This window comes from Urocitellus parryii, chromosome 8, assembly GCF_045843805.1.
Source record: "Urocitellus parryii isolate mUroPar1 chromosome 8, mUroPar1.hap1, whole genome shotgun sequence".
Taxonomy (NCBI): Eukaryota; Metazoa; Chordata; class Mammalia; order Rodentia; family Sciuridae; genus Urocitellus; species Urocitellus parryii.
This window is the reverse complement of record NC_135538.1, coordinates 25079668-25151756: the sequence shown is the minus strand read 5'-3', so window position 1 is coordinate 25151756 and position 72089 is coordinate 25079668.

Here is a 72089-nt window from a genome sequence, read left to right as displayed (position 1 = left end):
TTCAATTAAATTTTGGAAAGCAAGGTTTGTTTATTTTTATTCCTCTTTGTTTCAAAAAGGATTTGGGGCAGTTACAGTAATATGAATTAAACATATGTAATTAAATAATAATAAAGCTAATATGGATAGAGCTAAAAATTCAATGGATCTTTAACCTGTTGGTGTTATAACTTCTAAGGTTAGCTTGAACTTTTAAGACAGGAAACCAACTCTGCTGATGGCTAATTTAATGCAAACATTTGCTTAAACATGTTTCTTATGATTGCAGTTTAAAACAATTTATTTTGTAAATATAGTATATGTTTTTTGCTAAGTGCCTCCACAATACAATCTCTTAAAGTATTGCCTAAGAATCTGAAATGGTTTCTAAATGTGTGTGGGGGGTGATGGGGTAATTCAAAAGAGTCAACAGGGTCAGGTAGGGTAAGACTAGAACTTACAAGGTGTGGTTAGGAGAACCAGGCTCTTGGTTTATGCTATTTTATGATTAACTGAGGGTCAACTCTGTTTGCTGTGAAGTCAAGTACTGCAAGGGGCTGGCATTTGAAGAATGCATTTTCACATGTGTATAATTTAACAGAACACAGTGAAGTTTCAGCAGCGAAGTCTGCCTTTCCCTTCTTCTTCACCATACACCCCTCTTCTTACCTCTGGTTTAATTGTAGATGGATTGCCTCAGTCTCTCTCACTACCTTTAACTTTGCAGCTGGCTATGAATGGATGGGCACTAACTATAGCAGTGGGTACAGATTTAAAGGATTACTTTTGGGGAATATTCACAATTGAATAGGAAAATCCAGAAGATGGAAACCCTACAAGAGTCAATGGAATGGTCTCTCATGGCCAATATTGAGTCTACATGTTAGGCCAAAAGAGGATATTGAAGTAGGCAGTTTCTATGATGGATTTATCAGAATCACATGATAGAAGTATCCAGACCTATGCTCAGTTTATTATTCTGGAAATAAAAGTGTTATTTTTTAAAACAAATTTTTAGTAACAGGAAATCATTAATGTTGGAGGGCAACATATTTTGAAAAACAAAAGGTGATGAAAATATATAACTTAAGTTTAAACAAAACACTGTGCACTTTTATTTTTTTAAGAAAGTATTTCTGTAACTAGGGTCAACAAAGCCAAGATTTCCAAAGTTGTATATTGCCTGTCCTGTTTTATTTGTAAATCATATACCATCTTTCTAATTTTCACCAAATTGACAAGTATATTTTTTCCTCCTGGAGTTGAAATAAAGTACTAAAAGCATTTTTAAATTCATCCATCAATTATACTTCATTTCTTTAGAAAACTATTAGCTTTTTTTTTTTTTCCATTGATTTTACTGCCTCACAGTCAAATCAACTTACCTGTACTTGTTTTTCATGGTTCACTGTGCAGGAATGAGCAATGATTTCCTTCATCAACCATCCACCTAAAAATTGTTTTGCTTATTAGTCAGTATAAATTGTTTGCCTACCAAAACATAACATATCGGCATAGAAGGATTTATTGCTCAATTACACTCTACTGGTTTTTCCCTTGTCCAATGCAGGAGCACAAAAATACGGGTGTCTGATATAAAGGAGAATAAAAACAGACTGTGTTACTATAGAGTTCCAAATTCTTTCCAGTTTGGCAATGTTCTTCTTTTGTGGCAATATTTCCTATTTGCTCCTAACATGAATCATTCCCTGTAGCTCATTTGGACCACTTCCTTAAGATGCTCCTTAAGTCTAGATTTCCTTTCATAAACATACTTCTTTAATTAATATCCCCTAAATACTCTCTCCTCAATATATTTATGAGGAGTAAAAGTTTTTCTGAGTATTCTCTTACAAACTTCAGTCTGAACCATTTTATAGAACTCCCATTACTTAAAGCTTGATAGCTGGTTTTTGCATATTTGTTAACTCATCTTATGTTCCTAAATATACTACTCATCTGTTAACCACTGTTATGATTTGGATCTAAAAATCTTCCCCAAAGAGTTCTTGTGTTAGGCAATGCAGGAATGCTCAGAGGTGAAATCATTAGATTGTGAGAGCTGAAACCTCATGAGTGTATTGGTCCATTTGATGGATTAATAATTTGAATGTACTTCTGAGTGGTAACGGTAGGAGGTGCATGACTTGAAGAAGGAGGTCACTGGGGTGTGCGCTTGATGATGCCTGTCTCCACTTACTCCCCACCCCCATTTTCTTGCTGCCATGAGCTGAGAAGTTTTCTTCTGCTCTCCCCTTCTATCATGATGTTCTGCCTCACTTCAGGTCTAGAGCAAAGGAGTCCACCAACCCTGTACTGAAACCTCTGAAACCAGAAACCCAAAATCAACTCTTCTCCTAAATTAATTTGGGCACAGAAAAGAAAAGCTGACTAGCACAATCACAAATACTGAGTATTCACCATATGTCCGATACTATATTATAAATGGAATCTATTGAGGAGAGTAAGGCAAAATCCTGCCTTTAATGTTTAAGAGGTAGTAACACATTTAAGTAAATGATTAGTGTACAATGTTATCAAAACAATGAGAGATTCTCTCTCTCTCTCTCTCTCTCTCTCTCTTTTGGTACCCAGAATTAAACCCAGCAGTGTTTATCCACTCAGCCCAGCCCCAACTCTTTTTAATTTTAATTAATTTTTTTTAGTTGTGGATGTACAAAATACCTTGGTTTTATTTTTATTCATTTTTATGTGGTGCTTAGAATTGAATCCATTGCCTTATACATGCCAGTCATGCCATCTACCAATGAGTTACAACCCCAGTCTATAACTTTTATTTCAAAACAGGGTCTCGCTTAGTTCCTTAGGGGCTCACTAAATTGCTGAGACTGGCCTTGAACTTGCAATCCTGTCTTAGCCTCCTGAGTTGCCTGGATTAGAGGCATGTGCCACCATGTCCAGCTTGAGATTGTCAAAGTATTCATGAGACCCAGAAAAGTATATCATGGTTGTTAGAGATAATCTATCAAAATGATAATATCTGAGCTGGACTTGAAGGATGAATTGTTTGGAAGGGGCAGGAGTATTAGTAAGAGAGGAATTATTAACAGAGGGTGACACAGACCAACAATCCTTAATTCACAATTCCAAAATGCATAGACTTGTGAAAATTAAAAGTTCTTTCTTAACTCCTTCCATATTGATTCTGATCTGACCTCATCACAGTTGTCAAAAAAACTTCACTGGAACTGACAGGAGATGAATAATTTTATTGTAGCTGTATTGATGTGTTTAATATGGTACTACTCAAACTTGTGATAGATACTCTAAAGTTGAGCACCAAATTATCTTTCAAAAGTCTGAAAAATTCTGAATTCTGAAATATACGTCTCTACCACTGCTAGACAAGATATTATGGGAATATATGTCTCTACCACTGCTAGACAAGATATTATGGGAATGTGGGAAGAAATTATAATGGGTGTTAAGGTGGAGGTAAAAAGATTATTTGGGCCAGAACATGTAGAATATTTTATTTCATGTCTAGTCAGATTGGACTTGAACCTATATATATGAGGAAAAATATACATGAAAGGCTGGGATTAACATGACTTTCAAGTCCTGTGTGTTAGATTTGTATCTTAGACCTGAGTAAGAGTATCATCCCTTCTGGGATTTCTGCTGCCTTCCTAGGTAGGACTGATCAGTTGCCATGTCCGCATGGCTTTATTCAGAGAGTCATTTTAATGCTGCACATTAATGTCCACAACTTGTATGGTTTGTTTTTCCATTTAATTAGAACTTCATCAAGAGAATATTCATTACAATTCATCCAGCTGCTCTTCCTTCTTTCTTTATTTATATACCTATATTCATTTATAATATTTTATTTATTAGCTTGGTTTTAATTCTCCTTGTTCCAAAAGGATTTATGATAGCTAGAAACATCTCTCAAGAATTTTGTATTGAATTCATTACTTAAAAAGAAATACTTGGGCTGGGGATGTGGCTCAAGCGGTAGTGTGCTCGCCTGGCATGCATGTGGCCCGGGTTCGATCCTCAGCACCACATACAAACAAAGATGTTATGTCCGCCAAAAACTAAAAAGTAAATATTAAGAAATTCTCTCTCTCTCTCTCTCTCTCTCTCTCTCTCTTTCTCTCTCTCTCTCTCTCTCTCTTTCTCTCTCTCTCTCAAAAAAAAAAAAGAAAGAAAGAAAGAAAGAAAGAAAAAGAAATACTAAATGCCAGGTTCTGTTGTAAATGCTTTACAAAATCATAAAAAAATTTAATTCTCATTTAATCCTCACAGGGATTATTTGCGACTGGTAAGTATTATGATGCCCATTTGTAAGTTGAGGAAACTAATGCTCAGAGAGGTCAATTAGGCTTAAAACCATAAGGCTGGTAGCCATTATGGCCATATTATTGCACCTTCACCACTAAGCTACACTGCTTCCTGACAAAAAGTCTACAGTCCATGCACTGCAGAGCAAAGTGCCCAACGTATAATATGTTATCAAGATATATTTTCTGATAGACTAGAGGAACCCAATTTGTTATTTTAAAATAAAAATTTGCTTGAATTTGCAAAAGTGTCCATCTTCTTTCAGGGACTTCATGGTATCCAATTCTACCATTTGAAAATGGTAAGAGCAGGATATGTAAGTATATTCTCTTTTGTATATTATACATATTATATTTATATGTACCTATATTGTATATATTATATCAATATGTTACATATATAATATATATTTTTGTATAATAAATATTATATAATATATACATAAATGAACTCAACTACTTTAATGTGTAAATAAAACATACAAATAGAGAAAAAAAATGCAAGTCTCCCTAATTTTCTACCATGATTTTATTCCCTAGTCATTTGACCACTCTGAGCAGTTGGTACGTCTGCTCTGACATATGGCTTTGACATGTACATTGATTCACATATGCACATTCAAAATGGTTTTACACATTTGCATATAAAACTGTTGATATAAGTGTCTATAGTCATTTTAGTCCATTTGATTTAATAAAATTTGGTCAGATATTAAAATTATGTCTGCCATAGCTGTTACACATTTTAGATGGTTTCTAGCAAGAAGCATTCTGGGTTCTTCCCATTGGCAAAAATGAAATATCCATAAGACTCCTGCATTTTTAAAAGCATCATTGTTGATTTTGCTGTTTCTTGATTTAAAATGCATAACATGACAAGACATTGTGGACTTTTGGAGGTGTTTGTCATTGTTTAATTTAGAATAGTTTTTGTGTGTGTGTGTTTGTTGAGCTAAGGGACATATTCAGGGACTGCTAAGCAAGTGCTGTACAACTCAGCTACACCCCCAACCCAGTCCCTGATTTAGATACCTTTAGTCATCCAAAGAAAGGATGAAAAAAGCACTTAGTTAAATTTACCGATGATGCTAAATTTGGAAGTGTTAAGAACATCCGTGAGGACAGATATTTAAAGAATTTAGAAATATGTGAAAGAAGTAGAGAAACAATAGTTAGATTGCAAAAATTTAATTGAATGTGTTAAAGGCATATTAATCAGCGCACCAATTATTCACAGGAAGTGGAAAAATGAGTAATGACTTCTGCTTTTATAATGTTGCCTGACTGCAAAACCAAAATCACACCAAAACCAAATAGTCTTTGTTTAGATATATGCTGATGTGCCTTGGGAGTCTCTTGGAATAATTAATTTCATAAGTTATCTACTGCTCTTTTTAGGTCACATTACATTGTTTTATTCTGAAGAGAAAGCTGGAAAAAAAACTACTACTTACTCTAAACCAAGTATCAATTAGCATTTTATTTATGAGGATTATCTCATATAATTCTCATAACTGCGGAAATAAGCTTTACTGTTTATATTTTTATTTGTTCACTTTTGTTTCAGTTTCTGAGTTTGACAATTCATTTTCTGATATAACATTTCCCCCTAAAATCTGAATTGTGTGTGAATTCATATTGAAAATCTATGTATTTAAATAAATATGAAACTGAACAAATTTTTGTTAATTACGCATTAAAAATTAAAATGCAATTTTAATTACCACTCGTAAACAAGAGACTGATTCCTAAATGAGTCCAGTCATGCAGATAGAACCTAGAGAGATGTGCTGATGAAATACAGTAATAATGACATGTGTCCATAGTTTGTTGCTGTGTCCATGGCAGGCATCTGTGAAGTATCTATTCATCAGGCAATAGTTAGTGAGAATGTGTATAGTCATTATAACAAGGTATATGCAAATGAGCTTCCCATGAGACTTTGCAAAAAACATTTAATTAGCTATATAAAGAAACAGTTAAACATACAAACATTACAGAAAATTGGCTAGTGTGTATTATTAATTTTGTGCACATAATTCCTAAATAGCACCATTTAACAGCATATGTCTTTATCATATGCCTATTAATAGAAATGTGTAATTTTACTTTTGTAATTAATTTTGTTGCACTTTATGCATCTTTCCTTTTTAAATATAAAATCATCAATATATTGAGTAAAATAATTTGGTTATTTTTAACATTACATTTGTAAATAAAGATAGTAAAATGTCAAAACTGAAATAGGCATTTATTCAGTTGCTTTATTTCTGTAGAAAGTAGAAATTCAAACAGTAGTTTATATTAGGGAAATAGGTGGAAAACATCACTTATTTATCATTTGTTACAAAGAATAATACTTATCTTTTTTTTAAAAAAAAGAATCATGATATTTATTCAACTTGTGTTAAACTTTCTGTGTTTTTATTTTCCCCTGTTATAGACCCACATTTCTTAAAATCAAAACTCACTAGTGACAATTATAGGTTGAACTCCTACATGTGAAGAAAATACTTCTGCACATCTGGGTCTTTCAAAAATTCTTACTTTGTATTTTTTTGCTTTAAATCATAAAGACATTATTTAGGAACAAATTCAAATTAATTTTGGAATTTTCTTTTGTGTAATCATCACACTTTTTTTTAAATAAAAAGAAAAGGCCTATCTTAATTCATATTTTTTGAATTCTGTTTGTTGTTCCTGAATGGAAGGGTTAACAACATTATTGTGTATCTCTTAATATGATAAGACATAAAAACACATTCAGAAGAGTCTTTTCTTGAGGATTTAGGACTAATCACAAGTTATAAAAGGACAGTAGCTCACAATTTCAAGCTAGCCTTCTGGTTTTGAATATTAACTCCTAGCTCAGTGTGATTTAGAAATACCTAAGTTTGTATTTTTTAAAACATTTAAACAAGAGTCATTTTATTTCAGATAATCAGGAGTAGTTTCTAGGTGTAGCAGCTGACCAGCCAGCCTTCCCAGCACCATTTGCATCTCTGAAGCCCCCAAGGACAGAAAAGAGTCTTTTAATTGGTGATTCAACTTTAGTGGAAACATGCATTTAGGAAATGAGGCCTACACTGTTGTCTTCACACCAGGCAAACCCGCTCTTGTTGTCATGGTGATCTTCTATAGCATGCTGGAGCCAGTGATGTGGAAAACAAGATGGCTTCCTCGTTTATTTAGCCTTAAAGAAAGTTGCAGATATTAGCACATGATTGTTGAATTAAAAAATATGTTTTGATGCCAATACTAATGGATGTAAAAAATATTATGGGTAAAATTTAAGTGTGTCTTAAAAACTTCTTAAAATTATGATTTTCCCAAGGTAAAAAAAAAATATATATATATATATATTATTTCCTTTCTTTTTAATGTAAATATCTTAAAATACGCTGCCTTCCCATTGAGCTATGCTTCAAGGAGCAGGTCAGATTTCAGTTCATGTATGATTTCTATTTATTTTGGATTAGCATGAGGGGTATAGAATGACACATGTTATATGTAGGCTTTATTGTGTAAGAATAAGCTGCTTCAGCAATTTCAATGCTTGTAAAGCAGCTCTACATCTGAAAGAGATCCTGAGTTTTCAGATTGGAGGCCAATAAAGTAGAAGAATGCAAAAAGGAGTGATTCTAGCCATCTGAGATGAGAAAAAGAAGCTCCTTGTATTCATAAATGAATTTTCAATCTCCAATTTAAAAGTGGTATAGGAAATAATCCGAGTGGCTTCTCAATAAATATTTGAACACGAAACAATCTTTCCATTTTGGTCCATTCTACTTATCCACTCATCTTTTAATAAAATTGAACCCAGAAAAATCTAAAATATTTTGTAAGCATTAGGAGAGACAGATGGAAGGATTAAGATAGAATTCTGTACAATTAGTTAATTAATTGTTAACACAACATTTTATGAAATCAAGCACATGGAAAGAAAGGTAAGATATCTCCCTAAAGGACAATATTTCTAAAATTGATTAGAACTTTAAGAAACTCAAATTTAAGTTGGAGAATACAAATGAACAATAAGAACTGGTTGCTTTTGTATTAAACTTGCAGGAAAGCTATGATTAAACTGGGATTTTTATATTTAGTTCTTCCTTATGTCAATTCCCCATTTTGATGAATAGCAATAGTATTCAATAAAGATATTGCTATCCGTAACTAGTAAACATCAAACACAGCACTTTCCAAACAATTCTTTGGAACACTTCTGTTTCAAGGAATGTTAGTATGCTTCCTATAATCAAAGAGTTTTACAGTCCAATTAGTTTGGGAAACTTGTGTTTTTATCACCATTTTGGTGATTCAAAATAGGCTTACAAAAATAAAGACACAAAGAAGTACTAGAGTAAAGAGCTCTGTTTCCCTGAGTGTTTCCAAAACCTTTTGATATGGATTCCTTTCTCCCCCCCAAAAATATTTAATTACATCTTGTGGCACACTAGTAGTTTTTGCAAATACAATTGGGGAGCATGGTTTTAATAGGGATTTTGATGTTGTCCATGCTCTAATTTTCTTTTCCTCATGACTATGGTAATCTTTATTTGTTTAAATTTAGCACATAGCCTTAATATGTACAACCCTGACCACAGTTACTAGTAGATACTACCTACACTGTGCATCTGAATTAAGGCTCTGTGCACTGAGGCTGCACCCTGGTCTGGAGACCTGTGCTCTCATCTGGAGACCTGTTTGCCATCTTTTCTTTACAAACTCCTTGGCAGAGATGGTGATAGTACTTTGTTTTTTTTTTTTTTTTTTTTTTAAGTTAAAAAAAAGCTTAGGAATATTTTGGCCAAACATAATTTTTATTTTAGCATATCTAGCTATAATTACTGTGTTGCTCCTGGGCAAAGTAAAGTAAATGGAGTATATGGTTCTGTTAGGGGGACAAGGCTATGGAAAATTCTATTAAACAGAAGTTGAGCAATAATTAGTAATAAATACATATTATGACAATGTTGTAATAATCTAATGTAATGACCTACAATATTAAAGTTGTAAATATTTTGTATGAAGATTATTAGCATATAATATCCTAAAAGGAAATGTGAACATCTAGAATTGCAAAGTAATGTTAAACTTTATTGAGAAGAAAATAGCTGTGTTTTGAAATCATCCTAAGAAGGTTTTGGTGGTTGTGTCCTATGTGTTATTGATTACAGGATTTACATGAGATGATGTTGTTCCTTTAGACTAAATGGTCTAAGGTATCCAACTTTTCAAAAAAGAAAAAGACAAATTGACAGTTAACTTTCTTTTGGCCCTTCCTGATATGTGCAGTTTTTTGAAGTGGCTCTTTTAACCTTTGTTTTTTTTCGGAATTTATGACAAAGTTGGTATCTTCAGACACAGCTACTTTGAGCCACCCTTGCTGATTTGGGAGGCTTGTTAACACTTTGAAGATATCTGATGATGTCAAGGGAGTACAGCCTGGGTCATGTGGGCAGAGAGGATCAGAGATATAAAATTAGATTATTGGTAAGTCCAAGGCTCTCTTTTTCTTGCATGACTTGTGAACATGAAAACATTTATTGAGCATAAGGGACATAAAGCAGATGGAAAACCTAAGATGGTGAGATACATCCACAGACAAGAAAGAGTCTCAGGGAAGGAAGAAAAATGTCAAAGTGAACTCAGCAAGCCTGTGAGTGACAGGGCAGGGAGTGAGATAGAGAGATAGGGAGGAATAATGGTTCACAGATTGAAAGATAAGTGTTCACAGACCCAAATATGGACTTACATGTGTTTGGGACTTCCATGGTTCTCCTGGGAAGTCTCTCTCTCTCTATGACTTTAGCAGAGGCCTGTCACAAATGTGTCAATTTCTCGTGCATGGGCCAATGTAACTTTCTGGCTTTGCTCTGGTATGGGACATCTTCTCCGTGAGAGTTGTCAGCGTGGGTTCATTTCCTATTTAAAATCTTAATTATCATGATTTTTATCTATGGCTCATTTTAAGGTCCAGCAAATACAACGTGAAAACCAGGAAAGAATTTTTCAAAACCTGAGCAGAACCTATGTGCCCAGATGCAAATGTTAACCAAGCAATACCTTATATACTGTTGGATAGTCTTTACAAAAGTTTCTCTTTCTCCAATTCCAACTTCAAGTTCTCCATCTTCTGCAGAATTACTGTCTTGGTCAGATTCAGAATTTTTATAACTCTCCAACAATTTTTTTTCTCCCAAATGCCTGAATGAATAAAGCAGTCTTCTGAAGTTATTCTTACTATCACAAGTGACTAAGTATCCCCTTTACTGTGACATGAAAGGAGAGTAAAGGAGAAAGAAAACTGTAAAACTTCCCTCATTTTCCTTTAACATAAGAATGTGCAGCAAGACTGAGTGTTGAGTTTTTTAAAAGGCATTTCCCCCTCCCCCCAAGCAACTCATGTTTCTCCAGCAGTGAGGAAAATGAGTTATGCACACAACTGTTCAAAGTTACCTCATCACATCAGAATCAACTGGGGGTGGGGAGAGGAATTATTTTGTTATGAATACCCAGGAAGAGAGTTTTTGCAGGCAATAGTTCAGAATGAAAACTCTGTGAATTAGTTGGTTTTAGAAAAAAACATGGAAAAAGAAAATGTTGAGTTACTTGTGGAGTTGGGGTGGTAACAACTATGCTGTGTCTATTTAAGTCAAGTTGAATATCTCACTTCTTTTAAATTTGGTCTCCCCCAGATTATATCCATAAGTTATTTCTTGAATCTAGTACATAGAAAATGACTGGCAACTGATTTTTGTGAAGTCTACCACTTAAAATCTTTAATTACTTTGCCTATCCCCACTCCTCATTTCTGAACAAAAGAACATTTATTTGGCTTTTAGATTCACTTCTGGTTTAACTGTTGCTTCCTGGTCCCCTAACAAACTTAGTATGACTGTTGACTCAGCTTCACCTGAACAGAGCATCCAACTATAGATCTAATTAAAAAGGTTGAATGGCATCAATTCAAATTGGGAAAAATTACTCATTATGGCAGAGGGCAGTGAGAGTCCTCCTAGGAAAAGAGGTAAACTTCAAAAAGAGTGCCTTAGACTTCAATTCAGCAAAGGGTGTTTTTCAAACCTTTTAATTTAACTTGAATGCCTTGTATGTCAATGAAATGTGATATTCTTTTTAAGAGCATTAGGTTGAATATAAAGAAACTTTTAAAATCTCCAGAGAGACCTTTCATTAGTGGTTCTTTTTACAACATCTGGCTAGTGATTTTTAATAGGCTGAAATTAGTGTCTTTTTCTTTTCAATTTTCTATGCTAAAACTATTAGGAAGATTACCTGTGGTCTAGAAAACTAAACAAAACTCATACTACACATCCCTCTTAATACGTCCTTTGTAATACATGTGGAATATAAAGGCAGTTTTTATGCCTGGAGGAAATTCGAATGCCAAGCTGCAAGCTGCTTTCTCCAGGCTAGCCAAGACACGGGGGCATGGACTAGCAGAAAGTCCGGCCAGAAGGGGCACTGTACGTTGTGCTGGTAATTATGTAAAACCATCAAAATCTGCTTTCTTAGAAAGTCTCAATCTAAAACATGTAAAGAGAGATACAGGTAGTGATATTGATGGAGCACTACAGACGGTTCCATAATCATGGGACAATAGATACCAGGAGTCCTCAGTAGCCTGGTGAAGTTAGTAGTAGGGGAAACAGTGGAAACTGACACAGGAGGAAAAGATAGACTGCATTAAGTCATTGTATCAGGGAATGACTAGAGTTTGGAGAAAGAGTGCCATCTGGAAAGCACTACAAAATTAGTGGTTACTACCTCTCCAAAGATCCTTTGTGATTAGGTATGAACAGGCTAGTGAGTTTTAGCCAGTGGAATCTAAATGTCATTTGACCATTTCTGGGAAGCTTCCTTATAAGACAGGGTTTGTGAAATGTAAGCCTCTTTATGGCTTTTCCTTGCCCGGTTACCTAGATGGTAGATGCTGCAAGCTATTTCAATGTTTGCAAAGTATTGAGAAGTAAAAAGTATAAGGAAAGGAAAATACAATGAAAAGATGGGAAGGGAATTGAAACATGGTACTACATTAAAAGTGAAGTGCTGTAATAATTAAAGCAAACCACCAGGGCCTTGGTTGCTTGGATGATAAGAAAGAAGAATCTTGAGTTCCTCATACTGAACAATACCACACAGGCTTGGACCACCTCTCTGGATTTTTAGTTTTCTTTATACCATCTGCTCCCTCCCTCAACTTTCACTCCAATTCTTTCACTCAACCAAATGTAATTGTAAGAAATAAATGTGGATTAAGGACTGCCTAGGGAAAAAAAAACTTACATATTCGAATAAGAGAGGACAATATGAAGGTTTGGGAGTCATTTAATGATGGCATTTCTTAAGAAAAGCTTAAAAAATAAAATGCAGCTTCCAATCTCGGAAGTACTCAAGTGAAGCTTTTCCATCAACTTATGAGACATGTTGAAGAGAAGATGCTAGCATTTTATCAGGATGTTGAACTAGATAATTGCTCTGTGAATTTTCTATTATAATATAGATAATTACAGTTGATGGATAAATTGAAGTGTCTGCATCACTCACAGTCTATTATAAGAATATTATACCCAGCTTTTTTAATGAAGAAAGATATCCTTGGTTGTTCCTTTCAAAGAGCTGTACATGCCTCCATCACATGATTGTCTCTCTGGTCATTATTTGGACTGTGATGGTTCCTAGCTAAAATTTTCTTTAAAAAATTAGAAATCATGCCTGGCATGATTTCCTGTTATTCAGGAGGTTTAGGCAGGAGGATCACAAGTTAAAGGCCAGCTTGGTCAATTTGGTGAAACCCCATTTCGATATAAAACAAAAAGGGTTTGTGATGTGGCTTAGTGGTAGAGAAACCAGTCAAGGCGGACAACTATTACCAATTTATTCCCATTATAATGAAGAACTTATCCACTATAATAAATCAAGAAGAAAGATAAATAAGGATTGTAAAGACATAGGATTGTCAATTTCACAACTGTGTACATAGAAAGTTGAAAATAATCTACAAATAAAATAATAGTCAAATTGATGAAAACAAAAGAAAAAATTTTAAAATTTGTAAATTTTTTAATATATATTTTTATTTATTCTGATTTGTTATACATGATGGAAGAATGCAATTCACTTCATATTACACGTATAGAGCATAATTTTTCAAGACACTGATTGTACGAGGAATATTTTAACACCATTTGTGTTTTATACGAATACTTAGGGTAATAATATCTAACTCATTCCACCATCATTCCTACCTCCTTGCCCCCTCCTCCCCCCACCACCCTGCTTTGCCCTATCTAAAGTTCCTCCATTCCTCCCATCTACCCTCCCTGCAATCACCATTATGCATCTGCATCCTCATATCAATGAAAATATTAGGCTTTTTATTTTTTGGAATTGGCTTGCTTCACTTAGCATTATATTCTCCAACTTCATCCACTTACCTGCAAGTGCCATGATTTTATTCTCTTTTAATGCTGAGTAATGTTCCATTTAATGCTGAGTAATGTTCCATTTGGTATATATACCAAAATTTCCCTATCCATTCACCCACTGAAGGGCATCTAGGTTGGTTCCGTAGTTTAGCTATTGTGAATTGTGCTGCTATAATATTGATATGGCTGTGTCCCTGTAGTATGCTGTTTTTAAGTCCTTTGGGTATAGACAAAGAAGAGGGATTGTTGAGTCAAATGGTGATTGCATTCCCAGTTTTCAATGGAATCACTATTCTGCTTTCCAGATTGGCTACACCACCAGCAATGTATGAGTGTGCCTTTTTCCCCACATCCTTGCCAACGTTTATTGTTTGTATTCTTAAGAGTTGCCATTCTGACTGGAGTGAGATAAAATCTTAGAGTATTTTTGTTTTGCATTTCTCTAGTTGCTAGAGATATTGAACTTTTTTTTTAATGTTTGTTGATTGATTGTATATCACCATCTGAGAAGTGTCTGTTCAGTTCCTTGGGCCATTTATTAATTGGGTCATTTGTTTTTTTGGTGTTAAGGCTTTTTTTTTAATATACCTTTATTTTATTTATTTATATGTGGTGCTGAGGATCAAACCCAGGGCCTCACATATGCTAGGCGAGCGCTCTACCACTGAGCCACAACCCAGCCCCTTGGTGTTACGTTTTTTAGTGTTTTATATACCCTAGAGATTATTGCTCTATCTGATGTGCTTGTGGTAAAGATTTGCTCCCATTTTGTAATGCTCTATTCACCTTACTGATTGTTTATTTTGCTGAGAAGAAGCTTTTTAGTTTGAATCCATCCCATTTATTGATTCTTTGTTTTAATTCTTACGCTAAAGGAGTTTTATTAAGAAAGTTGACATGATGGAGATTTGGTCCTACTTTTTCTTCCATTAAGTTAAATTCCTAGGCCCTTGATTCACTTTGAGTTGAGTTTGTGCATGGTAAGAGATAGAGGCTTAATTTCATTTTGTTACATGTGGATTTCCAGGTTTCCCAGCACCATTTGTTCAAGAGGCTATCTTTCCTCAAATGTTCATTTTTGGTGCATTTGTCTAATATAAGATAACTGAAGTTATGTGGGTTATACTCTGTGTCTTCTATTCTGTACCATTGGTCTACAGGTCTATTTTCATGCCAATACTATACTGTTTTAGTTACTATTGCTTTGTAGTATAGTTTTAGGTCTGGAATGTTAATGCCACCAGCTTCATTCTTCTAAGAATTGCTTTGGCTCTTCTGGGTCTCTTATTTTTCCAGATGAATTTCATGATTGCTTTTTCTATTTCTATAAGGAATTCTGTTGGGATTTTGATTGGGATTGCATTGAATCTGTACAGTGCTTGGTAGTATGGTTGTTTTGACAATATTAATTCTGTCTATCCAAGAACAAGGTAGATCTTTCCATTTTCAAGGTCTTCTTTAATTTCTTTCTTTAGCATATTATAGTTTTTATTGGAGAAGTAAATATGGTGGTTTTCCTAGTTCACTTTCAGTGGATTTGTAACTGATGTACAGAAATGCCTTTGATTTATGAGTGTTGATTTTATATCCAGCTACTTTGCTGAATTCATTTATTAGTTCTAGGAAATTTCTGGTGGAATGTTTTGGGTCTTCTAGGTATAGAATCATTTCATCTGCAAATAGTGATAATTTGAGTTCTCTTTTCCTATCTATATCCCTTTAATTTCTTTCATCTGTCTGATTGCTCTGGCTAGAGTTTCAAGAACTATATTAAATAGAAATGGTGACAGAGGGCATCCCTGTCTTGTTCCAGATTTTAGAGGGAATGCTTTCAATTTTTCTCCATTTAGAATGATGTTGGCCTGGGGCTCAGCATAGATAGACTTTATAATGTTGGGGTATGTTCCTGTTATCTCTAGTTTTTCAAGTGCTTTGAACATGAAGGGATGCTGCATTTTATCAAATGCTTTCTCAACATCTATTGAGATGATCATATGATTTTTTTCTTTGATTCTTTTTTTGATGTGATGAATTACATTTATTGATTTCCGTATATTGAACCAAACTTGAATTCCTGGAATGAACCCTACTTGATCATGGTGCACTATCTTTTTGGTATGTTTTTGTATTTGATTTGTCAGAATTTTATTGAGAAATTTTGCATGTATATTCATTAGCTGAAATATGAAACAGACATATTACATGTTGTGGAATAAAGATGACAATGGCCAAAGATGTTTTATCAAGAACAATTTAACCAAAAGACATAAAAAAAGGATGTTTAAAAAAATCACAACTGTCAATCTATAATTTTCTATCAAGAATTTAAAAAGTGATTTTGAAAGTTTAAGAAGACTTAAAAATTGTCACATAAAAGCAAAAATAGAGAATTGCCGAAAAATCTGTACTACAAAAATGTTAATGTTAGCTCTTCAGAAAGAATAAAAATAATAGTAGGGGAAAAGCTGGATTTAGAAAAAAATTTAAAATGCCATAAATGAAAAATATGATAGGATTTTCTCTCATACTCTAAAATTTTTAAAATATAATGGATTAAAACAAAAATGAGAGCAAGGTATTTCAAAGTTTGCAAAGCACTATAAATAAAATGGTTTAAGGAAAATACAATGAAAAGAGGAGAAGAAGGAATTGAAAGATGGTACTTACATTGAAAGTGAAGTGTTATAATAATTAAATGTAAATGGTGGGAAGTAAAAGACATATATTAAAGTTTAGGTCAATCCTAAAGAAAAAGAATATAAAGATATTACTAAAGGTGAGTATGTTAATATCAGAAAACATATAGAGTCTGGACAAGAATATTAGCAGAGATGAAGAGGATGTTTCATATTTCATCATAAAAAATACATCAATTCCAAGTGTATATGCCCTTCATAAGAACTTCAAAGGATGTAACTCACTAACACAAAATAGGCAAATTCATTGTTATAGAGATTTCAATTCTCATCTCTTAATATTAATAGAATAAGTAAACAGAAAATTAGTAAGAGAATATATGAACAATACTATCAAACAACTTGGACCTACCTAAATAACATTTTTGGAATAATTAACCAATAGCACAGAATATACATTCTTCTAATTGTGTGGCAAACATTTGTGAAATGGTGAATCAAAGAAAAGTCCTTAAAAACTTAGAATTGAAAAAATATAAAAATATTTTCTTCTCTTAAAAAAATCAATAACAAAAATTGGGAAAACCTTAAGTATGTAGAAATTAAATGCTACACATCTAAATAACTGTTAAGACAAAGGAAAAAAGTCATATTAAAAGAAGACATTTTGAGCACAATGATAATTAAAATATGATATGTGAAAATTGTGGGTTATAAATAAAATGAGATTTATAGATTATATTCTTATATTTGAAAAGGAAAAAAGCATTTCAAATAAAAAATTAATCTCCCACATTAAAAAGAAGATTAATAAAGAAATTCAAACTAAGTAAAAAAGAAATAGTAAAAGTAAGTTCATAATTTAATCAAATTGAAAACAAACAATAGAGAAAAATTAATGCAACAAAATAAATGACCTTGATAAATCTTTAGTAGCTAGATTGATAGAATAAGAAAAAAGTCAGAGGGAAGACAAAAGTTACCAATTTAAGGAATGAAAGGGGCTCATCATGACAATTACATATAAACATACATATAAATATATATTCATGTTTAATATATATTTACGTATAAATTGTATTAGCTTATTCATGTATATGTATAACATACCATGAGCAAAGTGATTCCAATATATTTGACAAAAGAGAAATAACAGTGAGAGCCCAAAACAGCAAATGTCTTGACAAACACAGACTCTGAACAATGATGCAAGATGAAAAACGAAAAATTCACATTGACCTAAATATATTTAAAAATCATTTTCATGGTTAAAAACCTCTCTAGAAAAAAAAAACTCCAAGCCCAAAGAGCTTCATTGATGAATTCTATTGAACATTTCATGAAAAAAACCCATACCAATTGTACATTAACTTTTTCAGAAAATCAGGGGAGGAAACATGTCCCAACTCATTGTGTGAGATCAGCATTGCGTTGATACTAAACCAAAATAGACTATAGGAAGGGAAAGAAACAAATCAATGTCTTTCATAAGTATAAGTGCATTTATACTTAATAAAAATCTTAGTACATTGAATTCAGTAATATATAAAAAAGGATAAAATATTATCACCATGTGTAGTTTGTCGTAGGAATTCAGAGTTGATTAAACATTTGGATTTGATTATGTTGAACAATAAGAAAGAAAATCCTCTTATATCCAGGGAAAATATTTGATGCAATTCAACATATACTTGTTGAGTGGGAGGGGACTGTTGGCAAAGTAGGACTAGAAAAGAACTTTCTGAACATAAAAAATAACTTTTACAAGAATTTTTCAGTTAAAATCAAAGTCAATATTAACAGTGAATATTTTCTCCTTGATATCTAGAACAAGGGAAGAATGAAAATAATCACTGCTTTTACTCAGCCATATACTAGAGGTCTTAGCCAGTGCACTAGAATGACAAACAACAAATTTTTCTCTTAAAAAAAAAAACTTACACATAGCTTTGTACATATAAAATCTGAACCTATAAAAAGAGGCAAGAGATAAAAAGTGATTTTAGCTAAGTATGTTGTGAGTATGTGTGTATGAGTGTGTATTTGTATATATGAACATGCTTATGTATGTGTGTATATATTTCTCAAAGGGCTTGTGTTTATTACATATAAGGAATTCTAATAATTATAAGCAAAAATAATTCATTTTATTAAAAAATGGGCAAAACACTTTGACAGACATTTTCTAACACAGAATGTACAAATAGCCAATAAGTACAGAATGATAAACTAAACATCAATTTTTATCTGGGAAATTAAATCAATACAAATCAAATTATTACCATTACTCATTCACTCTAATGGCCAAAATTGTAAGACTGACAGTAACAAGTGTTTAGAAAGACATAGAATTCTATTTTTTAGAAGTGAGAATGTAAAATGGTACAAGCTTATATTTTGGCTGTTTCTTATAAGTTAAACAGAACTGTTAGCAAAAAAATTGGCAATTGTAATCTAAGATATATACCCCAAAGAATGAAAATATCTTTGCAAAAACTTGTGCACAAATGTTTACAGATTTAATTCATGTTAACTATTGGTGATTTGTTATCGTCTCTATTTTTTTCCCCTTAGTTTATCCAGTTAGAGGTTTATCAATTTTATTAATCTTGTCAAGTAAATAGCTTTTGGTTTTGTTGATTTAATCTATTATTTTCTTAATTGCAATTTCATTGATTCTTGCTCTAATTATCATATTATCTTCTGCTTTCTTTAGGCCTACTTTGTTTTTCTTTCTCTAGTTTTCTAAGGTGGATGTTTCATTTATTGATCTTAGACTGTTCTTGTTTTCTAATATTTTCACTTATTATACACATTTTCCTCTGAGCACTGATTTTGCTGCATGTCCACAAATTTTGGGACATTTTCATTTAGTTTAAAATATTTTTTAAATGTCTGTTGAGGTTTCTTCTTTACCCATGAGCTATTTGGTATATTTGTTTTGTCTCCAGTATTTGAAAATTTCCAGCCCAGCTATATTTCTATTATTGATTTCTACTTTAATTCCATCATTATCTGACAACACCATTTGTGTTCTTTCTGTACTTTCACACGTGTTAATGTGTCTTTTGTGGCCTTCATATGATCTATCTTGGCGAACAATCTTGTGAACTTGTGAAGATTCTATGTGCATAATTTTTCTCTTTGGGGAATATTCAAGTTGATTGATGATGCTATTCAGGTCATCTTTACTGATTTTCTGCTGGCTTTATTCCCTGATATCTGACAGAAGGCTGTTGAAGTCCCCGAATAATTGTGACCTTGTCCATCCTCTCAGTTCTATCAGTTTCCTTTAGAGTTCTGTTGTGAAGTTTATATTAATTTACTATTGTTATGTCATCTTGGAGAATTGACTTGTTTGTCCTTATAACACTCCTCTTTAGGCCTGATGATTTTTCTTGTTCTGAGATCTACTTTGTCTAAGAGCTTTATTTTCATTACTGTTAGTATGATATGTCTCTCTACATCCATTTGCTCTTAACTTGTCTTTGCTTACATTTTTTGAAATGGGTTTCTTGCAGACAACATATAGTGACTGACCCTGGAGAGGATTGGAGTAGAGGAACTTTCCTTTCCAAAGCCAGAATAAAGGTCTGAAAATATCTTTTCCCTTGGAGAGTCTGCTTTTGTTTTGAGAAGGCTCTGGTATATTTTATAATGATTACTCTTCCTTTATTCTGTGGGAGTTATCAAGAATATTTTCTTACCTTTACCATGAGTAACTAGTAGAATTCTCAGATGTGAAGATCATGAAACTATTGGGGTCCCCTAAGACTGCCATCTCCAAGAGTTTCTCACTCTCATGGTAGTCCACATTGAGTCTCTAATAATTAATTTCTCAAAAATTATCATCTCAATGTGCCTGCCAGTGTACAGCTTTGAAGGTGTCTGTTCCAGGAAAAGGGATCTCAGCTGTGTTGCTCTGAACATACCTGCTGCTCTGGATTTTGGGGTGACTGTTTATCCTATGACTTCAATTTTCCAATGATCAAAGAAAGGAATTTATGTTCATGTTTTCTAGCCTTTCCTTATAATGAAGGAAATGAAGACATTTAATCAGTTTATATGTCAGAGCTGAAACCAGGAGGAACAATGGGAGATTTTGAGGGGCAATGGACAATCTTGATAATGATGTGGTTTACATAAATGCAGGCATTTGTCATAATTTATTAAATAATACCCATAAGATTTGTATACTTTATATTATGTAAATAACGCTTACATAAAGTTAATTATAATTTTTGAAAAATGTATCCTAAATTGGTATTTTACATATTAGCAGTGAAAAACTTGAAAATGATATTTTAAAATGCATTTCTCACATTATCTTCAAAAACACTTAATATACAGGAATATGTAGGAATTTTGTTGAAGGAGTGAAATATTTCTATACTGAAATCTGTAAAACTACTGTACATAAATAAACAAGGGAAATTCTATAGTCGAGGATTGGGTGGCTCACTGTTGTAAAGAAGAAATCTCTCCAAACTGATCCATAGTTTCACTTAAGTTTCAGTCAAAATATCAGAAGGTACTTTTTAAGAAAAGCAAAATATAAATTTTACATTAAAATGCAAAGGACAAGAGAGAAATAACCTAGTCCTAAGGCCAAGCGTAAGACCAAAGCTAGAGAGTTTACATGACCTGATGTCAAGCTTTGTAAAAATAAAATACTCAATGCAGTGTGGTAATGAACACATAAAGATACCCACACCTATATGGTTACCTCATGTATGACAATTTTTCCATGGCAATGCAATGCAAAAAAAATGATAGTGTTTTTTAAATAAGAGGTATAGTTTCACCTAGATATCCACATGGGCAAAAAATTCATACCCTAAAATAAGTTTCATACCAGCTATAGTCTAAATGTTTATAATAAATCAATACAATTTGTAGAAGAAAGTGTAAGAAAAACTTATTTGAGACAGAATTTTAGTAGAGGACAAAAAGTTCCCAAAACACCAAAAAAGAATAATTGACAAAGATAATTTCATCATAAAACTTCATTAAGACTACAAGAAGATAAGCAACAGAGAGGGAGATCCTGTTTGCAATACATGTATCTGAGAAAGCATTACTGTATAGAACATCTTAAGAAATAGAAAGAATTGAGATGTCAGAAAATCCAATTAAAAATCAGCAAGAGATTCAGGAATTATGTTTCATAAAAGGACACCATTTGCCTATCAAGCATATTATAAATTCTTTAACATCATCAGCTATCAGAGATACACAATAATACCTATCTTAAGAATCCAGGATTTGCCCACTGTAATGGCTAAAACTGAAAGAGTGAAAGTCCAGGAAACACCAGACATAAACACTGATGTAGAGAAACTAGAACTCTAATATATGGTGGAGTTAAAATTGGTACAACTACTTTGGAAAACTCTTTACATTATCTGTTGAGGCTAGTTATACTCATAACCTATCACTTAATATTTTGACTTCTTAATATATTTCCAATATAAATGTGTCCAAATTCATATAAATATGTAAAATGATATTAACGGCTATATCATTTCTAATAGCTGAAAACTGGACTCATTACCAATATACATTTAACAGTTGAATGGATGTACTTCTTTTGGTAAAATTAATTATATAAAGCAATATGTTCCATGGATTTATCTCAAATACATAGTATTATATGAAAGAAGTCAGACACACAGGAATATATTCTGTATGATTGTGTTCATATAAAGATCAAAGGCAGACCTAAGCCAAGGTGATAGGCATCAGAATAAAACGTAAAAAGTTGCCAAGGTATCGCAGTGATGCAGGGGGCATGAGGAAGGGTGTTTTTGTTTGTTTACTTGTTTGTTTTTGTCCTAGTAATATTCTAGTTTGATCTGGGTGGTGTTACAATGTTATGTTCACTTAATAAACATTTTTCAGACTGCACATTGAAAATTTATATACTTATTCTGCAATAAAAAGTTTATAATATTGTTTATAAGATATATACATATATATATGTATATATATATTTTAATGTTAAGGGGAATAGAGAATGTGATGGTGGAGTGGGAGAAGAGAGATGAGCCTAAGAACAGGATTATGAATGCAGGCAGACCTAAGAAATAATTCTAAAGATTTAAGTTAGCATAGATAAGTCACTTAAGAATCCTAACACCAAACAGAATGGGAGAAGTCATAAATGACTGATATTTTCAGACAGCTGCCAGCAGTGATGTTTTTCTTCATATTCTTAGTCTTCCATGATAGATCAGAACTTGTCCTAATTATATTTGGTATAGTGTTGTTAGGAAATGTCTGAGAGATGCCTACTAAAACATGTATGCTAAATTTCTATCACTAAAATATCTAACCAAACTTCTTAATCTCCATGTCATTGCCTTTTTTTTCTATCTTGAAAGAACTAGTGTAGTTCCCAAGTTTAAATTTGAGTATGTGCTTTTCAAATTAAAGATATAAATTTGTCAAAATCTTCTATTTTAAAGCAAAATAGTATAATTAGACCAATGCCAACCTTACCACTTATTTACAACATACTTACCTCCAAAGTCCACCTCAATTTCTTTCTCTTCCACTTTATTTTTTTTAAAAAAAGATTTAACCCATTTAAAAACACAGTGTGAAAATGTAGGTCTCTATGGAGTATTAGAGCTCATAATGTTTCAGTGTGAACAGATCTTCATCTGTTTTAAAATTCTATGGCGCTTGTGATTTTCACTTTATGAATTAACATTCAATTATTGTATTTTTCTGGGTACTTAATCATGGCTGTGTTAAAAAGTAGCCAAGGTATCTCAGTGTCTTCACACAATGAGATTATCATTCTCATTCATATCATAGTCCATTGCAAATCTAGGACTTTCCTTAAAAAGTACATCACATGCTCTTCTCAAAGAACTCTAAATGCACATAAAAAATTTACAAAAAAGAGAAAGCTTTATTTTTCCATATGAGCTTTTTTCCACCTTATAAAAAAATTACTTCATTAGAAAAACATTTAAATCCTTTTTAAAAATGGATAATACATGAATATATGTTCCCTACTTAGTCCTTCCTGTTCCTCCTGCCTTTTTTCCTCACAATGCTTTAAGCTACCCTTAAATTATATTTACTTTCCACAAGTTTCTATGTTTTTTAATTGAGTTTTCCATAATCAATTATTTTTGAAGATCTCTTAGCAGTGCAGATAAATGTAAACAAAATTCATTTATTTAAACAACAGACAGGAGATAATTAGCTAATGTGTACAGGTGGTAATGACAGACTTTTGGAAGAATATAGCAAATAGCAGTTTGTGGAAATTAGTTTTCTTTCAGCTAGGATGATTTGCCAGAACATGCAAAAATTTTATGATGAAGAGCTAAGCAAAATACTAGCCAATTCTTGAATATTTGCATATCTGACAGCTCCTATTTTCAGATTTTATTGATGAAACTAAATACACTAAATAATAAAGTGCTCTGGAACATTTTGCTAATTTTCACTTGATTTTGTTTTCTTTCAGCATCAGCAAAGAGTAGGAAAGCATGTGTACTAATTCTGAGATAGTGTGAAGATGGGCCCCAACCAGGCTGCTGCTTTATTGCCGTATGCCCAGCATGTCCTGGAGTCATCGAATAAAATGATCAGAGTGGAAACCTTATTTTCCCTCGGTCATTAGGTGGTTTCATTATTCAGGGACTGAGTTTTTGGTTACTTCCTGCAATATATTTATATCAGTGTTCAGGTATAGTTACTGTCAGCATTACAAATGTGAATATGAATTGCTTTGAAGCTGTTGTATAGTAGCCTTGCCAATCGATGCTCCACTCCATTAATTGAATTGCTTCATATGGGTATTTGTGAATTTAAAATAAAACTTCAGTTTCAGATTTTTCTGAAGGAATACAACCTGTCAAAAGTACTGTTTGTATTATATTCAAAGTCAAGAGCAAGATTTCAAAGGAAGGTATTAGGAACAACTGGGGCAGTCACAGTGACCTCATGTTATTTTTTTAACTTAATAAAAATCATACAGATTAATAAATATTTATGGCTTTCATATTTTTCATTATACTGAAAAGGAAACTGAGATTTGTAAACACTAAATGTGCTTCACAAGGTCACTCAACTATTAAACTGTAGAACATAAATCTTTGGCTCTTGGCTCCATATTTTTTTCTAATACAGTAAATTAAACAGTAGTTTGAACAAATAGAAGGAGAGTGGGAGGAAAGGACAAAGCAATAAAAGGAAGAGATAAAAAGTAAAAGGAAAATGTGCAATTAATTTCCACTTTGCAGACATTAATTGTTAAGCAGCTACAAAGTATTGGGGTCTAGTTTGAATAGACAACATTCTTTCCCTCCTCATGTCATTTTAGCCTCAGGGCAAATCTGGAAATTAAATCATTTATATAAGAAAAGTCAGAGGCCTAGAGCTGTGAAATCACTTAGCCAGATTATATGGCTTGTAACTGACAGAGCTGAACTAAAGCTCAGGTCTTTTGATGAAGTCCACTACTGTTATATGCTGACTCATTGGAATAGCAGAACAAACTACATATATGTGGGTATATGCACATAGATCTTTTGCTGTGATTTGGATGTAGTTTGGGTATCCCCTAAGTGCTCATGTGAATGGAGGTTTGGTCCCCAGAGTGGTGCTACTTGGAGGTGCTTTGGAAACTTTAAGAGGTAGGGTCTAATGAGAAGACTCAGGTCATTAAGGATACACTTTCCAAAGGTAATTCTTGGGCGGTATCTTGAGTTCTCACAAGAGGGTTGTTATAAAAGCAGCAATTCTGCTCCTCCCAGCTCTCTTTGTTCCCTGGCTCTGGATATAATCTTCCTATTCTTGCTATACATCATTAATGTGGAAGCCAAGGGGCAGCAGTGGCCCAGAACCTACACTCTGCCACTTGGACTTCGAATCTCCAGAACCATAAGCTAAGTAAGCCTGTTTTCTTCATTTGTTAGCCTATCTCAAGCATTTCATTGTAGTGGCAAAAAGATGACTAACACATACTCCTAAACATCTGTAGGTAGGAGAATGATGAGGCAATATATGTTTATATGAACACCCTATAAATGTCAATGCAAATAATTAAAAATACTATACTAAAAATGGACACTGATTATTTTTAGCATATTAATATTGAACCTTATATATAATTAGACTTTCATTTATTCATTTTTTCATCTGATCATTTAATTCAAACAAATATTTATTCTGGCCATAAAAGAGGAATAAAGTTCTACGCTCTAGAAGATCAGAAGAGAAGTTTGATTACTGATTGTTTGTGGGTGATTAGCAAAATATCATAGCCCCCCCCTTGTCTGTGGGAGATAAATTCCAAGACTCCAAGTAGATGCCTGAAATCATGACTAGTAGAAGCCCTGATATAGGCTGTATACAATGTTTTTTCCTATGTTAGTCAGTTTTTCATCACTGTGACCAAAATACCTGACAAGGACAACTTAGAAGAGGCAATTTTTAAAAAAATTTTTATGGGTGTATTTTAATTATACATGATAGTGGGACTTGCTGTTGCAAATTCATACATGCACAGAACATTACAATATATATTGGTCAATTCCATTCCCGAGTATCTCACCTTCCCCTCCTCTTCTCCCCACCAACCAGCCCCCTTCCTGTACACCGCTGGTCTCCCTTCTTTTTTTTTTTTTAAAGGAGAGAGAGAGAGAGAGAGAGAGAGAGAGAGAATATCTTTTTTTTTTGTAGATGGACACAACACAATGCCTTTATTTTTATGTGGTGCTGAGAATCGAACCCGGGTCACGCCCATGCTAAGCGAGCACTCTACCACTGAGCCACAATCCCAGCCCTCCTTTCTCTTTTCATGAAATGCCCCACACTGTTTTTTTTTCCTTTTTCCTCTCTAGCTTTCTTTCACATGTGAGAGAAAACATACAATCCTTGACTTTCTGAGTTTGACATAATGCTTTCAAGTTCCATCCATTTTCCTGCAAATGACATGAATTCATAAGAGAAGAATAAAACTCCATTGTGGATAAATATTATATTTTCTTGATCTGTTCATTCACTGATGGACACCTAGGCTGGTTCTATCATTTGGCTGTTGTGCACTCTGCAGCTACAAACATGTGTTTGCATGTATTGCTATAGTATGCTGACTTTAATTCTTGGAAACTTTATTTTGTCCCATGGTTTCAGAGGTTCAGTCTCTCATTGGATGGTTCTAAGGCAGAAACATCATGGTAGAAGTGTGCAGCAGATGAAAATTGGTCAGCTCATTGTAGTCAGGAAGTAGGGCAGCAGGGAGCCAGAAACACAAAGGTATGGGGCTTACCTCCTCCAGCCATGCCTGCCTGCCTAAAGTTGCCACCAGGTAGTCTATTTACATTGTTAATCCATCAAATGGATTAATCCACTGATGAGGTTGTATCTTTCATATCCCAATCATCTCTGAGTACTGATGCATTGCTTAACATAAGAGTATTTTGGGACACATTCCCAGATCAAACCCTAACATTCCCTATACATACATCTATGATAAAGTTTAACTTATAAATTAGGGAAAGTAAGAGATTAATCATCACAAAATAGAACAATTATAACAATATTCTGTAATAAATGTTATCTGGATATTATCTGTCTTTTGTTGCAAAATATCTTCTAAGTGTTTACCTTTTTGTTTAAAGGAAGCACTTTATGGCTTGTCTTTGGCTTATCTGAATTGTCTGCTTTACTGTTCTTGCTTTTGGGGGCTTCTAGTAAATAAAATAAAGGTTACTTGAACACAAGCACTGTGATAGACCACAGCGTATCTGATAAACAAGGTAACTACTAAGTTACTGATAGAAGGGTCGCATATATAGTATAGATACTCTGGATAAAGGGTGAAGATATGATTCACATCCTGGGTGGGACAAAGTGGGGTGGCAAGAGATTTCACTACAGTACTGATAATAGCATTCAATTGAAAACTTTGTATTATTTCTTTCTGGAATTTTCCATGTAATATTTTCAGACTGCCATTGAGTTCAGTAACTAGCAGCATGGAAAGTAAAACCTTGACTCCAGGTGACCATGTAAGTTATTTTAAAACCACTCAAGAGGTATAGATGATGTATGTTCTATGAAGTGGACAATAAGAATGCAGAAAAGGGAACAAATATCAGACACTGATAAGGTGAAATCTAGAAATTTCAGATACTGGATATGAATGACAAGGAGAGAGGACTAGTCCGAGATGACAGTAATGTTCTTCATGTGATTGTCCAGGAGGATGCACAAAAGCTCAAAGGAACAGAGCTTGAGATTAAAGAGTAGGAGATTGGTTTTGAGTCACTATATTCTGTGTACCAAACAGAAAACCAGACGACATTGAAATCAACAAGCATTTATATACATTTTCAATATTAGTTTTTATAAAAATAATTGACACAGCCATCCATCAGGGGCTTGATTTAAGACATTGCTGTCATCTTTGACGGTTCCCTTTTCCTTGGCACCCTTCTCCTGTTGCTTTCTCAGTCTTTTCATTTCCACCTTGACAATATCTCATATCTATTTTTATCTCTCCTTTCTGAACACTCCCAGACATTTTCTAGGCTGTGGGTACCGTGATATCTAGATACACATAGTGGGGCTTTTACTGTCTGGCTATTTCCTGTGTTCCATACTGTAATGAAAAAAGAGTCAGGATTCATGCAACTATCATGATTCCCTCCCTTCTCTGATGCCTTTGGACTATTCTGCTATAGAAGCAGCTCTCACTGGTCTTGCTGTCACTTTGTCACTGCGTTAGGCTGAGCTCTACTAGTCCCCTGGCTGCCATGATCATTTGACTATCCACGGCTGAACTCCACTTACTTTTGCTTGGACACCACCTGAGGCGGTGCTGCTATGCCCTGTTTGGGACTGCTTCACATTGCCCTCTGGCAACTTGTAGGGAATTAGTTCTGTCTGCTGAGTTGGGCTCTTTCAGCGGGTCTCCAGGGTAGCACAGCTTGGGTTTAAAAGTGTTATTACTTTTGTTAAGCTTTACTCTACCTAGTCTTACACCCCAGAGGGTTCTATACGATAGGGTTTTTATAATAGCTATTTGTATCCTCCCCTTCTGCCAGCGTCCTGTTCCAGCATCTAACTCAATGTGCTAGACTTCTTCATTTTTTCATGATGAATTTGTTCCCTGGAGCCTGAGAGAAACTTCCAATCCTTTTTTCCTTCACCTTCTGTATTTGGTACTTGGCTTCTGTTAGGTTCCTTCTGGTGAAATAAACCTGAACCCCAGTTAATAATACAATTGAAGTTCTTTTCTAATTAAGGATGGGGCTTAACTTTCATAAATAGTAATTTATGGTGGTGATAATTTTGGGGCTGCGATTAGGTCATATCTGCTTGTAAACATTCCATATTCAATATTCTTAGGTGGGAGGGGGATAACTTGTATAACATATTAACAATCTAGAAAAATATATCATTCAAAATGCTGCTGCCCTCAACTGACTCTTATCATTTTTTTCTATCTCAAGTTTTATATTTAGAAAAAATGGGATCAGTTATCTGTTTTCTAAGTTTATTTCCCTCTCTTGGTATTTCTCTTTCTCTCAAATAATTGAGACATGACTGGATATCTTAGTTATCTTTGCTGCAAGTCAAAAGGCCATGTCTTTTCTATTCTAATGAGGTCCCTTTTAAAGGCTGGTAGCAGCTACTTGGTGGAAGTCTAAGTGCCTGGGATGAATTAAGAAGCTTCTCTTGAACTTACTCTAAAACATCATTTTCCTTTCACTGACTGAAATAATTACTCTTCTGTGCTATTATTCCAAGTGGTTCTAACTAGAAAGGATGAAGGCAAGAGACTGGGGTAAAAGCATAAAGTGGCCCTGTACAAGTTAAATTTAGTGTAAAAAAAATATGTAGTTTTTCTCTTTACAACATTAGTTCATATTTTTTTAAAGTAAAAAATTAAAATAATGTCAAAACTCTCCATCTTATCTCCAAAATGAAATTTATCACCTAGACAGTTTGGCTTATATTGAGGCCAAGGTCTAAGGCATCCTCTGGGGCATGGTAATTTATTTGAAAATACCTGAAAAGGTCCTGGGTTGGAGAAAGGAGTGGGGACTTATCAGTGGTGCCACCTTTATCTATTTTGCTACTTCCCAGTCGAGTTTCTTTTTAGCCTCTTGTGTTTGACATCTGAATTTTCTATGGCTTTTCTTCATCTCTAATCGTATGTTCTCCATTCCTGTTTTCAAGCTACTCCTTAGTTTTCAGTTTAGACTGGTCTGTTCCACTCATGAAACCTATTGTAAGCCAAATTTGTGTTTATGAAACTCCTCTCGTTTTTACATTCCCAGACACATCTAAGAGCATAATGGAAAGCCCAAGACTTCCTTCTCTAGGATTACTTTACTCATGGTGAAAGCAACTTCTACCTGAGTGTTAGAATTGAGAGAGAGATTTTTAATTTGAGTCCTTTCCTACCAGTCATATTTGGTGTCAATTCATTTGTTACCTACCTTTGTTTCTTTATGGACATTTTCCTAATAACTATTTAGACATTCCAACATTCACACTGATAAATTCTTCTTCTGGTTTTATTAGTTAGAGAGAGACACACCTAATTCAGCACTTAACCTATGAGGGGACTTTGATGTAAGGTTTCTAGTACATTTCACCAGAAATAACCAGATTGAACAAAATTTGTTGATTGATAAGACCTAGTAGAAAGCCCGACTCTGGAAGAGCAGCAAATTGATATCTAAAGAACATCGCTCTTGCTCAGTTTGCTGTGTTTATAAAAATATTATCAGAGGAGCACATTTTTAATCTAGTGAATATTTGGCAGAACCACTGAAATCCTTTCTAGCAGAGCATTCAGGATGACTTTAAATAAACAGAGCCAGCAGCCAGGAAATGCAAACTTCAGCAGATTTACAGCAGTAAGTGATAGCTACCAAAAGGCTCTTATCCCTGGTTAGAGTTAAATAATTTACTCTTCACTACCATTAAATGTTTTCAAACTATCTTCACGCATTCATGTGTGTGTTTATTCCAGTATAATTATTCCTTCTTGCTATTCTCGATGTTAAATCCTGAAAGTGGATCATGGTTCTCCTTAAGTTATTAGAATATAATCTGCCCTCCAGTTAACTGCCCATAATTAGCAACCAGACATCACTAAAGAAAAAAGTTAGACAGGAAACTTCAACTTACTTTGATAAGCCTATAAAAAACTTTGTTTGAATTTTTAGTTCAACTTTAATAGCAAATTCTAACTTCATAGACTGTTCCACATATTTATTAGTCACCAATTTTTCTATTTTTCACATACTTTGGTTATTAATTCATTTTTAAAAGAAAGTCAGAAATATAACACACCCTTTCACATTCATGTTATCTACATAGAGATTTCCTTCTTTTTGTTACTTGTAATTGAAGGAAATTCGGCTATTTTCTCTTACACAGAAATAATGATCAAATCTTACATTTCAAATCATTATTTTTTCATTTCATTTAGTTCAGCTTTCATTCAACAGAATGTTTACTATGTACCTGGAAATATAGGCAATGGGGACAGAGTGTTCACATACATTTTAAGAACCATATAATAATTTATTTGAAACACATGCAACCCTGCCTGGCATATACTTCGTGCCTTACACATGTGTAATGCTATTACTATTGCTCTTGCTATTTCTAAACTGAGACCCCTAAAGATGAAATGATTAGCCTGATGTAATATGTCCATTAGGAGCATCTGGTTCATATTTGAGTCAGAATTTTTACTCATAATACTATTATCTGATGCTTCTATCTTACTGTGAGATGAAGAGGGGAAATACCATTATTGTCATTTTATAGATGAAGAAGCTTGGCTTTGAAGAGTTTAGTGACCTAGCTAGAGTCCCAGAGCTTCTAAATCAACAAGTTGGACTATAGTTTTGCATTTGAATACCCAATCCAGTATGTTCACTTTGATAGCAGAAATAGACACATTCAAAGATGAATTTCAGTCTGTGAAACTGTTGAAATAGGGTCATCTTTAAGGTTTGATGTGTGTATATGGGTTGCATTTACTTTTTTAATTCACTGTTGAAAATGCAAAGTGAGAAATATAAGTATAACTTAGCATGTGTAAGGCCCTGAGTTTAATACCCAGCACCACCATCACCAGTCAGTAATAAATTCTGATGAGTCATTGTTACTTTTTGGCAGTATTGCCTACATTAGCAGTACAGGTTCATTACCCATATTCCTTTAGCCCACAAATGCTGATCTGTAGATCACAGCATCATGGTTAATATCTGATACTGATGGAATGTGATGATACTTGCATTCAAAGTATATCAGCTTAATGTAATAGATTAATACAAAATGATTGTTTCTGTTTCAAGGAAGAAGATGACTTATTTGCCTAATAATTAAACTAATTGCACAACTCATTGTTCCTGTTGTATTGTCTGAAAACTCTTAGGATACAGAATTTACTCAGTTGTACTGCTTAAGGAATACCTAAATACATATCACAAGATGTATACTGCTAGGCATTGTAATATTTAATGATGGGAAATTTAAAATATGGTTTTAATTTTCATGGTTTAAACAATCGATTTCCCTCTTCTGCGAACTGAAACTCAGGCTTTTATATATTCTACTCAAATTTATTTTCAGATTTCCCATGCTGGCAGAATGTTGTAAAAATTTATTATGGTCTATCAATATGATAAACATCCAGATTTTTACTACTTGATATGCCCTCCCTAACATTCCCATACTATTCTATTAAAAATAAAGTTCTTATTTTGGCATTAAATTAAGTTGTCATAATTCTTCTTTCAAGTGTGAAATCACATTGGCTTGCTTTATCTTTTTAATTAAGTGTTAATCAATAGACTTTTATTCTATTTGAAGTGTTAAAGAAGTTTCTCTGAAGATACTAACATGACTAGTTATTTGCATTCCCCAGAAACACTATTTTTTTAATGGTCAAGTGCGGCCATGTTTTATTGAGCAATGGATTCATGTTGAGGTGAGCAACTTGATATGTTTTATTAGGTCATTTCTAAAGGAAGCAGTGATTTAATCTCTTGAGAAAGTGAAAAAATGCTCTCTTCATAATGCCAAGCATCTGATGAAGGATTTTTATTTCCCTCTGATCACAGATTTCTTTCACTGAGTGTGTGAAATTGTTTATCTGCCATCATTTAGCTATAACCTTGTACTTTTAAAACAACAAATTGCTGATGCAAAAAAAATATGCCTTTGGGTTATAATTTAGCAACTGTAATGCCAAAAAGTAAGGAGCTTACATAATGTTTTGAGTTTTCAGCACCGGGTATTACCTCCCCCAATTTTTTTTTTTACTAGGAATGATTGTCTGGTGATACCTATATAAATTGTTAGAAAACCTATGATTCTGTAACTCATATAGCTATCATGTCTCTGCCATAACTTCTCCTTCATTGCTTTGTCCAACTTTTTCTGGAGCAAGTTTAAGACCTTTAAACATCCTTGGATCTTTCCTTTTAGATGTACTACAAGCATCATATCAAATATACTAAAATGTTCTTTGACCTAGATAACATAAAATTGACACATAGCAGCCTACATATACAGAAGATACAGTTGATGGAGAATATCATATTACAATTTGTAAACCCTTGTATATTGAAAAATTTGAGTTTATAGTTTTTTTTATGTTTGGGTTCAACACATTTTATGTTAAAACTTCAGCTATTTCTTTAGACATTTTAAGACAAGGGCCCTTGCTTTAGGTCAATGATATTATGTAATAATTCTCTTTTTTTCTATGCTCTCCTGCCTCCACTTTATATTTTAGTCTCATTTTTTCCTAAGACTTCTGAGTTATTTTTAAAAGTTATCATGTTTATGATCTACAGCTTCTTGACAGGTTTATTTATGATGCCTCTGTGACTTCTCAAATCTCTACTACTTGTCACTTGTTTTAGGTCATACTTTTTTTTTTTTTCCTGTGTGTCCAGTTGTATCTTCTTGTCTTTTTCAGTGTGAATAAATGCGCCCTCTCAGGTGCCAGTTCACATAAGGTGGAATTTCCATGGTGTTTTATTAGAGAACCACGGTTATGTTCACAGAGTTTTATCCAGTAAATATATTTTAAACATTTTGTTCATTTGGCTTTGTTGTTAATGTGTGCTAATGTCTATTCTAAGTTTGGCAGATTATTTCCTTCTCATTCAGTAAGTCAGCAAATAGGCTTTGGGATATTATGTACTTGACTTACTTCATACGTTTAAATTAGAACATTTTCAAATGGAGAATGCATTCATATTTTACAGTTGCTATAACAAAATACCACAGACTAGATTTATCTTCTCAAAGTTCTGGGGGCTGGAGATCTGAGATGAAGGTGTCTACGGGGCTGATTTCTTCTCGGCCCTCTCCTGTGGGCTTGTAATATTCTTCCATCACTCTGTGTGTCCTAATATCCTCCTCACATGACACTCGTCAAACAGAATTAGAGCCCATCCCAATCACTGCACCTAGCCTTCATTACATATTTAAAGATCCCATCTCTAAATAAAGTCACAATCTGAGGTAATAGGTGTTTCAACATATGGATTTTAGATGAACCCACTTTAGCCACAGTGGAAGGCATTACCAAACGCCACAATGCACACAGTATCCATACCCTCCATGTTGACAACTGTCACACAGAAGTGACCTTGTGACTTTTATAATGAACCTACTTTCATTAGGTGAGCGATTGGGTTTACCTAGTATATGAGACCAAGAAGCCTCTTTGCTTATTCCACCATAATTATCTGTATCTCATAAAAGCTGTTTCATTTAATTAAGACAAAATTATATGCATGAGCATTCAATTATTAGCTCATATTTCAAAAAGTCTGTCCTGCACTGCTCACTATGAAGTTCCTCAAATCTTGGTATATCACCTATTTTGGTTACAATAGCCAATTACGTGAGCCATTCTCAAGTGTGTACACATTATCAGCTCCAGATACCCTTTCTCCCTGCTGGTTCTCTTCTTGTAGCTCTAACTCTGAAATATGAACTATACTTATTGGCACCCACCATCAGTTTGGTCATGTGCCTCAGCTCTGGGGGACTGTCCTTCAATTCTAACATGGGAAAGGTGAATATTTCTTTTTTTTCCCCCACTCATTTAAGCACTGTATGGATCCGGAATGATAGTGCTCACGCAAATAGTTATTGTTCTCACAGAGATGTATTCTACTAGGAGGAAAAGAAATAGTAAACAAATACATATAAGAGCTATGGGCAGCTATTTTGATTAAAATAGTAGAATGGAAGTCCTCCATTGGAAATTGGAAAAAATGGTGCTACTGGGGTTGAAAACAAGACATGAATTTCAAGAGAAGGGTGTTCTAGACAGAGAAGAAAATAAGTAAACAGACCTTAAAGGTAGGTGGCGTGAGGTTGCTTTGCTTGTTTCAAGGATCTGAGCAAATATGTAAATATTTTGTAAGCTCCTACCATGTGCTAGGCAGTGTCCAAGCCCTGGTGACTCAAACATGAACAAAAATAGAAAAGCAGAGAGGAGTCCAGGAGGGTAAGTGGATGGATGTTAGTCACACAAATGGATGTAAAGTTATGATTGTGGTCAATGCTGTGAATAACAGAACAGGGGCCAGGAGAGCCTCTCAGAGGAGAATCTGAACTGTCTCAGCAAATTAGGGTCAATTTTGTGGCAGAACTTTTATCTGAAGAATAAGCAGTAGTTGTCCAGGTGAAAAGGGAAAAGAATATCAGGTGATAAGGGAATATGGTCAGATTTGAGTTGTGAAGAACTTTTTTTTTTTCCCCTGGAGAGTAAATAATATTTGTTGGACTTCTCCCCTGAACATTCTGGAGCCCATGTGCTTCCCAGAGATCATTCTCCAGGTCCATCTACCCTTGGAGCCTGCTGAGTAGATTTGCCTCACAATGTTATTCATAAGTTTGCCCTCGATTATAAAATAGCATAGGTCCCTGTAGTTATTTTAAGAATTGTTTGAGTGAGAGCCGCAGAAGTACTGTGTAGTGAGGGCAGGGATTGGGTTGTGGGGAAGAGTGTGTTGTCCTGAGGAGAGATGGAGATGCTGCATCAGGGAAAGGTGGCCTCTTCACTCAATGAGGAAAGAGTTAGAGATTTAGAGGAGAGAGACTGTTAATCAACATAATGAGTACAAACCAAACTTACTAGTTAGTTCATTCTGCCCCTCTTAAAAGATGGTATCTGCTCTGGTTTGGATCTGGAATGTCCTCCCAAACCCATGTGCTCAAAGCATGGTCCCCAATGAAGCAAGGTGCAGAGGTGGGGTATCAGGAAATGACTGGATACTCAAGGGCAATGGCTTCCTCAGTGGATTAATAATTTGGAGTACTGAGTGGTAACCGTAGGCAGGTGGGCATGACTGGAGGAGGTAAATCAGTGGGGGTGTTCCCTTGTCCCTGTCCCCTTCCTTCCTTCTCTCTCTCTCTCTCTCTCTCTCTCTCTCTCTCTCTCTCTCTCTCTCTCTCTCTCTCTCTCTCTCTCCTTCCTATCTGCCAGAAGCAGAGCGGCTTTCCTCTGCCATGCTCTTCTACTATATGCTTCTGTCTTGGAACCAGCTGACCATGGACTGAACCCCCAAAGCCATGAGCCAAAATAAGTCTTTCCTCCTTTAAGTTGTTCTTGTCAGGTATTTCTGTCACAGCGGCAAAAACTGACTGAACACTATCTTTTTGTTTTCTTTTTGAGTTTTGAACACACAAGACCATCCTTGCTTTCAGCTTTCAAAACTTATATCCACCCCCTCAAATCTCCTAGATTGTTGCTGTTTTTCTACCTTTTATGTCTCCTCTGGCCCTTCTCACTTCCCAGAGACAAACCTCTCGATCATACTTGGTTATCCATCATTGTAACTATCATCTTTTAAAGGAAACTATTCGGCTCTGCTTTTTCAGTCATCTCTTCTTTTCAACAGCTACTGCCTTCCTTAGGCTTCTTCCTGATTGTTTTACTATGACTCTATGTCTGACTTCCTCTGATTTCCAATTCAATTAAAAAAAAATTAGCATTATCTTTGTAAGATCTTATCTTGGAAGTTATCACAGAATTGCTTTATCTACCAAAAAATCTTGTATTTTGAGAAGCAGAATTGTTGAATTTATTTAACTAGTTATGTAGATTTTTAAAAAACTAATTTGATAAATGAGAAAACTACTAGTCTAGTCTAGTTTTCTTTTATAGGTTTATGGGGTTTTCTGAAAGGTAGAATGAGAATGATTAAAGTTGTTAAATTTTTGAAGGCAAGTGGTTAGGTTTATTCAATGTTTACACTCAGAGATCATCCTTGGTATGGGTAGATAAATCTGTTTAATAAAAAATTAAGTACATAGTAAATGGTGAAAGGACAATGGAGCAAAAGTTCCATTTTTAATGATCCCAATAAAGGATTGCTTTAGAATAATAACTTAGCTGATGTTTAATTGGGTTGTATAAAGACTTTTTCTGATGAATATTTTTAAAAATCTGTGTTCTTGAGTTTCTGTGTGCATCAGTACCACCTGGGGGCTTGTTAGAGTATAGGTTGCTGGTTCTACACCTACGAGTTTCAAACCAATATGTCTAGACATCTAACAAGTTCCCAGGTGATGCCATTGGAATAGAGACTTCACTCAAGAACCATAACTTTAAACAAGATACCACGAGAAATCAGGGAGAATAGTCCAATAGGTACCATCCTTTATATAAATGTTCACCTGCAACGTGGCTCTCAACTCTAGTGTGGCTGCTGCATAATCTTGCTATGATTGCTGATTTCTGCACTCATTCATGGATGAAGATTTTGAGGGGAGATTAATATTTAAAGCTTTTATTTTTTTAAATGACGAATGCATAAACATAGAAGATGAAAAACTGCTCAACTTCTTATACAGGTGAAATAATTGCTACTCCTGGGTTCTTTACAGACATGCAAAAGAAGCACTTATAATAATTTTACAGAATACATTAAATAAAGAATAGTGAATATATATAGTGCATAATAATTTTAGAGTCAGCACATCAAATCAGTGAGGACAAGATGGATTATTTAATAGATTACTGAGAAAATTGGATAACAACTTTATCTTGTACTCTGTGTTAATGTAAATTCTAAAACTAATAATGATGCATATATACATATATATATATATAATTTTTGATTTTTATTAGTTCTTTTTAGTTATATATATGTAACAATAGGATTCATTTTAACAATTTTAAAATCATGGAATACAATTTGTTCTAATTTAGTCCCCAGTAAATTCTCTTCCCCTTTCTTCCTCCCTCCTTTTTTTCCCTTTCCTCTCCTCTACTGATCTTTCCGCTATTATAGCTTTTTTTCTTTTCTTAAATTAGTGTTTTGTGGATGTACATGGTGGTGAGATTTACGTGGTGTTTTCATATATTTGCAGAGGAAAATTAGATCAGATTCATTCCACTGTCTTTTCCTATTTCATTCCTCCTCCCTTCCCTCATTCCCCTTTGTCTGATCCATTAATCTTTCTTCTATTCTTATTTTTATGTCTTCTCCCACTTATTTTGGATTATCTTATGCATATCAGATAAAACATTCAACCTTTGGGTTGTTAGAACTGGCTTATTTCACTTAGCATGATAGTCTCCTATTCCATCCATTTACCAGCAAGTATCAAAAGTCCTTCTTCTTTATCACTCTATTGTGTCTTATATACTTACATTTTCTTTATTCATTCATCTGTCAAAGGGCACTTAAGTCGGCTCCATAGCTTGTCTATTGTGGCATATATATATATATATATATATATATATATATATAAAGATTTATAAGGTCACTGGAAAAAAATAAATGTTGGGCTGGCAATGTGGCTTAGTGGTAGAGTACTGGTCTAGCATGTGTGAGGCCCTGAGTTCAATCCCCAGCACTGAAGAAAAATATGTTGACCTTTTAGAAATTTTTATTTATATAATTTTTAAAATTTATTTTTATATTTAAATATGTTGGATGGCAATGCTTTCCTATGGAATCTATGAAAGCAAGCATAAAGCAGAATTGATAGGTTCAACTCAGTAAAAAAGAAACAATTAAAAAGATACTCTGAAAACCATAATAAACACATTTTCTGGTATAAAGGAAAATGATTACTAACATTCTAAAAGATATTTTAACTATATAACAAATACTTGGGGTCTTATTTACCTTTTGACACACTTCAAGTGCATTATTCTAGGGAATGATTTATGAGATGCATAAAAGTACAGTGTAAGAGTACACATCACAGAACTGTTAATTGCAAACATTTGGTAATAATAGGGGACTGGATAAGCAAGTGAAGGACTTTGATGCTATAGAGCAATTAAAATGGGACAGAAAAATACTGCTATGAAAAGTATTTTTCACACACAATGTGTATAATATAGTGTCTTAAAATTATGACACAAAAATCACAAAATTAAATGAAAAAGGTGATCCTAGTTTTGTTGTTAAAATATCTATTTTCTGAACATATCAAATTGGAAAATATAAACCCAATCTAAAGAGTATTTATTTCTGCATTTGTAGGATTGTATGTGTTTTATTTTTTTCTTTTTACTTACTACATTTGCTGAACATTTTACAACAAACATGTATTATTTCTGAAATTAAATCATATGAAACACTTTGGAAAATTGTGTTATTTTTCTTATAATTAGTTACATAAAATATTCTCCAGCTCTATCCTGATCCTCAGCTTTGACTTGTTTCATTATGTACAGGATAAAAGTTGATAATTTATCTCTGGGGTCCTTAGGAATTTTCTCTATGCAATTCAAGACACATTTGATTGGATGTTCAATATAAAGTTCACTCCATGTCCCTCCATCCTCTCTGTTCTAGTTTCTCTGTGAAAATATAAAAATGTGGCTTCCAGAATTATTTTACATTTCAACAGAAAGAAATTGTTTCAGTGGAGATATCTAAATAGTGCTCTTCTGTCTTGCTTAATAACCTCCTTTCCCTTAATTGAAAAAGGAAAAAAGGTGGGAAAAAAAAAAAGGAATGGTACAAGTTTGGAAAATACTTTTAGAGATCGCTGTCTCCAACTGTGCTTGTTCTTGCTGTCTGTTATGGTCCATTAGATAAACATGGTGTTCAACAGTGAGGCGGTTGTTGATATATTTGGCAACACTGATAATGTGATCTATGTTTAGGAGGAAGTGGCTGCGTCATTCCACAGGGGCATAGGTTTTCTAAAAGTGATTGTTCTTTTCTCAAGAAAAAGTTAGTGAGGTCATTGAACCTTATGTTCTCACAGAGTTTGACGTTTTAAATTTGTCATCTCAATTTTTTTGTTGTTGCTTTTATTGGAGTTTTAGATAAACCATTGGGCTTATTTTCAGAGGCAATCAATACTAACTGAAAAGAATTGCTTCTGTCTTTTGAGGGTATAATTAGTATAATAAAGAAAATGGAGGGGCTTACTTTTTTAGCATGTTTCTTTAATATCCACCAACCATGATTTTTAATGTTTTAATTTGTGACTTGAAAGTTTAAAAACAAACATATAAAACAACCTTAAGTATCAAATTCTTTGTTTCTTTCTCTTCCCCCTCTTTGTCTCTCTTTTTAAAATCTATTTCCAGTATGGCAATATGTAAATCAATAGAAGTGTAACTGGTGTGATTCTGCAATCTGTATATGGGGTAAAAATGGGAGTTCAAACCCACTTGAATCAAAGTGTGAAGTATGATATATCAAGAACTATGTAATATTTTGAACAACCAACAATAAAAAAAAGAAAAACAAACAAACAAACAAAAATAAAATCTGAGAATATTGCCCAGAAAAAAAAAATAAAAAGTTCAAACCTCAAACTCAGGGCTGGGGCTAAAAAAAAAAAAAATAAAAATAAAATAAAATAAGATCTATCTCCATATATACATACACACATATCTGGACTACAGAGAAACGTGTGTGTGTGTATGTGTGTGTGTATGTATGTGTGTGTGTATGTATGTATGTATGTATATGCATGCAGTATATACATGCATTATATATGTATTATATGCATTATATACAAATATGTATATATTAGATACATACATATATTATGCTATTATACACACACACACATATACATAGTCTCTGTAGAAGACATTTGAACACATTTCATCAAATAAAATTCTGAAACACTTTAGATATAAAAGGTACAAAATATGAAATAATGGAATGTCTTGTAGTATCCAGATGAGTTCTAACTATTCTCAGAAAGAGGGTTTCTAGCATTTCTCTTGAGAGGTGATTCCATTATCTAATAGTTTTCGTTGGGAAGAAGTTTTTCCCGATAGGCCTCATGTTTCTTTTCTCAACTGATTCCATTAAACCTAATTGCTGCTCCCCCCACCAGCCCCAGAGCAGAGCAAATCCTTTTCAATAGTGGAGGGCAACAGCCAGCTCTTCAGCCATCACCAAGTTAGGGCAATGTCACCTCTCTTGATATTTTTCTTTAAATGTCACACATACATTTGTGTACAGGTATGTATGTCACACACACTAGTTACCGAATTTACTCCATTTGGTGTTTATACAATACCAAAATCATATCACTATTTCAGATGTGCTGTCTCTTATTTAAGACTTTTTTTGTCTTTTTTTTTTTTTGATAAATACTTCAGAATCTCAGGTGGTTGCTAACAATATCCTAGCTTTCACTCACATTTGGTAAAATTGGGTTATAGGTGAGGAGCCACAGTTTAACAGTCCTTAACCTCAAAGTTTGCTTCTATTATTTTAGGAAGTTTTTTTTTTTTTTTTTTTTTTTTTGGTCTTCGTGACAAAAAGACCTGACTAGAACAACTATAAAGGGAGAAAAATTAATGTGGGAGCTCATGGTTGTTTCATAGGTCTCAGTCCATAGGCAGCCATCTCCTTTCCTCTGGACTCAAGGTGAGGCAGAACATAATGGCAGAAGAGTATGGCAGAGGGAAGCATGATGATCAGGAAGCAGGGAGAGAATCCATTCCCCAGATGCAAAATATATATCTTAAAACCACGTCCCCAATGCCCACCTCCTCCAGCTACCGCCTACTAGCCTTCAGTTACCACTCAATCAATCCCTATCATGGTATCAATTCACTGATTGGGTTAAGACTCTCATGATCCAATCATTTCTCCTTTGAACCTTCTTGCATTGTCTCACATGTGAGCTTTTGGGGGATACTTCATATCCAAACCATGACATCTATAGTTTGAGGTGGTGAACATTCAGAGAAGGTAGAATCCACAATGAATGTTCATTCAAATTCATCAAGAATGGGGATTTTTTTGTTCATGAGGCAGATAGATAGAGAAGGATATTGAAATCATTAGGTAATTGGAATCCACAGCCTCCCATATCATGGCAGGAAGTTCAGTGATTTTAAAATTATTTACAAGTAAAACCCTTACCTCTGACAGGTATTATCTTTAGTGTTGAATTTGTGACATTCATGCTGAGAAAATAATACTGTGCTCTCTTCCTTCATCTTCTTCCCTCTCTTCCTTTGACCTTTTCCATCTCTCCCATTCCCTCGTTACCTGCCACTAATCTGTACCTTCCCTAGTGTCTTTTGCTACCTCAAAACCCAGTTCTTCCTTCCATTTCTCTCTACCTGCATCCTCTCTCTCTTGAGTTTTATCACTTTTCTCTTCATGAAACTCATGTGTGACCCTTGGGTATCCTATTGCTGCTCAGTCCTTGGGTTACCACTAAAAGTAGCAGGATACTTTCCTGCTACTTGTAGTGGTAAACTCAAGGTCTTCTCTGTGCCCACCCCCCAATCTGTTCTCATCATAGAATAATCTGACTAGTACTAGATAAATCTACACCAAATGAAAAAGTTTTCCTAGTGGTGTGTTATATACTGAGTGTGTCCCTCTCAAATTTGTATATTGAAGGTCTACTCTCCAACATGATGGCATATGGTTCTGGGTTCTTTGCGAGGTAACTAGGCTTAGAGAAAGTACTGAGGGTAGGGCCCTTAGGATGAAATTATTGTTCCCATACAAAAAGGAAAAGACACCAGACCCTTTTCTTTCCATCCTCATGCACCAAAGAAAGGTGCCTGAGCACATAAAGGGAGACAGCTGTGTACCAGCCAGGATGAGGAACCAAGTGTGCCAGCAGCTTTATCTTAGACTTCCCACCTTTGACACTGAGAAAACAAGTGTCTGTTGTTTAAGCCATCCAATCTGTGTTGTTTTGTTGTAATAACACAAACTAAAACAAAATAACTTAAGCTAGAAAATGAAGTTTTATGTGTTTATAAAATACTCATTAAACTTCATATTAAGCTCTACTTTTTCCATATGAGGAAAAGTTGGAATTCAATACAGTGATCTTAAATGAATTTGATTTATGAGAAACCTCTTTAAAACATATTAATATTTCTTTAATTAGTTGTAATTTAAAATATATAGTGATGTTTTGGTAGCATATTGATATTGAGTGAGAATTCTTTTTTTTTTTTTCCTGCTTTTAATCATGAAATATTCAACCTTTGTCTAGCTACCCGAGGCTGCTCTAACAACTGGGATTGTTTCATAACTTATTAGTTATTGATTTCTGGAAATTTCAACTGAAGTCACAAGCAGATATGTTTAAAACAAGTAATTTTCCTCTCTAATCTTTTTTTTGCCCATCCACATATTAGGGATCTATTGTTACATTTAAGGGAAAGGAAGGGGCTATTATTAAACACTAGCTTCATCCACAACTGTTCAATAACTATTTTACTACTAGTCATTATCAAATCAGCTAAGAAAAATTAGTTTTATTTCTACTATATTGACTGAAAAAATGATTTTCATATTTTCAATTGTGATTCAGGGCCAATATAGTAGAGTGGTTAAGAGACAGATCTTTATTCTCAGACACTCTGTATCTGTGATGGTGTTTGCATTTGTGCCAGTCTATGCCCCTTCCCAGCTGAATTTCCAAATTAATAGGGCTGTCTCCAGAGCTAATATTAGTATATACTTTGTATATTACCTGGCAGATAATAATGATGATAATGGTAGATCCAGTTGGGAGTTCAGATGTTGGGCACATCTCAAATAACTGTGTTTCACAGAAGAGAGGCTAAGCACCAAAGATTAAGTGTCTTAGTTTAACACTCAAGGAATCGCTAACAAGATAAATAGGGAGGAAAAAAAAATCTAAAAACAAACAGTTCCCACAAGGTCCATTAAATCACAACCTTATCTTTTAAATTTTAATCCTGATTCATTTAAGTTTCCATGACATGAATGTCAGCTGACATATATGCAAGGTGAATCACCTTATTCCCATTAAAAGAGATTGAAATTAAAAACAAACATGCAAACAGCTGGAATGTGACACATGGGTCAGAGTCTTCCAAGTCCAGGGGGTAACACAGCAGAGATCACAATGCTCTTCAAAAACAACACCAAGCTGGCACATTTCTCCAGGCATGCTAGAAGTCACAGGGCCAAATGGTGGAGTGTTGCCCAAAACACTTTTGATGACACAGAAAATAAAACTTCTCTCAAAGTAGTTATGCAACCCAAAAGAACACAGCACATTCACCGTGTGCATTGGGAACTCTCTCTGAACACATTACTTCTATATTTTTCTCCTTTGTAAACTACAACATTGAAGACCAACATTATTTCTTAAGTAAATATTCTACTTTTTTAAAAAATAGACATGTCATAGAGAGTGCCACTTATTATTTCCCTATTCATTTGTAAGGTTGACGAAGGCATTTCTCTTTTAGTGTTCAATTATATCATATTCTGAATTTACCACAAGTCTTCTATTTACATTTAAACATTCTTGGCATTTAAAAAAAATTCTTAGTTTAAATAGAAAAATAAAGATTAGAAAACGTACAAAACAGTTGTTCACCTCGTGAAACCTCATTAGGGGGTAGTTTTTGTTCATCCTGTACTGTTGACGTTTCTCCATTTTAGTAATCGTTAATATTTTTAAAAGCTGATATTTAAAATATTCCTTTTAGAAACTATTCCCATCAAAAACAGATTTCAATGGCCTCTTTCACTTTTAGTGTCATTTCTCTATTGTTTTGAGAGTATTACTAATTCCTCTAAGTTCATTTGTATTCTCCAAGATTCTTCTTTGTATCCAAGCAACTCCATCTAAAAAAATAACTGTTTTTTTTTTTGGTAGCTGATATATTCAGAACATAAGCTTGTATATAGTTACAATAATTTTCATAAAACTAACTCCCCAGAAAGGGATTTGAACTTTGAGAACAAACAGTTAGGTCCTTTGAGAACTTCTCAGGTCTATGTCACTACAGTTACCTAAACAATTTAGATGCCTTTTTCTTGATTAAACTTTTAAAAATATTGATTCTTTTCTGTTTTTAGAAACGTTACACATCATCAGATAATTTATAAAACAGAAAATGTAAAAGAGGAAAATAAAAACATTCCCAAGTAACCTTGGAATAACCAGGAAAATAAATTGCCAAATTAATGATATGAATTTGTGGAATATTTCAGAATTAGGCACATACCATGAATTAGTGCTGGGCGAGGTGGCGCATACCTATGATCCCAGAGACTCAGAGGCTGATGCAGGAGGATCAATGATCAAACTAAGACTAAGCAACTTAGTGAGGCCCTAAGCAATGCAGTTAGCCCCGTCCCTAATGAAATATAAAAAAGGGCTGGGGATGTGGCTCAGTGGTTCAGCACCCTTAGTTTAATCCCTGGTGCCCACCCTCCAAAAAAATTAGTGAATCAGTGATGCCGCTTTGGCACTTGCTTATCTGGATGCAACTGAAAACCTCAAATGACTTCTTATTTCACTTCCACTTTTCCTGACAAAGAATATTCCTTGGATTGACAGACTCAGAGATATCAATACATAGATACATGTTTATTAATCTCATGTGAAATATTTAATACTTCTACGAAAACAACTAAAGCTAATGGTTTAAAGAACTGTAGTTGGGGTCAAAGGGAGGAATGGGTAAATAGAGACTCAGGTTGGCAGGAGTGAATAGTAGGTAAAGAGAATACTGATGGGTTCATAGGTCGGAGCCTGGCCAGCAATTGTTACTTTTAAGTTGTGACATTCAGGGTCCAGTGACTTATTCTTTCTCTGTTCAAGTCTCCTTGTCAGACAAAAGGAAATAATAACACTCATGGTCCCTGGCTTACAATGATTTGACTTACAATTTTTTGATTTTATGATGGTAGAAAAGCTATGCACATTCAGTAGAAACCATACTTTCAGTTCTGATATTTGCTTTTTCGCAGGCTTGTAATGTGCAGTGTGATCTTGTTTTGTGATGCATGGCGGTAGCGGCAAATCACATCTCCCAATCCCAGGTGGTCACATGATCATGAAACAACCAAACTGTACACTATACCGTGGTGCTAAACTGTGAAGTACATTTGGTTGGGGTGGTAAATCCTTTTTTTTTTTTTGGTACCGGGGATTGAACTCAGGGGTACTCAACCACTAAGCCACATCCCCAGCCCCATTTTGTATTTTATTCAGAGAGAGTCTCAGTGAATTGCTTAGCACCTTGCCACTGGGAGATCCTCCTACATCAGCCTACAGAGCTGCTGGGATTACAGGGGTGGGGACCTGCAGTAAGTGCATTTTTGAGATACAATGTTTATAATTTATGATGGACTTCTTGGAATGTAATCACATCGTAAGTCTATATTAATATCTCAATCCTGTTACAAGGACTGCATATATTAATATTCATAAAATATACACACTTCTTTGAACAACGCTATGCTATGTATTTATATTATATGCAAGTATTTTCTTTTATAGACTGTATTTTATTTATTGATTTTTTCCCTGAGTTTCAGCTTTTATTTATTTATTTATGACAGTGGAATGCATTACAATTCTTATTAAACATATAGAGTATAGACTGTATTTTAGAGCAGTTTCGGATTCAGAGGAAAATTGAATGGAAATACAGAGTTCTCCTATTTCCCCTGCCATCCCTCACATCTAGCCTATGCCCACAGCCATCCTCCTCCACCAGATGGTACATTTATTCCTGTCCAGGAGTCTACATTGACACATCACTATCCCTCAACCCATAGTTTACATTAGGGCTCACTCTTAGTGTTGCATATAATATAAGTTTGGACAAATGTATGACAGCATATGCTTTAATGATACAAATGGTTTGGGTGTTAGGGACTACCTTCTGACCTTTTTTTTAACAAACAAAAGGAAAGTTGGGAGATTGTTAATGAAGTGTGTTTCTACAAGGAAAATGCAGACAATGGATAATGACTACAAACTGGCAAGTCTCCTTCCAGTCTCTGCACCACCCACTGGAAGTTATGATGAGCAGTCACTTAGTGGTTAAACATGCATGACCTCAGAGGGAAAAAAATGTGGTTTCTATAAGAGGAAATCATTTGACTGAACCATCATGGTTCCTTGTGAGGTCATGAAAAGGGGAAAGAAGTAGAGAAAATATTTTAACTTTACAAAGAAAGTCATTATGTGAATGAAGATAAAGTTTTGGCATTATGTAATTTTTGGAGGAGGGAATTAATGAAATTTTGCTGAACTTCTTGTACTTAATTCTAAGAAAAATAAAAGGCATTATTTTGAAAAGAAGGGGAAAGGTGGCCTAGAACTCATCACCTGGAAAGAAAACAGGCTGAAACATAAACTAGTGTTAAGATCAATTACATGAATTCATAAATCACCAATCTATTTTTATACATGGAAGATAAGGATCCGGTTACCTACACCCTAGTGAAGATAGATACTTGTTCAAAAGTAACCAGTGCCTTTATTTTTCATGTAGATGCCTCTCAACAGGTGACCACACTAACATGCAAAATACGCCTTGACTCATTTAGCTAGAACAAGCCATATAAAAATAGGCTTGGGTGAGACAGTATTCTAAAAAAGGAAACCACTAACTTCAGGGCCTGAATTCCTTTGGATATAAAAATTTTGATTGTGATCAATAAGGGAAACCTATTCATATAAACAAAAATCTAAAATAAATCTTTAGTAACTATAGAAAATCACAAAAGGATTAAATGGAAATAACTGAATCCATATACAAAATTATTCTAGCTACTCATTAAGCTGTCCTATTCTCTGTGAGTCCCTCCCACTCAATTAACAAATTTTATTGTAATTGCATATGAAAAATGGCAGTGATCCCTTTAGTTCTTGCTATGTTCATTAATTCAGTAAGCAAATGATAAGTACCTACTACATGCTTGGCAGTCACAAGTCTGAAAGTGACCAATATAGACAAAGCCCATGCCCTTGTCTGGTTAAGAGAAAACACTAATTGAAAGAATAAAAGGAAATTATGTGCATGTTACAAACCTGACAAACATGATATATTGTAACAGATTTGGAATGTTCTGTAAGAAAGTTTCGATATGTCCTATCTAGTTTTCTCCATTCCGAATGTGGTGACAACACAGCCTAATTCAGGACTGTGTTCTACTGGAGCCTACGTTTCCTTTCTTATGTTGTCCAGTAGGTGTGACATATGATGTTCAGAGACTGTATATATGTGTGTATGTGCATGTGATAGAGAGACTGAGGGAGCAGGGACACTTTTTTTTTTTTCCCAAAATCATGCTATATTTTTTTCTAGAATTTTGTTTGTTTGTTTTTTAGTTATACATAGACACAATATCTTTATTTTGTTTGTTTATTTTTATGTGGTACTAAGGATCAAACCCAGTGCCTCACATGTGCGAGAATAAAGTTACTTTCTTCTCAAAATGTTTCATGGTACATGAATGGGAGTTGGACAGGAATTAGAGCTTTTTATTATTATTTGCATCACTATCTTAGTCTTAACACATGCAAGTTGTTCAAAGCTTAATATAAGTTGAGTTTTTTTAATGTAAAGGAGTTTTGCTTCCTTATAATATATGTGTGACATAAGGCTCATTTGCTTTCCATCCTTCCAGGAAATGCAGGCATCTTTCTTTGTGAGCAATTCAGCATCCTGGGTTTCCTGCTGTGCAGCAGCATAAGGGGAGTTGGGCACAATATAAACTTCTTTGAGAATCACTTCCTGACTGGTTGAGTCTGAGAAGAAATACCATTGCTTTGCACAACACCAGGACTCTGCTGTGTGAGTCTACTAAATCCTCTCTTCCCCTCATTCCTCCCACTGGGATTCCAAAGTGGTGTTCCCACTTAACTCTTCCATGACCACTAGCATGTACAGTGCACTTCTACTCTGAAGTGAAATAATATGCTCTCTGGATATTATTCTGATCAATTATGTCCTTTCTTGTTAAAAATGTATATGTAGCTTTTAAAGAGAGAAAGGCATAGAGGAAGGAAACTGAATTTCAGAGACATTGTGTAGTTGTTTTACTATATATTTTTTTAACGTAATTATCACAGTTAATGTTTTTTTCTTATAATTCCCATTTTCAAGAAAACAAAACTGAGTCTCAGAGAGGTTAACTGAATTACAGTGCATGGCTAGGAAATGACAGAGGCTGGGCTGGAATCAAGGAATTTCTGTTTCAGAGCAGGGATGTTGCTGCTACCTACAGTAAGTTCTACCAAGAAGAGAATTAAGGTCTTTGATACCAACCAAGAAACAATGCATCATTGTAATGGATTCTTTACGCAGGGAAGTTTTGGGGTCTGGATTGTATTCGTCATTTGTCATATATTTTTCTTCTTCTTTTTACTTTGTGTAGAATCCTTAGGATTTATTAACCACTTTATCCAAGACTGAAAGCCAGATTAGAGAAAAAAAGATGATGTTGAAATTCATGAATGTGTAAATATTTGTCTTAGAACACACTGAGATAGTTGTTGTTTTTTGCTTTCACCTAGCCATTCTTTCACATCTTAATTACTTTTTTTTTTTTTATTGAGGCAACAAATTCCTTCCTTCTTAGTCCTGTGCCCCACAACAACCCAGAGCCCAGAACATAAACAAAGACACATTTGGAAGCTCCTGCAGAGAGACCTATATCCAAGATCAGCAGATCCTGCAATTTGCTATTTCCTCCTCCCCCTTCTCTGAGAAGCTGGCTTATGCAAACCTCCCTGAGGCAGAGCATGTATGGTTTGAGGGGGTGACTGAAGGCTGTGGCTGGTGATGTTAGTATTAGACGGCTGTAAATGAGTAAATGGATAATAACGTTTAGGAAGCTAATTGACAGGATTCCAAATATTAATAAATGGGTGCAATTGACACAGTTTGACACCAACACTTTGGAATTTATGACATGTAACAGGGAGGGAATGAATCTGCCAGAGCATCTTTTCAACTTTTTAATATAATTCAGATGCCTGAATCCATTATATGAACTCTACATTTCCTGTATTTGCCCTGCTTTGCTCTCAGATGTCCCAGAGCATGGGACCTCATTTAAAACTTTAGAAGGGAGTTGAGCCTTTAGCTTTTCTTTTAATGTCTGAAAGTTGTAACAGTACACGCTATTTCCAGGCAGTTTAGTGTCATTAAAGCTAACGTCACATAAACCTGACTTCCTGTTTTCACACAGCAGAATTCTATGTTAAGCGCCATTAACAAAGAAACTCACATCAGATGAATACTTTTTCCTTAAAAATGAAAAGCTGTCTTAACCAGGACATTCAGAACATTCCCAAAATGGACTTGTTTGCAGCTGGTTCATCTTTTCCACCTCCCAACTGCTTTTTAAAAGTTTCATGTCCATTTTTGGTGACAATTTATTATTTGAAGTCATCTTCCAAGAGTAGAAAATTTCTTTGTAGAAAGGGAGTCTGAAACAAACTTCATGTGCAAAACAAATGTATCACAGACCAGTAGAGACAGTTCCTAAGGAGACTGTGTTCTGAAAGTGTGCCTGAAAGAATTTTGTTTGGAGCCTGGAACATATTTTTCATAGAAACATTATGAATGGCTATTAAGTTCTCAGGTCAACACTGTGAGGCCATGTGACCTCTAGGAAAGCCGGACTGTGAAACTGCATTATTCAGACAATTATTTCAGACATTATTCAGACAATTTAGGGTGCTACTGCAGTAACATCATATATTATGGCACTGAATATAGGGCTACTGCGCATGATGGTGCAACTGGACTCTTGCCACACTGAACTTCTCGTTACTCCGCACACAGACTAAGGACTCTGATACAACTCTACAAGTTAGGATACCATGTGCTTTTAATGACGACTATACTTTGTGCAACTATCCATTCATGCCTTTTGGAGTAGCTCTCTAATTTTTTGTGTTTACATGTTTAAGTAAGAGTCTTGCTGTGCCACCATTTTCTGTTGGGTCTTTGTTGTGATTCAGGAGCTATGTGATCTTGTGGCAACAGCTGTCTTGATAGGAAAATATTGATAGTGTGTGTCCCATATATTCCTTTCCCACCTTTACTTGAATTTCACGGTACTTCTTTGGGGCTTCCTGCACCTGCTTTTACTCCCCTCTCTCTTCCCACTCAGTGTTAGGAACTAGGATTGTGCAACACATTGGGCCATGAAACTTGGTTTAAACAGACTTCAAGGTGGTTTTATTGCACACGACAAGAGGGACTCACTCGACTGGAACATGTGCACATAAAGGGTATCCTATTGCTTCACCAACAATCAGCTAATTTGCTGTTGGCCTATCCCTCCTTCTACATTTCCCACTGTCATAAATCCTTCGGCTGCTGTAAAGTGAACATGCTGGGAGATTGACCTTTCTTCCCTTAGACATACTTGTAGAGACATAAACTCAGTTGAGAGACTGTGCTCTGGCCCTGTGCCATGACATATAGATTCCTACAGGGAAATACCTTCCTTTCCTATATTGACATCAAGATGGATTATAGTCAAGTAAGGATTAGAGGCTAAAAGACAGTGAACAAAAATAATGGATCAGGGGTTGAGTAACTAAAAACTATCACAAATATTTAATTAAATTTATAGCTATATTAAAGCAGTAAATCTTTTTTCTGGTAAATTATTATTTTTTATTTGTTCTTACTAGTTATACGTGACAGTAACATGCATTTTAACACATCATACATTGATAGAGTATAACTTCTCATTCTTCTGGTTGTACATGATGTTGAGTTACACCAGCCCTGTAATCATATATGCACATAGGGTAATAATGTCTGATTCATTCTACTGTCTTTACTAACCCCACACCCCTTCCTTCCCTTCACTCCCTCTGTCTAATCCCAAGTAACTTTATTCTTCCCTAGTCACCCCCATTCTTGTGAATTAGCATCCACATATCAGAGAAAACATTCAGCCTTTGATTCTTTGGGACAGGCTTATTTCACTTAGCATGATATTCTCTAGTTCTATTCATTTACCAAAGCAGTAAATCTTAATTCCCAAAGATTGAATTACCCAGGTGAGAAAATTAGGATGACGAGTTCTTCCCTGGGGTACCATGAGTGGAACCTGATCCTATAAACATGAGGATATATGGAGAAAATGGTAAGGGGAAGATAACTTGCTAGTTTCTCATCTGCTTTAAACAAGTTATCTGGAGGTCTTTTTTGGAAATTCAAGACATCTCCCCCTTGACTATGTCTCAGTCTTCAAAACCTCAGTATCCAGTATGTCATCAAAAAAACAAACAAAAAACAACAAAAAAAAGTGTGGCCACTTTATCAGTCGTGGAGACAATTGGAGAATATATATCTTTTGAATTCCATCAGTGAAATAATTTTCATGGATCACAGTTTGCATTAAAAATTCAGCAGAAAGGGACTAGGGTTGTGGCTCAGTGGTAGAGTGCTTGCCTAGCATGTGCGAGGCACTGGGTTCGATGTTCAGCACCACATAAAAATAAATAAATAAAATAAAGGTATTGTGAACAACTACAACTAAAAAAAAACATTTAAAAAATGCAATAGCAAAAATATAACACAATGAGCCACATTTAGTAAGGATTAGATCTTTTTTGTGGATTTTTTTTTTTTTTTTTTTGTCAGTAACATAGGTATGTCTACTGGATCATGATGTGTGATTGTTAATTTTCTGTGTCAATTTGACTGAAGCACAAGATGCCCAGATATTAGGTTAAACATTATTTTTGAGTGTGTCTATGAGGGTGTTAGAAAAAGCTAATATTGCTTTGGAAAGACCTTTAAAAGTAGTTCTGATGAGGGCTCAGAAAGAAATGAGGAAAGCTGGAGAGACAGCTCCATATTCTTGGAGAACACATTCATCAGCCATGTATGAATGTTACTTAGCAAAAGGATGGATGTTAAGGATTAGCCTGATGAGGTCTCAAGGGGAATGAGGAGTATGTTTCTGAAAAATGGAGAAAATATACTTGCTCAATGGCAAAGAAGTTGGCTGAATTATATTTCTGTCTAGTGTTTGTGACAGGTAAAATTGTGAGTGATGAAGCTGGATATTTAGCTGAGGATACTTTTAAGCAAAGTATGGAAGGAGCATCTTGGTTTCTCCTGACTACTCACTGTAAAATAGGAAAAGAGAGAAGAGAATTAAAGGAATTTTTAAGCAAAAAGAAACCAGAATTTTAAAGGTATGGAAAACTCTCCACCTCTACCTATTCATATTGCAAAAAATGAACAATCCTGCTTGAAAAATTCTCCGAGAGTGAGGCTAAACAAACATTTGAGAACCAGATTAGTGTAGGTGTGAGCTCAGACTTAATCAGCCACCCTTGCAGAATGATTACCATCTTTAACTGAAGGGGAAGGAGATGGAACAGAATGAAAGCCAGGTGTCAGAATTTTCAGTCTCCCAGCAGAAGCTGTGGGGTGGGCCCCTTTGGCAAAGATTTGCCGCTTGGGTGAGGCTCACTCAGAAGGCCACTTTGGTGAACTGTTGGAATGGCAGTGTGGGCTACCACAACATGGTGGGGAGGATTATCCAACAAGACATATTATGAGCCTTAAGATTTTATGGTATTTGCCTCGTTAGGATATGGACTTGAATGGGACTGATCACTCCCTTTCCTTCCTATTTCTCCCTTTTGAAATGGGACTCTGTCCTACTCCTTTCCTACCATTGTGTTTTAGAGGCACGTAACTTGTTTAGTTTCACACTTGGAGAAGAATTTTACCTCAGGATGGATCGTACCTTGAGTTTCATGCATATCTGATTTAAATGATATTTAGATCAGACTTTAGAGTTTAGAATTGACACTAGAAAAGGCATTTCTGGAGATGTTGAGATAGAATTAATATATTTTATAGAGGAGAAGGATATGAATTTGGGGGGGGAGGATGCAGAATATTAAGGACTTCATTTTTGTGTCCCCCTAAAATTTCATATGTGGAAATCTCTAACTCCCATGAGATCGTATCAGAAAGTGGAGACTTTGGAGGGTAACAAGATTTAAATGAGATTGTGAGGTGAATTTTCCATGGTGTTGTTAGTGTCTTTATAAGAAGTCAAAAAGACTAGGTTCCTATAGGGAAAAACCTTCTTTTCCTATATTGACATCTCTGTATCATGTGAGCATAGAGCAAGAAGATGTCTATCTAGAAACTAGAGAAAAGACCATTGGGAGGAATTCACTGGCATCTAGACCTTGAACTCTAGAACTGGGAGAAATAAATTTGTATTGTTTAAACCATACAGCCTATGGTATTTTTGTCATAGCAACTTGAACCGAACCAACTAAGACAGTTGCAAAATATAGCTCTTACTGAGGATCTTGATTTAAAAGTTTGGATTTATATTAAGTAAGTTGTATAAAATTAGTTATTTTTTAAACTTGGGTTAGAAAAGTAGGGGTTTATGGGTACAAATTATTCTCAGGTTCTAAAAATCTGTAATAAGGGCTATCCTCTTCAGGAAGACAGTAGCTGGTAGACTTAAGACTAGTCTAAATGTCTAAACTGTAGGTATGCCTATATAGGAAGAAGCATTCATCCTGTTATGTCATGCTCTCTGTAAAAACAAAATTCTTTATTGAAACAGTAAGCAGAACTATTAACCAATGAAATCATTATAAAATAATGCTCAATTAGAAAATTTAAGAAAACATACCAGTATAATTAGATATCTTCTCATTAAACTTCAATCATTCTTAATCAGAGTCCTAAATATTTTCACCACAAGTCTGAGTGTAAGATTTCAAGGTGAACCATTTTTTTTCTTCTGTCTACCATTTTCCCGTTTAGCTTTCTATTTCCTTTTTTTTTCCCCTCAAAAGTCTGTTTTTCTCTTCTACATAGCCTTTTGCTACAATCAGAAGTAAGAAAGAAATTCGAATCCCTCATGAAGGTCTTTTTCTAATCACAAGTAATTTTCTTCCCTATAACTATTTCTTTTCTCTCAGCCCCTTTTGAAGCCTGAAGCAAGTATAAAAGCTAATTTGAAATTAACATACAATCCAGCTTCTTATTAGCCTCTATAGGCGTTTTTTGCAGATGCATAGCTTGACCTGGGTCACAGACCCTTGACAGAAAATTGCTTCTTTTTAAAGGGCCCAAGCTCTTATTTTTTTAGAACATATTAAAATATTGCTCAAAGCAAAATATGGTGTTTAAGCATTGATATAAATTGATATCTTCATAACTAATGCACTTAGCAACCTTCCTTTTTTCCTACTTGTCTTTTCAAGGAAATAGTTAATGACTCCAAATACATGCCTTTCAAAATTAATGGTGAAATCCTTTATGGTAAATATGTCCTGATCAAGTACCACGTTCTATTTTGACTATACATAAGGAAGGCATGTCAAAATAAAATTGGTATATGGGAAATGTCAGAGAATTAGAACAAGCTTTTTCTCTAGAATATTCTTCTCAAATTATCTGCATACATATTTTTAACAGTGACATTTAAATTTAACCGACTCAGTCCCTAGTTTTTATATCAGAAAATGTTACCTTGGGGTTCATTCATCATCTAAACTTTTATGCTAAGTGTGTGAATATTTATCTTGGGAAGTGTCTATAATTTTTTAAATGACTTCTTCTATTAATGATGTATAATATGTGATAAAATGCATAGATTGTAAAAGTTGACTTCTAACAATTTTGACAATTATATACATTACTATAGCTATCACTTAAAATAATAAATAAACACTTTCTATCACTCAGTTCTCTTGAGGCTTTTCCCAATCAATTTCCCATCCACCACAAAGTGCAATGACTTACTGATTTTTATCACCATAAATTATGCTTGCTTATTCTTGAACTACATCTTAATGGAATCATACACTATGCACTTGTATGTGTGTCTAGTTTCTAATACTTTTGAAATTCATCATGCTACTGCATCTATCAATACTTAATTCCTCTTTGCTATTGAACAATAGTCTTCTGTATGTATGCATCACAATTTTACTATCTTTCTCATATTCATGGACCTTTGACTCTTTGTTTATGATGAATAGTGTTCCTGTTTATGCCTTTCTGTGGAAATACCTTTGATTTGGGGGAAAAAAATACCTGGGACTGTAACTGCTTGGTTATTAGGTAGATATTCTAATTTTATTTGAAACAGATCTGCAGCTTTTAATAAGTTCTCAAAGGGATGCTTATGCCTCAAAATTTAAAGAAATATTGCTTTTAGGCATCTCTACTCATGCTTTTGTTTCTTTTAGTCCTTTCTCCCTTCTCTTTAGGCTCAATTAGTACATCTTTAAAATGTGTTCAACTTTGCCTTATGTCTGTGACATTCAACTCTCAATACAAATTGAATTTATTTTAAAATGACTTTAATAGATTCTTAAATAATAGATTATAATAATAGCTAAATTCCTTTAGAATATAAATTTTGTAATGACAGACATTGTTCATTTCACTGCTGTAACCTAAGCAGCTGGGATACGACACGCACGAAATAGGCGTTCAGTAAATGTGTGGCAAATAAATGGATGAATGCACTGTTAGCAATATTTTGGAAAGTATTCTGACCACTCTATACACAACATGTCAATGTTTAGAGTGGATTTGGAGTTAATTTTTCATATTACTCCTCTTTTCAAAGAAAGAAATTTGGTGCAGAGTTTAGGTGATATGTCCATTATCACATAGCCAATAAGTCAGGTTTTCATGGTGACATAGAACATTAAGGACATTGTAAATAATACGGTGTCATTTTCATAGTTTTTAGCCTTTCCTCTTTTGTAAGTTCTTTGTTTGTTTTGTTTTTTTATCTGTCATTATTTTTGTAATGTGAACTTCCACCTTCTCAATCTTGCCATGGCCCTTGTGGTCCCTCTAGCTAATAAAGTGAGTATGGACTACTATTTCCCAATAAACTGGCCTCATCAACAGAGGTTGCATTTATTTGCCATTTAAAACAAATCATCCCTTGTTATTTCTGCAAAACTTCCTCAGAGCTCAATTATATGTCTTTTTATCTTGATAGGGAAATATAAACAAATGAATTCTGATTAATATTTGCCTCTATGGAGACAAACTAGGACTGTATACGTTTCAAAATGGCATTTGGGAATGGAATTGCTCAACTGTTGTGTATGGAGGGGACCCTCTTTCCAAGACACAGTGACCTCAAGACTCTCCACTGTATCATGTCATGCTCAGCAGCTTTCTGTGAGGACTTTAGAGACAGTCCTTTTTTTTTCCTGTAATAAGACAGAAACAAACAAGCTTTTGAGGCTGGAAAACACTTACCACAAATGGGTTCACGAACGTACACACGATAACCATACATGGTTTTACCACCAATACAGAAAATGATCTGTTGAAATTTTGTGTGGTTTGACATCTTTTCAGAAGCATGCTTTGGCTATAGATAAAATCATCTGGACCAGGGAAAAGTTATCAATCCTTATCTTTCTAGCTCTGCTAATAAAGATAGATATGAGATTCTGTGAAATTACTTTTCCAAAGTTGGGAAAGCAAAATAGTCCCCCAATAATTAATATATTTCCCCCAAATAGCTATTAAACCACATCTTTCTTAAACAGTTTCCAATAAAAGTGCTATCAATCAACACTTGCTATATTTTTTTTATTCAGCTGCTCCCCACTGCAGCCCCCATTTTATAGATTAATGCAGATAATAAAACCATTCTTGTTCATTGTACTTAATACTCTCAGACTCCAAGTAGCACTCTAATTGCTTGCCTAACCTCCCTGGTAATCCTCCCCACCTCTGTGGATGTGCAGAGCTGTTTTGATGTTTTGACATCTCATGTTTCCTGCCTCTTCATCAGGGCCAAGCGCCTTAGCTGCATTTCTTACCCCATTCACAGCACATGCTTCTTTGAACAACCGTGTTTTCAGTCGTCTTTTCCATAGAAGACTCTATCGTCTTGTGATTTTCAGACGCTGTACCAAATTTAGGTTTTGCTGACACTTCCTTGATTTTCTAGGATTTTAAAACCGTTCAAATGAAGTTTCCAAGCAAATGATGACAATGTGTTTTTGTGCTTATGTAATCCATCGCAGGGTTATTTCAGACTCAAGATGGAATCCTAGCCCTGTACTAAATAGGGAATAAAACAGTTAAGTTCAGTAATGGGAGAATATTGTGGTTTTTCTGGTATTTAGCATCATCCTCCTACTAAATTGGTAAAGCAAAGTACCAGATGTGTTAATGTGGCTGTGTTAAGGTAAAGGGATACAGATGCTTGTGTGTGTGTGTGTGTGTGTGTGTGTGTATTTACTTGAATTTTTGAATGGGTGTCTATAATATTCTGAATTTCTTTGCTGTGAAAGGGAGGGGTTTGATGAGAAGTTGTTGTCAGATTGAGCAGGGGAGGGAGATGTGACCAAGCACACTTTTCTCAGGTGATTGTCACTGTAGATAGGATACTATGTTGAAGAACTGCATTCTGAAAGTCAGAAGCAGAGGCCTGCACTGGGAGAGTGAAGACCATGGTTGACTCTGATTACATGCAAAACAAAGAGAATAATTTACCAGATATTTCTCCCCTGAACTATCTTTACTTAATAACAAAAGCAACAAAAATTAACCTTTTCATTTTATAATTTAACTTTGCTTGTGTAAATATAGGCTTTATGTTTTGGTGTTTTTAAATTTGTGTTTACTATGAGCTGACTCTTTGAGTAGGGCTACCTGAAGTTCCAACAAGCTTGAATAAGGGTTCAGCACAAGTATTTATAAAGCAATTTAAAGGAATCGTAGGTTTTTCAGAATTCTTTATTCTTCGCAGAAGACATTTCAGTAGCTCTAAATTATTATTCCAGATTTATACTCAAGAATTCTGAGGTTCACTTGCCCATAATATAGCCAGTACAGGTGATTCTCTTGGAGAGATTCTATACTAAGACCATGATTTTCTTGGAGACATCATATACTAAGTCTCTCTTGTATATCTTTCATTTTCTTTTTTTTTCTGTGTCTTCTATCCCTTTTATTTCAGAAAGAATTTTTCTTCTAACTCTCTAAAATTAATTTAAGAGTTTAGACCTTGTTCTTATGGGGTTTGTGTGTGTTCAGGTGTATATACCACTGGAGGTTGGGGATAGGAGACAAAAGGTCTTTGTTTTCTGTGTTCATAACATGGGCACTTCAGAGAATGGATTTAGTTTTTTATGTGCACATTATAAATTAAAACATAAATGCCTATCATAGCTACTTAGCCTCATTCCGTCATAGCTTTAAGAAATCACCACTTACTACATGGTGTTTTCTAGTGTACTAAGTGAATGCAGGCTTCCTGAAATCAAACACTGTGCCATTTAATTGAAGTGCTACCCTGTATCTTCAGCAAATAATCTAGAATATGGGATTGAAAGAAAAGCATTTCATTTATATATATCTTTCTCTATTTAATCTATATATCAATCAGATGTCCTATATTATTAAGGAGTAATCTGAGATAAACAGCTCTCTCATTAAAAAGTAGTATTCCTTCTCTTATTCTTCTGTCCTGCTGAGAATCTGAGGGGGCAGGCTCTGGAGACATTTCCTTGCTTTGCATTCTATCCTAAATCACTCATTAGCAGTGTGACCTGGGAGAAGTTACTTATCCTTTTGGGCTCCAGGTTTATTTCTAGTAAACCTCATAGGACTGTTGTAAAGATGAAAGCATGTAATAAGACTTGTGGAATGTATGGAACAGTGCTTGTAACAAGGTAATCAGTTATCAGAATTTATTATTTTTATTGTAATATTTATTTTAAGGGTACATTAATGGGAAAATTAGCAAAATAACCAAGAAGGAGAAATATATGCCTGAAGCAGATAGGCTCCAAGAAGGTTTTGAATGCTAGGATCATCTGAAGGATAAGAGAGATAACAAGTTGTTTTTTTTTTTTTTCACTGAGCCAACATTAGGCATCAGATGAATTGAAAATATGTTTGACAACTAGGGTGAACCTTGGGTATGCCATTGAATAGACCCAGAAAGCAGGGTAGAAACCTGAGTTGTTATGCCAGTCTGGGGACCTGGGCCTGAGAGGATTTGTGGTGGGCCAGGTTGCATTTGAAAAACATCATAGTTTGAACTGGCATAATATCTGCCAGCCTCTCTCTGGACATTATCTCCAGATTAGTCAGAGAACTGAAGCAAGATGAAGTTGGGAAGTCTACCTGTGGAAGTTGAGAAGAAATAGGACTGAGGAGTAGGGCAGAGGATTAGGGCTGAAAATGAGTGTCCATTTTTTTCCCCCACAAATATTAACCTCTGTAAACATTCACAGGAGGAAGAATAAATCAATAAAAGTTGTAACTATGGTGGGACCAAAGCTGAGTCTTAGATGATGATAAGATTCATGGGATGAATAAGCAGAGAAAGAGGGAAGGAAAAGGTATCAAAGGCCCTAAGACTGGAGTGAGGATGATGTGTATTCATGCATCAGTGAGGATCTTCGTCCAGACAATATCAAATTGCAAGGTCAAGGTCTATCAGTAGCAAAGACTGGAGGGAGGATTTTATCAATCAGGCATAGAAGAGAGGATATGATGGAGAAGGGAAAGAAAGTCATTAATGGTTCTAAGAAGAGGTTCTCCATCATTTTGTGTTTCTATATAAGAATATCACAGATTTTCTATAGAGAACAGAAAATCTTCATTTACCAATCCTGCTTCTTGGTGCTGCATCCTTTGAAATGAAGGAATAATTTCTCACATGGCTGAGGAGCAAAAGAGAGAGCAAACCCTACACCCCCACCTCCTTTAGAGCATTATAGTTACACATGGTATTTGGGTTCATTCCAACAGAATCATACATGCATGGAATTTGATTTTTATTTTTTTTAATTTTTTAATTTTTTTTCTTTTTATTTATTTTTTTATTGTTGGTAGTTCAAAACATTACACAGTTCTTGATATATCATATTTCACAGTTTGATTCAAGTGGGTTATGAACTCCCATTTTTACCCCGTATACAGATTGCTGTATCACATCAGTTACACTTCCATTGATTTACATATTGCCATTCTAGTGTCTGATGAATTCTGCTCTCTATCCTATTCTCTACTATCCCCCTTCCCCTCCCCTCCCCTCCCCTCTTCTCTCTCTACCCCCCTACTGTAAATCATTTCTTCCACTTGTATTATTCTTCTCTTACCCCTCCTTTCCTCTTATATGTAATTTTGTATAACCCTGAGGATCAACTTCCATTTTCATGCAATTTCCCTTCTCTCTCCCTTTCCCTCCCACCTCCCATCCCTGTTTAATGTTAATCTTCTTCTCTAGCTCTTCGTCCCTACCCTGTCCTTAGTTATTCCCCTTATATCAATGAAGTCATTTGGCATTTGTTTTTTAAGGATTGGCTAGCTTCACTTAGCATAATCTGCTCCAATGCCATCCATTTCCCTCCAAATTCTATGATTTTGTCGTTTCTTAATGCAGAGTAATACTCCATTGTGTATAAATGCCACATTTTTTTTTATCCATTCATCTATTGAAGGGCATCTAGGCTGGTTCCACAATCTTGCTATTGTGAATTGTGCTGCTATGAACATCGATGTAGCAGTGTCCCTGTAGCATGCTCTTATTAGGTCTTTAGGGAATAGACCGAGAAGGGGAATAGCTGGGTCAAATGGTGGTTCCATTCCCAGCTTTCCAAGAAATCTCCATACTGCTTTCCAAATTGGCTGCACCAATTTGCAGTCCTACCAACAATGAACAAGTGTACCCTTTTCCCCACATCCTCTCCAGCACTTGTTGTTGTTGGACTTCCTAATGGCTGCCAATCTTACTGGAGTGAGATGGTATCTTAGGGTGGTTTTGATTTGCATTTCTCTGACTGCTAGCGATGGTGAGCATTTTTTCATGTACTTATTGATTGATTGTATGTCCTCCTCTGAGAAGTGTCTGTTCAGGTCCTTAGCCCATTTGTTGATTGGGTTATTTGTTATCTTATTGTCTAATTTTTTGAGTTCTTTGTATACTCTGGATATTAGGGCTCTATCTGAAGTGTGAGGAGTAAAGATTTGTTCCCAGGATGTAGGCTCCCTGTTTACCTCTCTTATTGTTTCTTTTGCTGAGAAAAAACTTTTTAGTTTGAGTAAGTCCCATTTGTTGATTCTAGTTGTTAACTCTTGCGCTATGGGTGTCCTATTGAGGAATTTGGAGCCCGACCCCACAGTATGTAGATCATAGCCAACTTTTTCTTCTATCAGATGCCACGTCTCTGATTTAATATTAAGCTCCTTGATCCATTTTGAGTTAACTTTTGTGCATGGTGAGAGAAAGGGATTCAATTTCATTTTGTTGCATATGGATTTCCAGTTTTCCCAGCACCATTTGTTGAAGATGCTATCCTTCCTCCATTGCATGCTTTTAGCCCCTTTATCAAATATAAGATACTTGTAATTTTGTGGATTGGTTTCTGTGTCCTCTATTCTGTACCATTGGTCCACCCGCCTGTTTTGGTACGAGTACCATGCTGTTTTTGTTACTATTGCTCTATAGTATAGTTTGAAGTCTGGTATCGCTATCCCGCCTGATTCACACTTCCTGCTTAGCATTGTTTTTCCTATTCTGGGTCTTTTATTTTTCCATATGAATTTCATGATTGTTTTATCTATTTCTACAAGAAATGCTGTTGGGATTTTGATTGGCATTGCATTGAACTTATAGAGAACTTTTGGTAATATCGCCATTTTGATGATGTTAGTTCTGCCTATCCATGAACAGGGTATATTTTTCCATCTTCTAAGGTCTTCTTCTATATCTCTCTTTAGGGTTCTGTAGTTTTCATTGAATAAGTCTTTCACCTCTTTTGTTAGGTTGATTCCCAAGTATTTTATTTTTTTTGAGGATATTGTGAATGGAGTGGTTGTCCTCGTTTCCATTTCAGAGGATTTGTCACTGATATACAGGAATGCCTTTGATTTATGCGTATTGATTTTATATCCTGCCACTTTGCTGAATTCATTTATTAGCTCTAATAGTTTCTTTGTAGACCCTTTTGGTTCTGCTAGGTATAGAATCATGTCACCTGCAAATAGTGATAACTTAAGTTCTTCTTTTCCTATTTTTATGCCTTTAATTTCTTTCGTCTGTCTAATTGCTCTGGCCAGTGTTTCGAGAACTATGTTGAACAGAAGTGGTGAGAGAGGGCATCCCTGTCTTGTTCCAGATTTTAGAGGGAATGCCTTCAATTTTTCTCCATTCAGAATGATGCTAGCCTGAGGCTTAGCATAGATTGTTTTTACAATGTTGAGGTATGCTCCTGTTATCCCTAGTTTTTCGAGAGTTTTGAACATAAAGGGATGCTGTACTTTGTCGAATGCTTTTTCCGCATCTATAGAGATGATCATATGGTTCTTATTTTTAAGTCTATTGATGTGGTGAATAACATTTATTGATTTCCGTATATTGATGGAATTTGATTTTTAGTTCACAATTCCCCTTTTTCCCTTCCTGTCCTCCCTCCCCTGCTTCCTCTACTCTGCTAGATTCCTTTCACTCATCTATTTATTTTTGATTGGTTCTTTTTTCTTATACATAAAGGTGAAATTCCCTGTGGTATATTTATAAGTGCAGACAACATGAGTTTATTAATAATCCACTCTGCTTTGCCTCCCCTTTCCCATCTCTCCACTCTGCCTCTTGATCTCCTTCTTCTGTACTATTGATCTTCCCAATATCTTTATGATATTCTGTCCTTTCCTCCTTTTCTTTATTTTACACTAGCTTCCACACATGAGAGAAAACACTTGACCTTTGAGTTTCTATGTCTGGCTTATTTCACTTACCATAATGTTCTCCATTTCCATCTATTTATCAGCAAATGCCACAATTTCATTATATATATGTCACATTTTAAAAATTTCTACTCATCTATTGATGGGCATCTGGGTAGATTCCATAATTTATCTATTTCGAATTGTTCCTACAATCCTTTTTATATAGGGGTGTTAATCCCTTTATGAGATAAAGCCTTAACATTTAAACACCTCCCATCATTAGTCTTACTCTCTCAACACAATTGCATTGGGCATTGTTTCAACATGAGTTTTTGGAGGTGACAAAAACATTGAAACAGTAACAGACCCATTGCACACCCCCCCCCCACACACACAAATAGGAATGACACATAACACATAAAATAGCATTCAAGAAAAGTTAATTGGAAAGACAGCAAAAAAAAAAAAAAAAGAAAAAGTCATTTTTTGAATAACTACCCTGGGCCATCATGACATGTATAATGTAATGTAATTTATTATTATAATCTTATTTTTAGATATTAATCTGACTATTTTCCTGGGAAGGAAACTGAGGCTTAGAATGGTAAAGTGAGTTGTATAAGGTCCACCGTGAGAGACTGAGACAGCTTTTAGAGTCAGGTGGGCCCGATTCCAAAACATGCTTGCTTTTCTTTTAAGGTGCTATTGCTCCTGGTAGTATAAGGGAGATGGGGAGAAGTGATTATGATCCAGCTAATCAGGAATGCAGGCCCAGATAAAAGGAATAGCATGAAAGAAACACAGGCTTCTTATTAAAAGGGACTTTCTTTCTCTTATTCTTCTGAACATAGTTGGTGCCTTTCTTGTTGCTATCTCCATTCTTTCTGTACTATGGGTGTTCTTACACCTGTCTTATGTTTATTATTTTTGTTTCTGCTGTGTTTCTTATATTTATATTCATGGTGCTCTTTGTACAAAGTGCCTTTAAACAAATCAGCAACAGGATACTTACATAGGATGAATATACCTTCTGTAGACAGCAGGAATCTCAATCTTTGGAAGTGGATCAACTTGGTTTTGTGTCATAGATTTACCATTTATTTTGACCAAGACACACTATTGTTTTTTTAAAAATAATCTAAAAAAGTTTCCTTATATATAAGACATACTTTAGCAAGACATTGCTCACTAGGTTGTAGGGAGGAATAACGTTAGGTGTAATATGACAGGTAAAGAGCCTGACTTATATAAAGGAATCAAAATTTTAAATCTTTTTTCTTTTCCTTTGCACTATTCCTTTGAACTATTAAACATTTCAGAGATGTATCTCATAGAAGATTGAAAGTACATGAAGAAAACAAATGATACAGATGAGCACATTAATAAAAACACTAGTAAATAAGGAGAATAATTTGATAGATGATCATTCTAAAAATCATGGTTAATGATGCTTTGTTCCAAAAGCTATACATTATTAGCTTTTAGATAAAGCCTCAGTTCATAACCTGTGTGTTCATTAAACTTGAAATAGGCAAATGAATTGCCCTAAAACTCAATAGGCTGAATAAAATCACTTAAGAACATTTTTTATTTGTTATTGGTCCATTCAGATTTCAAGGTCCAAATCAACTCATTTATACAATGATAAGACTGATAGACAATATAATGGATGAGAAAAATCAAGATGAAAAATTAATTTGATCAGCTCAAATAATAGGCCCAAACTACCAAGATAAAATTTAAACAGACTCAAAGTCAATTCCTGCATTTAGGTTTATGGTATTAAATGTGTATGATAGGAGAGAAAAGCCATATATTGAAAATAATTCATATGAAATACATCAATCAAATCTTGGGATTTCACGTGACCCAAACTAAAGGAGCTTACAATGTGAAGTTATTGTGAAAAATATTACAGCATGAGATTGGAGGTTAAAAAAGAAACTGGGGGTGGGAGGAGATTATAAAAAGGATTTGTACTATGTTTTTTACCAGTATGCCTCTAATATTATCCATTTAAGTACACATACCAATCAAGTATGATTAGTTTAATGTTTATAAATAATGTTTCCAAAGTTTTTGAGCAGGTGTGCTCTTTATTTATCCAATGGGCAAAATCTAGTCTCATTCCATTTGCCATGTTTTTGTTTAAGGCTGTTCTTCTGGTGTCTAATAATGGCACACAAGTATGGGATGTGAAGTGGTCTTTTGTGGCCCGATGTGCAAATTCATATGTGTGTTTATCTGTAGGAGTGAGAGATGGTACTCATGTCCCAGGCATGGAAAAACTGTTTTTCTGCTTGAGATTCTCGAAATGCTCTTGACTGAGACATCTTCCTACTCACTCAAGTCCCTGGGATTCTGTAGTTGTCTCTGGTGACTTTCCTGTATGCAGCACTCTGGACCTGGAGATGCTGCTGTGAATGCTTGCTGCTCCTATGGCCACTGGTTGTTCTCTTGGTGAGGTAAGCAGTGCTCTGCTCTTTGTATATGATTGTGATTGTGACAACCATCACTACCTCTCTTGGTGCTCAACAGGAGCCACCTTTTAACAACTAGGTCTGTGCCCTACTTCAGTAACATGCTGCCATCTAGAGTTTTGGTAGTTGACCAAAGACAGTCTATCAGTTGTCTTTAGTTTTCTACCCCCATTGTTCTACTTTAAGGACCTTGGCCTTTAAAGTCAATACCCACCCCACCCCCAACATACAAGGCAACTAATGATTTTTTTTTTTTCAAAATTCAGAGAATATTGGAACTTGGTGAAGTCCAGTTATTTCTTCCCTTCTTTTAACTGTCTTGTGGGATGCCACATATTATGATAGAGAAAAGACTTTGTCTTCTACCTTGATAAAAAATTATAAATTTAGAACACTGAGAAAAGAGAATATTGGTATAGAATTTATAATGATGTTTTTCTGTTTAGACCTTGTGTGCACATATTTGTGGAGAGGGGTTAGCAGTACAGCACACACCCAATTCCACACACAGTACCAGTGTATTCTTGCTCTGTAGATTTGCTTCCAATATCAGAATTCCTGCCATAATCTTAAGATCATACTTTTTCATGGTAAAATGGGTGGTAGTGGTGATGGTGGTGTGTGCAGGTATAGATGTGGTCTCTGTTCTTGAATATATGAAATTATCTTCAGCCACTATCTCAAGTTTCCTAGTGATATAAGCAGATTTCCTAGAGAAAATTTGGTTATTTTTATGGATGGATGTCTGTTATCCATTAGCAATCCTAAAATAGCAAATTAAATAAATATAGAATACATCAGTGGGCATATATGTATGTTATTTTTTTTAATCAAATTCACTCTTGCTAACACACAGGTAGAATTTTTCCTTTAAGAAAATAATGACAAAGGGACCATAGAGATGATGGTATGGGTTAAAGGCCAACCCCTGTGAAGAATACTTAGGTGAACTGAGGATATTTCCCTGGTACAAGTGAAGAAGGAATGAAGACAAAGTAGACATGGTGATTGTTTTTATAGAAGTGAAGAGATAGATAATGTGTGGAGTAAATTTCTGTTAAACTTTACTAGGCAAAACATATTCTCATAAGTAGAATTTTTAGTGAGGCAGAATAACAAGTTTGTCATAGCTAAAGCTCTTAAAAAATGAATCCAACTGCTTTTATGAAGCAGTAGAATTCTAGTCATTGGAAATGGTATAAACAGAAGCCTATGGCCATCTAACAGAAACTAGATAGTTGTGAGGCTACTAGGTGTTTGATGCAGCTTTTTTTTTTTTTTTTTTTTTTTTTTTGACTTAAGGCCCTATGATGCTAAGTGTCACTTTTGGTCTGGACCAGGGATCATCAATATACTCTCTTCTCACTCCTCTTTAGAAGCTGTGCTCTTTTATCATCTATTTCTGACTTCAATCTCCAACTCTTAAGTGTCTACTTTTAATGATAAGAATAATTAAAATGATTTGTCACTGATATACAAAAATGCCTTTGATTTATGAGTGTTGGTTTTTTATCCTGCTACTTTGCTGAATTCAATTACTAGCTCTAGAACTTTTCTGGTGATATTTTTTGGGGGGCTGTTCTAGGTGTAGAATTATATCATGGGCAAATAGTGCTAATTAGAGTTCTTCTTTTCCTATCCATATCCTTTTAATTTCTTTCATTTGGTGGAATGAGATGGACATCGTTACCCAAGGTACATGTATGAAGACATAGTGGTGTGGTTATATTTTGTATACAACCAGAGATATGAAGGATTGTGCTCTATATATGTAATATGAATTGTAATGCATTCTGCTGTCATATATAACAAATTAGAATAAAAAAGAAAAAAAAAAGAATAATTCAAATGAGAAATTAAATGACCTGAATTATTCCCCATGGATAGATTTCTCAATCAAGACTGTTTCTTCATTTCAAGGGAAATGCAGCATTACTTTGAGCCATTACTTTGTGACTTTACCTTCTTCCTGGGCAAGAGGATGCTGAATAAAAGAAAGAAGACATTAAAATTTGGAAATAACATTAATATTTTAATTTGATGATTCATAAATACAGACATGTGCAAGTTAGCTATTATAATGTGGTAATTAGCATGCTCATTATTTGTAAATATTTTATTATTATAGTCACCTTGATTCACAATTACATGGGAACCAAAAGTTGCCAGGGTAAATAAAGCATAGAAGTCTTTCTTAACTCCAAGTGTCTGGTAATGGAATAAGATATTCTGGTGATGCACTTATCATTTGAATTTCAGTGATACATTTTTCTTGACCAAGAAGCAATGAATAAAAATTGAGCTTTCTGAATCTATAAAGGCTATTCTTTTCAGGCTTAAAAATTTTACTTAAAATTTATCAAGTGATTTTAACATAGGGGTGATGCTTTAAGCTACTTTTCTCTTTACTTAAATAAAATTTATTCAGGAGAATAGAGAGGTCATCTTCCTTCTAATATTAAGGTAAAGGTAAATAAGGAAACCTACAGGGGCTGAGGGTGTGGCTCAGTGGCAGAGCACTTGCCTAGTATGTGTGAGGCCCTGGACTCCATCCTCATTTTCAGCAGAAAGAGGGGTGGGGGAAAGAAATCTACAGAAGATGGAGATGAAAATCGATGAGTTATTGGAAACATAAAAGAGAATATCACATTCATTTATGACATAAAGGTATTTTCCTATCCTGTTGCAGCATTAAATTTATGCAGCTTTTGAAAATCCCCAGATAGTTGGTGGTCATATGACACTTTGTGGATACTCAATAGATTTTGTTGAATGGAATGTTAAATAAATAAATCTCTAGCACTATTACAGTTGAATTTCAAATTCCTTAGGCAATTTTCACCATTCCTTAGAATTTTAGGGTGATACTCTTTCAAATGGGAAACTGAAAATAGACACGGTAGATTTTATGATGAAAGCGAATACTCAAGTCATCACAGTAATTAGATTCATTAATTGTAATTAGAGAGTTGGGAGACAATCTTCATGGATTAATCTGCCACAGTTCAGGGAATTACAACTATCCACGTCTCCAGAGTTAGGATTTATATATGTTAATGTAATATTGTAGAATTTGTATTACTGCATAAAATATGAGAATTACAGTCTCTTTGATGTTTTTTAAAATTTTCCTTTTTTTTTTCTCTATATGAACAACCTAAAAGGATATTATACACACTGTGGTATTCAATACTCTATACAAATGCCTATGTATTTATATGTGTTATTTGAATGGAAATCTGAAGTAAATATGTAGTGTGTTACATCTATACTAAGGTAATTATTGTTTAGAGGAACTAGAATATTGTTTTTTGTACTCTGAAATTAGAAATCCATTAAGTAATAAATTCCGGTTTATGTTCAAACCCAGCTCAGATTTCTGTAATGTTTAAGCAAAGTAGATAAGATAGTAGAGCTTTCAAAATGTGCAATTGGCGAAGATCCCTGAACAACCTTGGAAAATGCATACAACTCAGAGATATGAACACTCAGAATTCTAGAAAACTGAAGGTTACACGGATACATAATCTTGTTTTCAGAAATAATTTAGGCAGAGTGAAGTTAGATGTGGGGTTGACTTCAGGCTAATAATTTCTGCTAATGTCAAGGTCTAATTCAAGATACTTAATGATGGAAAACATTTCAAAAAAGGAGGTATAAATATAGGAAATGTTATTTTACACACATGATACACACAAACACAGCAATATATTTGTTTTCTTATACCTTTACCTTTTTTTTTTTTTTTTTTTTTTTACTGGTCAAGTATTCAGGGGTCATTCTCAGAAATCCCGATACTATTTAATTTTGATTTGTGGGTTAATGGTTTGTGGATTGAAGACAAGGAAACAACTCTTATCTTCAGGATGTACATTTTGAATTACAGACAAGCATATTTCTTTTCATCAAGAATCCATATTCTTTGCTGCTATTCCCTAGAGCTTCAGATTTAAAATAGTTTGGAGTGCAATTTAATTTAAAAACACCAATGTCATTGCAACAGAAATGAGACAGAGTTTTTCAGGACACACTCAAGGAAGTAGGGGAGGAAAAAAAGCAGTAGTAAGGAAGAGAACTGAACCAGTTTAATTGTTTTTTCTTGTGTATTAACTCAATGGTTGAGGGGGAGGATTGGGGGAAAGAGTACAGTTATACTAACAGTATGGGCTGGAAACTCTGCCTCATATCCATTGAGAGAAAAAGGCTTTAGAAATATTTTTCAAATGATTTAGAGTTGGCTAAATCCATTGCATGCTTTTACCATGAATTTTCTATTTAAAAAGTTTTAAAAATCATAGATTTTCAGAAAGAAAATGCAATCCATATGTTACCAATTCATTCACACTTATCATATTTTGCGTGAGTAAGTTGGTGTCCAAATACCTTCAGTTTCTCAACCAGGAAGTCACATTTTACAGCACCAAAAAGGACCTTGGACCTGGAAAGTTTCAAATTTCATTTTAAACTCAGAACCCAAGGAATTTGAGTGGGTTCTAAAGTTGGCAAAATGCCTTTATCCTAGTTAACATATTGATGGAGTTATATATATTCGTGGACATATGGGTTAAAAGTGGAGCTGTTAATTCTGTTTTGATATTGATGTTAGATATATTCTTTTTTGACTTCCTGGTTTGTATGCCATGAGGAAACAATTGGCCACTTGTTTTATTATTCAAAAAATTTTATATATTGACCTATATCCTTAAATATACAATAAGTGTTATCAAATATGTAACAAAGCTGGTGTATGGAAAATGCATAATTTTCCCTGAGGGTTATTTGCTAATATGGAACACAGGCCTCTAAAATGTGATGAAAGGAAGGACTGTGGAACAATGGGTCATGATGGCTAATTTTATAGGGAACACATGCATACAATATAATTTAAAACACATGCTACGGCAGTTATAGTAAAAGGCTCAGAGAATTAGAAAGGAATTCCGCTTCATAAAAAAGGAAAACAGTTCCCTCTTTCTCCTACATTTCTCTTCTAGGAGAAAGATCCCATTCACTAATGCTTTAACAATTGCAAGGCCCACCCACAAGCCTCACATAGTTTTTCAAATCTCCTCCCCCAGGTATGGCCCATTTGGTTGACTATTCAAAGATGTGATATAGAATTAAAGGCAAATAGTCCAATGTGCATTTCTCATCTTTCTAATGTGATATTTATTAACTGTTTTTAAAACTAGAATTTTCTGTGTTATTGATTCTTTCTCTTAAACAGAGGGCTACAGATTATTAACAGAGGAATTTTAAGGGAAAACAGATCATTCTACCATTCCTGTGTTTCTAGGCTGAGACAAGTTTGAAGCAAGTTAGACTGTTAAGTTCACTATTTTAAAGAGAGTGGCAAGACAATAAACTTATAAGCAATTAGTTCTGTAATTTTATCACAAGTTCTTTCTTCATGCCTGCCAAAAAGAAAATGAAGCAAAGGAAAACAAAACAAAACAAACATCTTCTTTGTGATGGTTAATTTTATGTGTCAACTTGACTAGGCCATGGGGTGCCCAGATATGTGGTTAAATATTATTTCTGGGTGTGTCTGTGTCTTAAATTGGTAGACCAAATAAAACAGAGTGTTTCCTTTAGTGTGGATGGACCTCATCTAATCAAATGAAGTCTAGATAATCAGTATTTGCTCACAAAGTGAATCATGATATGAGGATTGTTTCCAGTTGAAGCCAATTGCTTGGTCCTCATGAGGCTTAATAAGAAATTTCCTTCATTTGATGGATTCACCATAATCCAAATTCTACTCCTTAATTAACTAGGTTTGTAGACATGACTATCTGAGCACACAGAGTGAGTATATTAACTTTTCTGGAACAAACTCACATTAATTAATTTACTTTTTTTTTTTTTTTTTGAGGAGGGGGATACTGGGTACGGAACCCAGGGCCTCACAGAGGCTAAGATGGTATTCTATAACTGAGCTACACCTCCAATCTATGGACTCTTTCTGAAACATCCCTGGTTCCTAACAGGACCTGGAACAAAACAGTCAATACGTTTCAAGAAACCAGAAGGGCATTTGATTAACTTACAGAACTTATGAATGTCAATAGTCCTTCAAGCTCTTTGAAGGAGGAAAAAAAACAAACACATAAAACCAAAGAAGACTCAGAAGGGCAGTTTCTGAGCAAGCCATTGAGGGCAAAGCATATTGAGTCATTCAAATACTCCCTGCCTTTGTGTCTGATGCACTCTCCATTCCTATCAATGGAGAGGTGTGGGATTTCTCTCAGTGCACAGACCTATGC